The following is a 72,089-nucleotide window of genomic DNA, read 5'->3' on the forward strand; positions in this document are numbered from 1 at the left end:
CTTTTTCAAAACATGCTATTCGTGTTCCTTCAATTTTGATATTACAAATTGGACGGCCCTGATTGATATTCGTAATCATACCACTTGCAAAGAACATATTTCTGGTTGGGAGTTACAGGGCAAGGGAAAGTTAAAGCATTTAATTTTCCATGTCCATTCCCTTCAACTTTTCAGTGATTGTACCTACGCTGGTTTCTCCACCACACTGTCATCCTCTGGACTTTGTAGAAATTGGACCATTGGGAGGCCTGCCGAGGTACTAAGGTCTAACAACTCAAACTAGTGGGCTAGTGGCTAGTACTTTTCAGTTCATTCCCTACATTCTGTTACTGCAACTGTCTGTATGAACGAATTTTCAAGTTTATAAATAAAAAGGAAAAAAGACCATATATAATTTTTTAACAATTTTCTCCTTTCACATAATAAAAATTGCGTGAAAGGGCAAAATTTGAATATTTTGACATAATTAAATTACTGCGTACCTGATTGCATAGATTACAAAAGATAAAAAAAAAAGTAAAAATAACAATAGATAATTAGATATGCTTGCTATATCTAGTCTAGTGTACAATTTCCCTTTTGGGATCCCCTCAAGGTTCTTGGCTGTTCACACGGCTGTGGAGCTCCAGCATCTCTTGATGGTTGGGGTCCACAGAGAGAGCAGCTCGGCAGTCACGCAGGGCACCAGATATATCTCCAATGTGCTCATGGAACGCTGCTCGCAGGTGTAGAAGGTGGAGGTCAGCTTTGAAAGCTATTGCTCTTGATAGTTCTGTAATCGCTTCCTTTTCTTTGTGGTTGTCCATCAGCACTGTTCCAACAAAAATACAAAATCATCTTCAGTGTGGGCTAAACGCAGAAAAACCCTGCTGCCTGATAATTACAAGTGGTCCTTTTGAAGCGTTATAAAGCTCAAGTTTGTTATCTTATCTTGACTTCTTGACTTTTTCATTGAGGGAGTCTGAATAAAGTCGGAAAATAGTTCATCTTTTGCCTTTAGAATCGTAAGACAACATCTCTACTGTCACACTACCCTTGTAATAAATCCGTTTTAACACCTTCGAATGTTTAAAAAAGTCAGAATGATTTCATTTCCTTATTGCTATGATTATGAGTAAATGATGGAAAAATATTCAAAGTGCATGATCTCAAATTGACCAACAGTGGGGTGGGGTGTGCAGCAGCAGCAACCATGGCTCTGCAAAGCTAACAATAAGACTTTGCCACCATCTATTAATCTCCTGTTCATTTGTCTCTCGTGTTTAGGAGAGGTTTTTCTCCTTGTTTGGGTGCATGTGGAATGAGCCAAACAAGTATGGAGAGTGTATTTTATCTGGAAACTTTCAAATGGCCAAAGAAAAGAGGTAAGATGCTGTGGATGGTGATAGTAGCAGCAGTAATTTGGAGAATTTCTGAGGAAAGGTATGTTAGAATTTTCAATCAGATGGAAAGACATTTGGAGGATGTCATAGAGTGTGTTACTATTAGAGGAATGTTAGAATTTTCATGAGATGGAAAGACATTTGGAGGCTGTCATAGAGAGTTTTACTATTAGAGTGGTACATTGGGTAAATCACGTGAGCTTTTTTCCCTTTACTCTTTCAATGATATTTGTTAAGAGGTGGAGGGAAGTGGTCAGCACAAATTACAAAAAAAAAAGAAAATTTCTCTGTTATGAGCTTTGCTGGCCGGAAAAGGAATATATCAAATTAACTTTGATGGAAGTAGTATGTGGAACCCAGGTCCTTCAGGAATAGGGGGATCTTTAGAGGCGAAAGGGGCATTGCATTATTAAGGCTCAGGGCTAGCAGGGAGACTCCATATAAACAAAATTATGGCTTTGATTCAAGGGATTCAAAAGGCAAGAGAAATGAAGATTGAAAAGTTGGTGATTGAAGGAGACTCAAGGTGGTTGTGGGCTGGTTAAAGAAAAAGAAGCTTTATGGGCTTTCAGGAATGAAATGGGTTTATAGGTCAGCCAACACTATGGCTGATAACCTGGCTAACCAAGGGGTAAACACTGAACAGGAATGATCTGTTTTGGGCAGAGTTGTAATGAACTTTAAAGGGCAGAGTAAAAGCCTGTTTTCTCTCTTTTGTATTATCCTGTACTTTAAATGTTTTATATTGCTTAATGAAATAAGCTTAAGTTATTTATCCAAAAAAATAGTTAGATTGTAATAAAGTAGGTTGACAAATGCTACCAAATTACATTCTTTTTGATCATTAGCTAATAAGGCAAACAGACCCAAGAAAAAATAAATCCAAAGATCATATTATTTAAAAGACCAACAGTACAAATAAACCAGCCTTTATGGCAAAGCAAAGAACTCACAAAGGATTAGCTTACACTTTGCATATAGTTATTTTATTGATCCTCTTTCAAGGCTCGTGTCAGTAGCCACAAGGCAAGACTCTATGTAAACAACTTGGAACATGGATTCGAGTCACCATCTTGGCATGTCAAGCTGCAAGGAGAATGTGAGTGTGCAACCCTACAATTTTTCAAAAGAATTATTTTTTCTGCTTCTTTCATTTTCCCTAACCTATTTTACTGTGAAATCGGTTAATATTCCTGATGTTTTTGTTGTACTTAAGACCTTTTCAAGAGTATCTAATATCAAGAGTTTTCTGTAATTGATATTTGGAAGTTGTGAAATATAATTTTGGTCTGCAATCCACATTTCAACCAATTATTGTCATTAATAAATAACTGAAAATAGTTTTCCCCAATAAGCAAATGAAATAAAATAGATACCTTAATAGAGACATTTTCTTGCGTTTTCCCTACACATAGCATGTACCTTAATTTATGTATTTGTCCCTACATATAGCGTGTACATGTGATCATGCATATTGCACACACAATGATGTGCACACAAACAACTTATACACATTTAAGATTGAGTTTTAAGCTTCATTCCTTGCCTCATGCTTTGACTGTCAAATAATCAATTTTATAATCTATGAATTTTTCAAATTAAAGGTGACTCGGGCTCCCCCTTTTAGACACATTTAAGACATTATACAAAATTAAATAAATAAAGAAATGGATAAGGAAATCTGACCTGCAGCTCGGTATCTGTAAGGATAGACACGGAGTGGATCTAATCGAGTTACCATCTCCAGATCTGCCTTTGTGAGTTCACGCTCACAGTATTCAGACCTCTTTTCATATGCTGATGCATTATTCTGAGCTTTCTCAATTAGTTTTGTCATTTCCTCGTATGCAGCATTACGGTCATTCCTAAGGTAATGGACCCTAGCAAGACCCTGGTGGGCTCGGGTGTGCCGGATCTTGAGGGCATTAATGTAGCAATCAGCTGCCAATTCCAGTTTTCCACAATCAACATACACGCTACCAAGATTGTTCAGGGCCTGTCAAGTGGAAATTCGAAAGTTAAATACTGTGAGACAGCCGGACTAGAATATCATTTTATATTACATCATACCATAAACACAAAGGAAATGTATAGAAATCTAAACCCTCACATTTGGTCCATAAATAAATTCATCAATCTAGACTTTTCTTCGATGACCCATTGAAGCGGCAAAATCTAATGAGACAGTTTAATAAGTTGTTGTTCTTGGCCTTTCTCAACTATCATTTCTCCAGCTATGATGGTAAAGAATCTTTTTTTATCAATTACAGTAAGATTCATCAACAATAGTAAAGATTATTCTTCCCATTCATAAAAAAAAAAATAGTAAAGATTCTTCCCAGTTTAATATCAGACTGGATATCCATAAGAAGTGATTTACAATGAATGGCCAAGACTAATAAGATAGTGAGCCACTTGATTGACTAGGTTTTTGTGGAAACTGAGATGCCTTAAGCCAGGTATCATAAAAGCAGACATTCAGAGAAAAATTGAAGACCAGAAAATAGAAGTTTTCAGAGATAGGCTCAAAACAAGTTCAAGTTACAATACCCACAGGATGATGAAAGTTCAAGTACAATCTCATCTGTGGCTGCATCAAATAGCTACATATGCACTTCAAAAGCTGCTAACCCATGATAAATTGAACTTAGGAAGGGAAAACCCCCCAAAACTTTACAATTATTACATGTATTCCTCTTTTTTCTACTACATATTGATATTAGAATCAGAAAGAATAAATTTCATCATCCTGTGGGTTCACACTATCAAAAACTCCTTCTGTACTCACTGTTGTCTACTATTTAAAATACCATCAGGGGAGCAGATATTTCAAGATGCAAATTGAAAACAATGAAGAGAACCATTTTTTCCTCTCTAAATTTTCTATTTATGATTATGTGCGCAAAAGCATATTCCCATAGTTTTTTTTCTTTTGATAAGAGCATATTCCTCTAGTGCTGCATATTAGAGAATTGGTTACTTACAATTATTAAATATTGATATCACCTTTTCTTGTCAAAGGGAACTTATCTATATGTTATTAAATCTAACTATTGTATTTATCACATGTTTTTCATAAAAGAGTTGTTCTTTTTATTATCCTAATATTATATAAAGTGGTAATTATTTACTGCACTGCAGTCCAAGTTAGTATAGCACCACATTTTTACAGCAAGTGTACGGGAATAACTCTTTGTGGCTACAAACATTAAAACTTTCAACTATGAGTTATTATTTTTTTCACAGGATGGAAGTTTCAAAGCCCCATACTGCCGTCTGTAAACATCTTTGTGGAGGTTTCTTCTAGGGAATGTATTATTAATACCCAATCATGAAATAGACCATAAAATAGCCAAAACAAAAAAGAAATTCAGTTGAACTTGAAAGAATGGCTAAGAACATTACTAAAGTCAACTGTTGTGCAAGAGCACTTCTTGAATTTCTTTAATTTCTGAAATTTTCTGGGATGAGTGTCCACAGTTATTCATAAATAGAAGCATCCTTTTATATTGTTTTACACTTTGAATAGGATTGGTCCTAAGATGCCACAATGTTCTTGAGAATGACTGATTGAGTGATGACAGGATTTTAAAGGAGTATGATGGGGCTCCATTTTGTGAGATTGGGGTTCGGTTGCAAGTTTCACATTCAGAACATTGCAGTCATCCCAGAACAGACAGCACCGGAACGGGGTAAGTTAAAGATATACTTGGATGGCTGTTTTCTTTTCTTTTCTTTTCCTGCTTTTATTTTGGTGGGTGAGCTTGGATGGTTGTGACATGAGGCGTTCCACTACTTGGAGGTGTAAGGTGTAGTTCAGAACGTAAGAGGTGCCTCTCAAATACAAGGAGGGGGATGAAGAGGAAGGAGGATCTCATTTTTCTTTATTTTTAATAAAACACATTTATATTAAGAAGAATGAAGATGCATAATACTAGCTGAAAGGGGGGGGGGGTCTTTCCCCTTATCTTTCCTTCCCTTCCCTTTTCTTTCTTTTCTCTTTTATTTTTCTTCTCTTTCTTTCTTTCTTTTTCTTTCCCTTCCCTTTCTTTTTCTTTTTTGATAAATTTCCCTTTCCTTTCCTTTCTTTTCTTTTTTTCTTTCTTTTCTCTGTATTTTTGTATGAGGTGTGTGAGGTGTATTTGGCATATGCCTAACTGTTAAGCCTTGCACTGCTTCTTATATGGTCCCCTCCTTTGTTTCAAACATTTGAGATGGTTGAGGTTTCTCTCACTTATATCAATAAAATTATGATTTCATGTTGCTGATCAGGAATAAGAAAGATACACGGTTCTAAAATTGGGGGCATTGGATAAAGAAGAAAAATACTTCAGGGTCAAGAGAAATGGAATGAATAAGAATTGGGTGGATAGTGCCATTATTAGCTTCCAATAGCTAAGAGTGTAAAGTAAAAAAGAACATTATAGCTATAAGGACACATAGGGGTCATTACAGGCTGGCAAACATGAGAATAAGAGTTTGAGTCTAAGTTCAGCTAGATAATCATGAATAGGTTTGCAGTTAATGTTATAACCTTTCAGGCATTTATGATAGAGCAGAATAAGTGGGATGGGTTGGGTAACCTGCATCAACTATATTCATATTAGAGATACATTGTAGTTTCTGGTTAAACAGGGTAGTTTGAAACATTTGTAATGCCATAGAAATTCTAAATATTTGAAAGGATTAATGAGGACTCTTTTATAACAACGAAAAACTTCATAGGAGACATTTATCCTCTCTCTGACAGTTCCCATTAAAAGTATGGCCTGTCCTATACTAAAGATAGATGTGCTTTGTTAAACATAAAAACTAAAATGTATCGGTAGAAAGAACTAGGATGAAAGAAAACCATACTTGTCCTTTGCGAAGCCTGTCCGAAGGACACTTAAGTGCATCCTCTAGAAGTGAAACAACAGTTGAAGAACAAGAAGGGTCTTGGCTAGAGTCTGCCAAAGCATAGGCTTTTAGAAAATAGGCCTCGAAAGATCTCTTAAGGTTTATTGACTTTTCAGCCTTGCGAAGCCCTTCTTCATAATGACCTGTATCGTATAAGATCCACCCCTCGTAAACCAGGCGCTCATGTTCACTTGATGCATGCTGGCGTGCCAGTTGTAGACTTCGCATGGCTGCATCAGGACAGTTTAACCTGATCAAGCAAAACCATGAGTTTTTATCTGCTTTGACAGAAGCATAACCCTATCAAACAACAATAGCAAGTAAAAAGAAAAAAAAAAAAAAAACGAAGGCCACAAGTTACTTGAGCATACCTAAGGAGAAGCAAAGACTGTCTGAAGTATAGCACACCTTTTGCTGCATCAGATTCAAGCATCTGATAGATAACTGAGAGGGACCCAATATCATCAACTGAAGACCATCGGTCATATAATTGTAGCCAACAATCTGCGGTTGTCCAATTATCAACATGCTCACGTACAAGAGTACGGAGTTGAGAAGCTGCCACCCGCCCTTCAAACATCCTATATTCTGGAGAAAGTGTAAGAATGGCCTGAACATCACACAAGGCAGCTTGGTAATCCTCAAGCGCCAGATAGAAACAGAACCGAAGTTCCAAGCATTCTAATGCCAACTTGAATCCAAGAATCCGATTGATTTCCCCCAAAGCAGATTGAACATTTTGCTTCCTCATCAATGATGCAGCCCGATACATGTATGGATAGTTCAGTGTTGGGTCCAACTCTGTTGCCTTTTCAAGGTCTTCCAACTTTTTGTCACCTTCACAGTATAGTGACCTCTCCTGGTACATCCACCCAAGAGGGGTATAGGAAGAAATAGTAGAGGTTAACTTCTCATATGACCAAAGTTTATGGCCTCTGATAAAACCCAGCCTAGCCAAACCTGCAACAGAATAAACATGGCCCTCATTGAAAGCTGCCTCAAAGAGTTGCTCAGCTTCATCATATTCTTTCCTCAGAAGCCTCACACATCCCAACTGATGAAAGGCCAACTGTCTCTGCCTACTAGTTGTTGCTGACTCTACCAACCGTTCCAAGAAACAGGCTGTTACATCTGACTGGGGATCGCCGTTCATGGCTACCTCACTCAATAGACAATAGAGTGAGAATGAGGCAGACCCCACCATGATTGATCTCTGCTGCTTATTAGTAATGCTGAATATCTTAACCACCCGATCATCATTCAAACAATCAGGAAGTTCATGTAAAAACACTTGTAAACATGAAGCAGCAAGGACTGGGGCATTCTCTTCAAGTGCATATTCCATGAGGTCAATTGCATCTTGTCTTGAGGAGATCAAAGATGCAAGTTTCCGATCACAAGCATCTTTAAGCCTTTCACAACAGAATTTGTTGGCAAATATTAATATTTCCAACAAGGTACCAGGAGAAACCCCTTCCAAACTGCCTGTCCCGCTAAATTCACTAACCACCCTCATGCTCGAAGGGGAGATACCATTTTCAGACAAATCTATGTCTTCTTGATGTGATTCCATGAAACATCCGTTAAGCATAGCATGGAATGGAGCAGACAGAGATGCAATCTTCTGCCTATCACAGGCTATCTTCTCTTCTCCAATTTGGAAGAAGACCGTGCTGGAAATATGACTCCCCACAATCTCAACTGTTTCAAGGGAATTCAAGTTTAAATCAGTGGGAAGCTGAGAGGCAATGTCTAACGGTCCAAATTCCTGTGTGCATTTCCCGCATGAGGCAAGCAAGTCGGCAATGAGATCTTCTCCTTGCTTCTCATACTTAAGCCAAGCTCTAAATACGAGTTTCTCATGAACGGCGGTGGCATTTAGCCATGCTGATCGGAGGCTCCGGCGCAGCAATTTGACTTCTCCAAGGCCCCTAAAGACCTGAAACTGTAGCAAGTAAAGGTTCGGTCTCTCACAGAGCGGACAAGACTCAAGTTCTTCATGAATTTGAGCTAGAACATCAACATAATCAAGGGGCTTAAAGAATGGAAGGATGGGTGGCTCGGGCACCTTGATAAGAGATTCTCTACAGAAAAATGACCTAATCTTAGTTTCAGGAAAAGAAAAACAAAACCCAGTTCAGTAAATGAACATAGAAGCGGTACTTACATAGAAGACGAGGAGTGCGTGGAAAATTTGGAGATCTTCCCTCTTTCAACCTGAAGCCATGATTGTGGATTCAGAGCATGCACTTGTGTTTCTTTGCAGGATTCGGAAAGAAAAAGATTTTTCATGGGGCATAAGAGATGAAACAAGTTCCAGATCTCCACAATCTTGAAATGATTTCTCTCCAACACTCAAATACAAAAAGAAAAAAAAAAAAAGAAAAAAAAAAAATGGAAGAGAGGAAAATAACTAACAAGATGAAAAACAACTGAAAGAAAAGGAGCTCCTTTCACACTAAAATCACAAATTGAACCCGAAAGTGTTGCAAACCCACCAAGCAACAGAATATGAAAAGAAAAAAACAATAAATACAAAACGGAAACAACGCCCTTCCAGATTGACCAAAAAAAAAGAGAATAAAAAAAAAACACCCTTTCAGATAATCTCTCTATACGGGTTCCTCTCTCTCCTTCAAACGTATTACTACAAGGAACTACAGGTTGCTCTTCACGCAAGAAAATGAAGCTTTCTGTGATCAGTCTCTGCTTTTTTGGTGTATAATCAGTCTCTAAATCTATTGTCTTCTCTATCCTACAGGCTAGAGATATTAACAGCCACAAAACTCTACAATTTATTTCCTCAAAGATCTCTAAGTTTCTTCAGCAGTAGGAGCTCAAAAGGATTAAGCAAGATCTCTGATACTGCGAAATCCACCTTAAAATCAACCAAATTCACAGCAATAGAGACAGAAATGGAAACATCAAGAGAGACCACCTACCTTGCTGAAATAATTTCGGGAAAAGAATCCAAAAGAAACCCAATAGAAGAGAGAAGGAGAGAAAAATTCAAAACAGGCTCACTTATTTTCTTGCTTGAATTTTCAGACCCAAGTCCCAAAAATCATCAATACAACTGCATTCCATTCCATGAGATCAAAGAGAAGGAATCCAAAGGAATACTTTCTTTTTCTTTTGTTTGGTAAAAGGACCGGTTTTTCCTCTTTTTCTCCAGTCTTTCTGTTAAAACGAGAAAAAGCAAAGGATTGAAGCCACTGTTGTTTGCTAGTAAAAAAATAGAATAGAATAAAATTGAAAAAAAAAAAAAAAAAGGTTGAGTTCATTGAGAAATGTAGGAGAGAGAGAGAGAGAGAGAGAGAGAGCGAACGCAGAGTAGGATACACTACCAACAGCACATGCTTCCGGTTTGGCTCCTGCAATCGCCGATACTTTTTCAGTCAATTTCTCGGAAGAATATCGTGATGAAAAGACCATATTACCCTTTCATTGCCTGTTATGTGTTATCCACTCACATGTTGTATTATTAAAATCACAATTTCTTTACATTAATTCCATCCTTATTATTTAGTTATTGTCTTAAATATCCTTGAGTTTTTTAATAATTGTCTACATTACACTTTATCCACATGTGATATTACATGAATGGTAATTATTTTAAAATTTCTAAATACCCTTCATTATTCAATAACCTTCCAAAAAGCTAGAAAACCAACATGAAGGAATAGAACGAAATGGGTCATTGTGGAGTGATTAGGAAGAATCAGAAAACAGGTATATTTGAACAAAAATGACGACAATTTCTTCTTATTTATCTATTTTCCATGCCTATCATGTCACTGTAACTCAGATCCCCATCACCTGTTGATGATCATCAAGTCTGTTAAAGCAACAAGCTGAAGTATTTGGAATCCCTGAAGTTGTGCCCGTTAAAAGATGAAAAAAGAGATCATGCAACTTCAGGCGATTTGGTGCTTCTCTTCGTTGAAAGCCAGGGAAAATGCCTAAGCAGATCCACGAGATAAAGGATTTAGTTTTGACAGCAAGAAGGAAAAATGCACATTCTGTCAAAATCAAAAGAAGCGAAGATGTGGTTAAGTTCAAGGTCCACTGCTCCAACTAGCAAAGATGTGTTTGACTCGGAGAAAGCAAATAAGTTAAAGCAGTCTCTTCCTCCTGAATGAATAAGAGGATCTGAGCATGAGCAACCATCAAATAATAAAAGCTCATAGTTGATCTGATCAGAAAGTTTATATTCAAATCATCAATTTGGTTGCTGTGAGAGGGGATCCACTTGTCAAATGTGGGTCTGGTTCAAGGTTTTCACCGATTGGAAGATCATTTTAGTGGATTCCGTTATCGTTGCCACTGGTAATGTGTGCATTCTGGAATTGTTTTATATCGGCCTGCGTTGCGCCCATTTTCGTTGCAGCAGCAGCAGATAGGAGGTGACGAGAGAGAGAGAGAAAGGAAGAACCAGAGAAGAGAGATGCAAAGGAGCCGCTGTTGCTTAGTGGTAGTCATTTTTGGGTCTGCTACAGAGAAAACGATTAAAAAAATAACGGACATAGAGAGAGAGATCATCGTTGGAACTGCTCCGAAACATCATCATCTGAACAGTTCATCAGTTGGGTTTTATTTTGAAATTTAAAGAATAGTAGAGGATAAATTTGATATTTCATTTCTTTTTGTTAACACTTGAATATCAATTTTTATAAACAGTAAATCTATGTAAACAGTAAGGATATAATTAAATAGGAATAATTTAAAGAATTTGTCCTTATTAATTATAATAACAAGTTAAATACCAAGCCCGTACTCAGTATGGGCCATGGCCATGGGGAAACTATTACCCACATTCTCTTGGGACCCATTATCCACGTGGTAAATTAATTATAGGTTGTTTAATTTTAATTAGGAGATTGAAATCAGATTTTATTTATAAAAAAAAAATCAACTTTAACTAAGAATAGGGCCCACATCCTCTTTTATTTGAGTTTGAAGACTATTATTAACTTAAACCAGCATTAAGGCCCACTGATGAGCTGCCATGTGGCTGAGTTGGGAAGATCAGAGCCCATTATCAGATGGGTCCCACTCTAGATGATAGTTGGACAAAAATAAGTGACAATCCAATAAACCCAATTAGACATGCTTGCTTTATAAAATGGATACTTATTTTAGATGAAACTTTATTCAAAGGGTAGATCCAGATCTTCCCTACATGGGACTGTGGCCATTGATGGAAGGGTACTTCAGTGGAGTTATGATATGGGCACCCTCATTGTAGCCCGGTTCTTTTGATTTTAAATGCTTGAAATCTTTAGTATGAAGCCCATTTATGGGTGGGGTCGGGTGGTGCTAGTTGGGTATCCAATTTAATGAATTTACACTGTGGCACTTGGGCTGGACCCCTTCAAATGTAAAGTTGAACAAATATTGATGAGGGCTTAAGAAATGTGATTGGAAGGGGTTGGACAAGGGTAAAATGGGTATATAAAGAGTTGGGATGTGGAAGGACGGGCATGGATGGATAGAGACGATTATCACGTGATATATCGAAACAAAAGATAAAAAGAAAGGAGACAAGAAATAAGCATGGAGAGAAAAAGAGAGAGAGTGGGGAGAGGAGAGAGATTTGGTGGGTTTGGAGATAGACATCATTTGAAAATAATTCGGATTTGCCAAACGAGTTAAAAACTGGACAGAGGGGGGGAGAGAGAGAGAGAGGGAGAGCGTGGCAATTGAGTGGGGTTGAGTTGGATTGGGTTGGATTGTTTCTCTTAGTTTCTTACCCTTACACCACCAAATACAATCCAATAGGACCTCTCCCCCTCCCCCTCCTCCAAATAATTCAATGCACAATGACCATACTACCCACTCAAAAATTCTCTTATTACTTCTCTATAATTGGTCCCATTCACAATATTCCAGATTTGTGGTGTATGGTGCCTTGCTATGGCATCATTGGGACGGTTGCATCTTTTCGATGCTGATCCAATTTGATTATGTACGTCTGACGAGTCTATCCAAATGGGTGTTTCGCTGGCAATGGAAATCAAATCACTCACTGATGGAACCCAAGTTCATCAATCAGAGCACAGGGACTTTACAGACCAAGTGGTGTGTTTCTTGCTCCCATAGGATTCTGGGACCAAAGCTATTCTCACGGGCTTTTGACATATAGGCTCAGTTTGGAAAGAATATAAATACAAATATGTAAAATATAAATATATAAATATATATAAAATATATACATAATAAAAAAGGTTTCATTTTATTTGCAGTGAAAATGAGATGCAAATATTTTGGAAGGAAATTTTTTATTTATTTCTGTTTTTAAGTTCTTCTTTGAGAGGAATAAAGTTGGAAGTGGAATGATGTGGCTGCCATTTTTAATGAAAAAAAAAATCAAAGTAGAAGGAAGTTTGTTTGTTTGAGAGGAGTAGAATGGAAAGTAAAATAATGTGGTCCCACTTTGCATAAGAGAAAATGAAAGGTAGGACACAAGAGGAAAGATAATGCAAATTTTTTGTGAAAATGAAACAAGAAAGTGCAAATTTTTCATTAGTTGGTTATAATTAAATACATGTAAATATGCACCGAGTACAAATTTTGCACTAGAATCTTGCAAGATGCCTCAAAACTGCTGCGTGTCTCCCCATCATCATCTCCCAACTTGGTAAAATTCCATCCTTTTTTTAATTCATTTTCCTTGGCTAAGGAAATTAGGGCATGAAATGCAGCTGGTCATGTGGACATTCCACACTATTCAATACCTATATATATGGAGCGGGTTTAGTTTATCACAAGGTTTCAAATTGTAAAATAAATCCAATAATAAGATCCGAACCCAAACCCATTTTCCTCTTGGGTTTGGGTGATGAGAATCTCATCTGAGCAACAACTCCACAGCATAATTGTTGGATGGTTTTATCTTTATTTCCTTATATTAAATAACAATAAATAATCACTGTGGAACAAAAATAAATGTTCACACAAAGGTTTTTATGGGGGGAAGTGATTTCGCCACCCAAAGAGATGAAATATTCAAGCTTGTATTGGTCCACGCGCTTTGACCAAGGGAATGTGAATGTGAACTTCTGGACCATACAAATCAAATGCCAGCTCCCCTCTTTTTTTTTATTTAATTTCTTTTGTCTTTTTTACTGTCTCTTAATTTTAGTCTTAAGAACTAATAAGTTAATTTAATCAGCTTTTAATAGCTTATCTCTTTTAATCATGAAAAAGACAGAAGAAAATGGCTTTAAAATCACTATTATTATGTTTTTTTTTTGGTATTTTTGCCTTTTGGTAGCAATATTGTATTATATTAGCCCTATCCTAGGCTTGCTGATGAATACTTGGGCTCCATGTAAGCAGTATATTCATCATTTGGGTCCATTTGATTTGGCTTGTGGGAATAGGGGTTTAGGATTGAAATTGGAATGATCTTTTCTGATTCCAATCGTTTGGTTGGATGGAATTGGAATTTCATTTTCATTCTTAGCAAAATGGTATTCCCCATTTAAGGAAATAGCCACTCTCTCTCCCTATCTTGGAAATGATATCTCATTATGGATGATTCTAATTTCAAATTTGATTCTTATTTGAACCAAACAGATTATGGGAATAGACCATTTCATTTTCAATTCTAAAGGATTTTAATTTCGATTTCAGAAATAAACCAAACGGACCCTTGATGTATGTTATGTCATTTGAAGATCAATTGGATCAAGGAAATAAAAAATCTAATTAGATAATGACAGCCCACTGGATCTTTATCTTCCTTGTCTTTTGTGTTTTTTTAATAGTTAAACGCACACCCAAACCACTCCCAACCATGTAAGTGATGATGATGATGATAGGGATTATTGTGTTAGTTAATTTATTAGTGAAAAAATCTCTTGGGTGGATTGGGAACTGAAGTAAGTAGTAAGAGTTGATAACAGAAAAAGGAAATAGCAAGATAAGATTAAGAAATGACCTGCACAATTATCCCGTTATCTCCCTAATGCATGTGAATTAGGATGTTAATTATAATTTATTGTCTCCCTTATTTGTTTAGGTGTATGATGACAGTGTCATCTAGGAAGGGGACATGAGTGGCCTACAATTCTTACTTGTGGCAGCTTTCGAGGGCATACGTGGAACTTTCGTCACTGATCACCCTTCATGGTTCAAAAAGTATGGATATGTTTCATTGTATCATACGATATGTATCAGTTTTGAAGTTGTTAATACACTGAATACAAGGAATTAGAGACATTTATCAAGCTTAAATAAAGGAAGTAAGTGTGAAGTGATTGTGGTGGAAAGATGGGTGTTTAGTGAAAGTTTATAAAAAGAGATTTTGATATTTCAGCTGGGTTAAAAGAAAGTATTGATACTCTGAACCATGTCACCCTCTCTATTCATGTAGCAAGTTTAAGCAAAGTCCAACAGATGGGAAGGTAAAGTGGGTATAAATGAAAATGATGGGGCCCCGTGAAGGATGTCAATCTAGGAAATCCTTTGACCCTTTCTCTTTACTGTTTACCAAATTAGGACAATTCATTTGGTGGATGACAAATGGTAGGAGTGTGAGTCAATATGTACAATACCCATTTTCCTCTATTACTAAAAACACTCTTACCGTGCCTCTTCCATTACAAAAATTGCTCTGCCTCATCTATTTGTGAAACACAAGCATTTGCAATTCCTACGTACAGTCTTCATTTGCACAGACAGAGTCATTCCTTTTAAGGAGCATTTTGACTCTTAATCTGTGAATGGTGAGAGTACGGTTGATATTAGGGTTGGAAGTATCTGATAAGGACAATTGATCTAAGCTTTTCCTTGTTATTTTGTCTTACTTAAAAGATTAAAGCTGCAACTGCAGCAGCAAGTGAATTCAAATCTCCTGTAAATTAAACATGGTTGCAGCCTGCAGGTATCTCCCTATACTCATACTCGTCACAGCATAAGATTTTGATTTTAGGTGGGTCCAATTGACAGTACACAAACTCGGTGGGGTATGGGTGATATTAGGGTTGAGAACAAGAAATTAATAATTCATAATTCCAATCCCACGGGCCACGAGTAGGGTCATCAATGGATTGTATCAAGATCCGGAACGATTAGCTGGATGTGGATTTGGGTGGGGGAATCCGGTCCTTGGACCGCTGTGTCCTAAGTCCTAACCCCATAGTCCACTACTACAGTACTAGGTTAACTTAAGTGGTAAATGTAATGCCTCCGGTTGGCACAGTAGAGTCTTACCCTAAAACCCAATTGGACATGACAGTGCTATTGCTATTGGCTTGGTTTACTCGTCACCGGAAGTAGAAGGAAATGACGAGCACAATTGCAGAATCATTCATTTGGAGGAAAGTAAGGGAAGGTACAAAAGTGCCTTGTTTCTTTCTTCCAAGTAAAGCCTTATTGCCTTAAGGAAAAAATTAATGGACGCAAGAAAGATCACTAGAAAAGGGTGGTGCCCACAAGCCCTAATCTTGATATTGACAAATTTGGCCCTTTCCATTGGCACTGATAAGTGATAGCTAATTTGTATAGGCAAGAAATTAGATATCGTGTCCACCCAAAATCCCAAATCAAATAAGATTTTAATTCAAAGGTTCTTTCTTTATTCTTCTTCTTCTTCTCTCTTTGTTTTGGGCTTATGGCTACAATTTCAAACATGGGGACAATGTGCCTTATCAACCCCACTAGTCCATTACAAGGGTATTAGCCTCCTTGAAAAGGAAAGGCAACTTGGTCACTCTGCTTTATGTTTCAGAGTAGAGAATTATTTAAACCATGGACATGGAATTCACAGTGGAGCAGAGTCATGCCTATCAATATGCTCCATTAGATGTTCAAATCAAAGGACTTGATACTAAAGTAAAGCTGAGCACAAGACAAGTGAGGAATAAACTCTTCATCAATAGTGAAGATTGTATCGGATTTTGGTTGTAGCAAATAAATACGAGAAGGTGGGTCACCCCTCACCCACTCAGCAGATTGGATCTCATCAATAATTTCTCATGACGACATCATAACTACTATAAATTTTCAATATCAAAGGTTATGTGTCCGCTTGTGGTGCGTGCATGTGTGTTGTCTCTGTCCCTTCAATTGCATTCAGCTGTGTTGTTATCAATGTCAACTTCTCGACTCCCAACACACGCCCTAACATACGACGGCAAGTACAGAGGATGAGAGGCAAAGATGACAGTGGTATTGCAGTCTCAAGTCAGATAAATGAGAGAGGATGGAAGGGCAGTGTCTGTGTTTGTGTGTGTCGCTAGAAGAAAGCATTTGGTTAGGACATAAGTTAATAGATGCTGTAAGGGAGAGAGCCCAGAACAGGAAGAGAAGAGCAGCTTATTAATGAAAAAACAAGCATTCATCTCTGTAACTTTGAAAACAAGTGTATTCTATTTCTCGGCCAGCTGTGGTTGACACATTGTAGGGTTTCGAAACTTGTTAGAAAGATTTCATCGTTTCGCTGGCCAACAGGTTCTGTTGTAAGTTACAACAACTTAACTCCCACAACCTCTAATTTGTTTGTTGTAGATTCTAATGGACCATTGGACTGATTAATCAATAATCACTATTCACTGATGCACTTCAAAGCAAAGCTAATCGAGATTTGTCTGTTTATTAATTACTTTCTCAAACAACTTTGCAGCAACCAGTAACTTCGATTTAATTAGGCAAGGACGATAATATTGAAGCAGGAGTGTCAATGGATCCGTTTTTGGGCTGCACCCATCTAAATCAAAAATCAATTTTAAACGGATTGGACGGATCAATAAGATATATTGAATCCAGTACAGTCTCAAGTAGTTATTAGATTGGATTTGATCTGGTCCATCGGTAATGAATTTATATTGTATTTAGTTGGATTGAACCTATATCCAATCCATTAATAGAAGATAAGAATACATGTATCAATATGTATCAATGGACCAAGTTTGGATTGGAATCAATCTAAATTAAAACCAATTTGAACAGATTGAACCGTCTAGACATTGAATTGGACTGGCGCCCAGAGTATTCATGGATTGGATTGGACTTGGTCTATTTGTAATGGATTCATATCAGACCAGACCGGATTGGACCAAATTTGGTCCAATTGACACTCCTTGAAGTAAGGTTTTTCGAACCGTAGTTGATCTGGACAGTCAGACCGTTCAGCCTGAGAGTTGTCTAGGCAACTAGTTCCGTTTTACCCAAAACCCAGTTTTTGGTAAAAAACTATTGAAAAAGTCAACAATCCGTTGACTCGGGTGGTCGACCTGTTCAACAGTTTTGACCATTTTTTTATTTTTAATTATTTTTTATTTTTTAATTTATTTATCAAAACAGGCCATCCGTTCAAACCGGATGGTCAAACCGTCGACTCAAAAACCAGAGGCGAGAACGATTCCGTTTTCGAGTCATTTTTTAAAACGTTGCCTTAAGCATTGATATATGGGTTCAATTCCAGAAAGCAGGTGAATTTGGTATCAGAATGGCAATGCATTTGCTTATTTTGACAACCCAATGAATTAAGGTTGCAAATGGTATTCATTTATTCAGCTGTGATCCCGGATCTTCTGCAAGTAAAAACTCTGCACACATAGCATTCAGTTACACATTGGGTAAATCTTCCATACATGTATGTTAAATTCTTGGGGAGATGCTATCAGTGTGGGCAGAGTTTTACTTCCAGGGAATTCCGTTGCCACCTAGAGGGTGGTTTAAGCGGGCAGGGTCACTTCCAAAGGTTGTGTTGGTAGAGGTGCTGTTATCAGAGATGAGTGGGGTCATTTTGTGGCCAGAAGGTTTAAGTAGGTGTTTGGCATCGGTGCTAGGAACATCGCACCGTTTTCTCATAAAAATGGTGCTAGACATATGAAGTTGTAAGCATGTTTGTTTTTTTTGGAACCGGTGCGGCCATATAAGCGTTTTCTAAGAAAACAACACTAGTTCAACATTGATCTATATTATCTAATTTCTAAGATGATGCCACATTATTGCACCACTGACAGTAATGCGCCATTTTCTCAAAAAACATTGAATTTGGCATTGCTTCAGACCACATTTTGCCAATTTCTAAGGTATGGTTTGTAGCAACATTTTTTCTGAAAAAGAATGTACCAAACAAGAAGGCATTGTTTGAAGCACTGTTTTCTCTAATGTGGTGCCTATATGATTCTGTTTTCTCAGAAAACGACATCAATGCCAAACATCACCGGAGCCTATTGCTAATTGTTTGGTGGAAGAGGCAGAAGCTGACTGGGTTTTGAGTTGGCTCAAAGTTTCGAGATTCACAAGGTTTTGAAGGAAGGATGCACAAGAGTCACTACTCAAGTTCTGTTAGATATAGCACTTCCTCTGTCCTGTGGCCAGTCCAATCTCTCCTTTGGATTTGCGAAACCCTCCTTCCACTGTTTACCAACCATGTAGCACGCTCACGTTGCCTTCTTCTGGTAGAAAGAAATTATGATATCTGCCTCTCCTGATTTCATCTCTTATGTTCTGAATTACATGATTTTGTGCCCCTATAAATCTATTAATCGGATGGAAATGACAGAGGAAGCCGTGGTACACTATAAAATTAAGTCCTTTAAACTGTGTTTTGGTTGCATGGGAAACTAAGAAAAATGAATGATTTCCTTTAAAAATGATATTCAATAGGAAATCAAATCAAACCATACTCTCGATTTCCTAGTGTTTTGCTTAATTTGGAAAATATACAGTCGCAAATAGATCAGATTTAATTTGATCTGAATTCTCGTCCAATTTGTTTACCTCAGATTTGGGTGCCTATTCAGCCATTAATGGAATTAAACCGGATTTAAAAATATGATACATAGATTTTTTTTGTATTAAAATTAAGTGGGACTTTGGATTTTAGATAAATCAATTTTTTTATTGATATTATATTTATTTTTGATATATATACTAATTTTGAACAAATTTAGAATTGAATATTTGGATATGCAAATGAATCAAATTTATTGGATTCTTATCAGATCTATACCCTTATGATATGATTCATTTGCCCCACCAAAAATAGAATGAATGCCATTTTCCTACCAGTACAACTCACTTCCTAGAAAACGTTCCTTTATCTTTTGGCTAAGATTTGATCCCAGGTCTCTGTTAACCGAACCACAGACATTACCAGCAAGCTAGTTAATGCCTTTGGAAAATGTTCACTTTTCAGAGGCATTTTAAATCCAAACACAGTAAAATATTTCCAAGAAATCATTTGATTTCCTTCGTTTTGTGTGCAATCAAACATGATCCTCATTTCTATCAGAAAAAAAAAAAAAAACCAGAAGGCCAGAAAAGAGAATGAGAGAGAGAGAGAGAGAGAGAAATCACCATCCGTCCGACTTCTGAAAATAAAAAAGTAGATTGATGATACATGCACATTGCAAATGACAGAGGAAACCGTGGTACACTATAACTTAATATTTTCATACAAAATTCATGTTCAAAACGAAATACCCATGATGGGAAAATAAGCTTCCTCCACGACAACGTCAAGCAATGCACGCAACTCTAAAAAGTCTAAACTCATTTCTCTACAAAGATGTCAGCAATCTCGTCTGGTCAGCGGAAAACCCACTCCCCGCGGCAAAGATTGTGGTGGATGGCGAGTCTGGTGCCTGCAGAGTTAGTGGTGAATATTACAAAATGCATCATTTTCCCCTTTGTTCTTTCCCTCTTTTTCCCTCACCAAAAGTTGTTTTCAATGGCGACGTCTCCGATCGAAGAGCCTCCATTTGGTGCCACCACACTCAAGCAGCAGCTCCTTCGACATCTGATAGCAACAAGAAATCATCAACCAAATTCTAGAATTTGGTTCCTTGTTCATTAATTCTTGGGAGAAACATTCTCATAAAACTATTGCAAACGACCACTTTCGCATGTAGAGATAAGAACATTTCATCATAGCATTCAGTGGACCTAATTCCCACATTCAAGAAAATCCTAGAACATAGAAATCAAAACATTTACATATTTCATAACCAATCACAAGGTAGGAGACGGATTACCCGGTAAGCCAGATACCCCTGATTGCAGCCAAAGAACACAAAAGGGTGGAAACATTTTGAACCTCTTCCATGTTTGAAGTGACCTAACAATCAAAATACTAAGTGCCTGTTTGGGAGGGCTTCTCTGCCTTTCCCATAGTGACTTGCCAGGAGCGGAACCCAGGGGAGCCATGCCCCCCCCCCCCCCCTATGGTTCAGAAAATCTTCATAGCAATACAGTTTTTTATCTAAAATTTCACCTCCCCCCACTGTCCACCTCAATGGTTGGCCCCCCTTATGGGTCCATCTATATTTCATTTAGGTTTTGGCCCCTCTTACAAAAATTTCCTGACTCCGCCCTGTGACTTGCAATATTGCAAGGCAGGCCCCACACAGAATAGTCTTGTTCAGCTGCAACCTTGACTTCCAGTGAAGCTAGTTTTGGTAGTTTCTTTGAAGCTGCGCAGTCAACGCAGCTCAATCAATGCAGAAAGCCAGAAACCCTCCCAAGTGGGCTCTAAATGCATCTTAACGAAGTACTTTTTGAGCAATTTAATATGATGTACTAGTTGCAAGGTGCCAACTGGCTAGTTGGTAACTTGGGATCAAATCCCACCTGCACCAGGGTAGGGAGTTTGGGGGATGTACTAACCCTATTGTGTAGCCCCCATGGAGAACAAAAAAGATCTACTAGTTCAAAGGTTTAATTCATTAATCTGATACACTATTTCAATAGTATTTCATTCAATTTCAATAAGCTTAGTTGACACAATTTATGCATAATTGTGTACAGATTCAATAAAATAAATAAAGTTGTGGATATGGACTGATATATGGTCATCTATACAGGAAAACCATTTCTCGGACGGTTCTCGGGGATTGCACATTGCATGCCAATAGAAAAGATGAGAAGTTTGACGTCGACACGATCTGTTGAAAGCACGCAACCATCCTACTGTAATAACCCAAAATCTATACAACTAGGCACAAGGCCAAGGCTACCGACTACGACCTCTACCTCTAGGAATGGGCCGCAACCGCAATAATTCGTTAACAGAGGCCTCTGAAACTGAGACTTCTAGGAGAATACCAAGATTTATAATAGGCTACCCAGAGAGCAGAGCAGAGAGCCACTAAAATATCCACTACCACCAGAGATGGATTCAGCCTTACACCCTAAAATGAGGTTAACCATCCATCTCCACTCCACTCCACTCCACTCCACTCCACTCCACTGTCTCGATTGGATTGGAGTTCCCGTCTTTTGTTTTGATTTTCAAGGGGGCATACGGCAGCAATTCCCCACTTTGGCCTACAAAGGGGGACTGGAAAGTGCAACGTGAAATGATTATGGGGGAGAGGGGGGGGTCCTCCCTTTGATGCACTTGAGTAAAGTCTTTTTCTGTTCATACAAATTGAAACAAACACATCGTAGCCTAGCTCGATATAAACAGAGTTTTTCTGTTTAAATGTCAAAAGCTCTTCCCTAATTGGCATTGTTTCTTCAAAATCTTTTACTTATTTACATCAAAAGTACGTAACTGAAATTCTCTCGTTCCACTTTTCTTTCAATTGAAAAATCACTTCGTCAAGCCATGAACTACTTTCGGAGTCATGTCTTAATTTGTTTGCGTACCAGAGACCTGGGGTTTATGTATTTATCAAAATTGGGTCAGATTGACCTGAACGAGGGCAAAGATGAAGTGGGTGGGCCATAGAACAGTGACTAGTTGACTACTATCAGAGTTTCAATTCATCCAATCATACCAAGATTTTAAAAACCAACCAGTTCAATCCGTTCCGGTTGGAGAGTAATAATAATATAGAAGCAAAAAAGTAAATAAACAAGATGTGGCAACTGGCACTCATATGTTAAGACATCAAAGTATTTTCCAAACGGCCAATTTACACTTTCCGAGTGGAAGTACTATTCTGGAAGATCTAAGAAGTTCCAATAGAAAACCAAACAGGTGAAATGCCAACCCCAGTTCACTTCATTCCTATCCATTCCCTGAAGCACCAATTCACACGCCATCTCCGAGGGCTCGAGTGCCCCATACTGTAATCTACCTAAGCTTTAACTAACTCCAAGCCTACCTTATCGGACAGGAGGAAGGACCTGAGATTTTAGGCCGGGTAGCTTGTATTTTCTTGTACCTCGGTGCTCATGGATATGGCCTCCGTAGGCATATAGTAATTTATATATACGGACAGGCATGCTAGTCACGTTGTATAGGCAAGTCTAAACTAAACGACCAAAGTGTGCACACAGCTCATCCAGAGGCACCAGCCACTATGAATGTTACATTTCATGTTTGACTTGGATACCGGTTAGTTTTGAGTATTAGGCACAGTTTGGAAAGAGTACAAATGCATACGAGGCTCAGTTTTGGAAGGAGTACAAATACAAATCTGTAAGTACAAAACCTATTTTGTATGTCTTTGCACTGTAAATATTTGTATTTGTACTCCTTCCAAACTGAGCCTTAGGCTCCATTTTGGAAGAGTGCAAAAACCGGACCAATACAAAACAAAATTGTGTTTGTACCCATCACAACCAAAACTGTTTTATAAGAATACAAACTTATATAAATGCAAACAAAACTTTGTATTTTCATGAACCACACATTTGTATTGCACTTAAAATATGTGTTTGCACTCTTCCCAAGTGGAACATGTTGCACCTCCAGACTGCTAGTGTGTGTGTCTGTTAAGATGGTTGAGATCAGCTTATGGTTGACTTTGTGGGATTGGCCTTCAACTGGCCTCTACTGGCTAAAGTTGCACCCTGGAAATCAAGTGGTCAGAACTATGATGCATCTTAACTAACTCATGCAACATAAAGAGAGAATTGCTGTCTTCATTTCCAAGAAAAGATGTGACAAGAAGACTTCATAGCTTACCACTGCCATTGAGATCAACGGAGAGACCAACATTCTGGGCCTGGTTCTCAACCGGACTACATTGGGTGGGAGTTTGAGGCAGTCTGGGTTGGGGTGGTGAGCTTGTGTCGCTTCGGCTTGATTGCCCATTTGGGGTCTGAGACCTCACTTGATGGTTCAAGTACATCTCCAAGCTAGAAGATGATCCCCCTATCTTTCTCTGGCCCTTAAATCTTCCTCTAACAGGGAGGCGAGAGAAAAAGAAAATGATTGAAATTGCCGGGTTGAAGGGCATGTTGGGGAAAACATAGCGTTATTTTGTCTTCCGATGAAGAGCATTTTAGCCCTTTGAACCATACCTGTCTTTGCGCTTCTCAAGGTATCTTTGCAGTGACGCTTTTCTACTCGTTGGAACCTCTGCACCAGAAAAGAAAACCATCAGCCTCAGCCTCATAAAGCAGAAGACAATTTAAGTAAAAGAATGAATCATAGGAAACTAAAACAGCTTAGGAAAGACAAGTATGAATCACATTCCATCAGCAGCAAATTAGCAACTCCGTCTAAACCCAGCTGGTTCTTGAACATTAAGAAGCCTCATTATTTTGACCATCACATATTAGTTTCTTCAGGAACTATGAAAGCATCCTGATCCTATAAACAAAATATATGGTATACGGTGTCTTATGTCTCACCGTTTGTACCCAAACTAAAGCAATGGAAATTGGGAAAAGTGTTTTGGCACATAATACAATGCAGAATTGTTTATTGTAGTTCGAAAAACATGAACGTCACTAGGCACCACTAGATGTCACATAAGACAACTTAAGTAAAAATTTTCCCCGTTGGCAGAAATGACAGAGATGTTCCCCCAACACCAAGCACATAACCCAATGTAGGTGGTACAAACATTTGAAGTTAGATCTTCCCAACCAAACATGATTTTGGTACTATGAAGTCAAAATGCCTAATTGGCACATACATGAACTCTAAATGGGAATGCAACACCATGGTCCATAACATCCCCTTAATACTACAAAGTTTTGTAAATTTCAAAATCTGTGGATCATGTCAAATTAGCTGATGATCCGAATTGGGCTTTGGGCAAGACAGTGCATCTTTGAGAGGAGAGATCAAGAACCGGAGCTGGTCGAATATTGTATAGAGAAGAGTTTCCCTAATTGTTTTGTTATGGAGGAGAAATTAAAAATCCAGAATCGAGGGATAGAGGACAGAAAAACTAAAAATGTTGAAATTAAAGCATCAAGTCTAGGAGTCCCACCTCTTTTCTAGAGTAAAAGATACTGTTTCACCAATCCTTCTGCTAGCTCATTCTCACCGTCAAGATGGAGCACAAACCCACGGAAATAAGTAAGCATAAGTTTTCAGGGAGTCATTTCTTCAATTCAGAAACGTATGTTACATGCCTTTAATCCATGTTCATAAAGGAATAGGGCTGATTAATATTCTCATCAGCCAGACCTACAAGTGTCCTATTTTGCTACATTTAATGTGCCTTGAGAATGGAAGGTACCAAGACTCTTAACTATAACATAATATAAACGCAAAACATTTCAACTTATATATTCCTACATAAAAGATTAATAAACAGTTGCGACTGTAAAATGGAAAAAAAAAAACCTGCATTCAAAACTAGAAAAAGAATAGTGGAACCAAAGGGTTAAGCACTACTATATAGGTTTTGAAAAGGAGTTTTATGCCAACAGTATTCACTAGAACCACACTTTCTTGTTTCCCTTTTGTGTGGGGGATGAGTGGTTGGGGACCTAGGACTGCTGCCACTTGTTGGACCCCAAGCCAGATTTTAGTCTGGTGTTTTGATCTGCCAAAAAATAGTACATATTCAAATAAAAGGGGCCTGCATTGGTTCAAAGGTGCTGACCTTGTGCCCTTGCAAATTTGATCCAACTTTGTGAAACATGCAAAGACACAAGAAAAGTCCAAACTATCTTACTTGCCCCCTATCCTGATAATGTCTGCTGATGGTTAAGGTCCTCTTGCAGTTGTAAACAGATTGCAATATCAAAAGCGGTTTGCACTGGAGAGCTGACCTTGTGCCCTTGTGGATTTGATCCAACATTGTGAAACATGCAAAGACACAAGAAAAGTCCAAACTATCTTACTTGCCCCCTATCCTGATAATGTCTGCTGATGGTTAAGGTCCTCTTGCAGTTGTAAACAGATTGCAATATCAAAGGCGGTTTGCACTGGAGAGCTGACCTTGTGCCCTTGTGGATTTGATCCAACTTTGTGAAACATGCAAAGACACAAGAAAAGTCCAAACTATCTTACTTGCCCCCTATCCTGATAATGTCTGCTGATGGTTAAGGTCCTCTTGCAGTTGTAAACAGATTGCAATATCAAAGGTGCCTGCATGGGCTCAAAGGTTGGTTTGCACCAGAGAACTAAGCTAGTGCCTTTGCGGCTTTGACCCAACTTCGTGAAACATGCAACACAAGAAAAGTCCAAATTTACATCTGTTGATGGTAAAGGTCCTCTTGGAAAACAGATTACAATATCAAATGGTGGAACCTTGGTTTAACTTACTCATGTTTAAGTGACATCTTACAATGTGAATGTGCTGGTTCAATTTCCCTATGATTGAAGGCATCCTAGATGCCTAATGAAGACAAAATGACTCATTTATGTCCCTGGTTCAAAAAAAAAAAAAAAACTCCAGGAATCCAGTGCTAGAAGTTTTATCCATAAGCTATTTACAAAAGTGGGTCATCAACAAGGTAATATGACTGCATGTGTGTCATCAGCAAGTGTTTTAGATAAATAACTCTGTCCAATGCAGCACTATCATTGAGAAATTCTAAGAGAGTTAATGGATAAAGAGTAGAAGCACTTACCAGGTTCAGCCTCACGAGACATGTCCCCTTCTTCCCGGTGCTGTCCAGAATGTTCAACTATTTTTGCTATTCAAGAAAAGAACATAAAAAGAGAAGGATCAATGAGTGACATTCAAATATTGAGACTTAACAAAAGAGTTATGTAGTTTTAAGTATAGCATCATGTCCCCTATAGTTACACTATTAAACCATACTGGCACTAGACTAAAAAGTGGATTCTTTATTTCCCTACTTTGGAACCCAAAACCACATTGTACTAGTTCATAATCAACTTTAGTACTCAGATAAATAGGGTCAAAGCTGATGAAAAGATAGGAAACGATAATAAAGAATGAACATGGGTTGAGTTCCTGCACAAGCCTTACCACTTTGCAATGATGGAGAGATTGCTGCAGAAGAAGTGGTTTCTGGTCCGACACATGTCACATGGAAACGGAAAGGAAATTGTTGAGTTGCTGCAGTTCCACCAGGTGCAGAATCCTGAGGCAGACAAATGGGACTTGCTGCAAGTTGCATAATTGCTTGTGCCTGCAAATCGATCATTTGGACCAATTGGAAGGCCAACATGCTATGGGATTTATCTCCAGGTATCCACACAAAAAATCAAGCCGCATTACCTTATTAGCAGGCACTCCATCATAGACATTCACCTTGCCACAATAGAAAATAGTCATCTGATCGGATGGCTCATTTGCCACACCTGTGATCCTGCCAAAATTTTAGAGGAATGCTTTCTTTGAGAAACCAATTATCAAAATAATAAGAAAAAACAAATGGCACATGGGCCTGTAAATCAAGACCAGTGCACTTGGGGAAACTTTTTCTAGGGACAGAAATATCTGAGCTTAAATATACAACCCCACAGTTCATTTGTGGTTTGTCTACTACTTCAGCAACTGAATTGAGTGAGTCCAATGGAAATACATATTGCAGCTATCAAATAAACTAAACCATCTGGTCATGCACAAAAACATAACTTAAAAAGGAACAATAAAATTTAGGCTTGTCTCATGGATGTCAATGTGAGGTCATTGACCATCTAATGAACGATGAAGCTGTGAAGCAAAGATACAGAAATGGATGACCACACATATGTGAATATCCTTCAGAAAGAATCCAAGTTCCTTTCGACTATAAGTAACTCAGTAATGAATGACCACACATGCTGAGAAGAAATGAATGCAAACATTTCTTGGTATTGCATCCATATATCAGATGGGCTTCAACAGCCCTAACCTCCCCAAACAGTCATCCATACCCAAAAAAAAAAAACGTACCACAAACTTTAGATTACCATTTACAAGATGGGGAAGACGTTCAAACATGTTTATTTAGGATGACCATTCACCACAATCTGTGTACTCTACCTTAGAATGACAATTTACCAGACTGACAAGATCAAGTTTTGTCTACTTACACAAAGAGCCTGATGAACTGAGGAGATTACAAGTCCATAATATAAAGATGAATATCCAACCTACCTCACAAAACTATCTATAACATAATACTGGTTTTGTTTGTCATAACGTAGTTAAGAAAAGGAGGCAAGGAAATGGAATATATTATCAACACTGGTCCAAACTTCAAGAACAAGCACACATATTTAGTGGCATTTCTTTTATAAGTTTTTTTTATGTGTAACATTAAAGTCCAACCCACTTTTGCCTGTTTCTAATCCAATTTATTGGAAACAAGAAAAAAAAGTAAAAAGGAACCATTATTTTTTTTATCAATAAAAGGAATCCATTATTAACAACACATAAACAGCCTAGCTTTAAAGAATAAATGCGTTTCATTGACGGTTGACGTCATTTCTTCAATAAGTTTATCTAATGCCAATTTTGCACTTCAAATATGACAATTATTTCCTCTGTATTTCAATCTTCTGCAGGTCCAGTCTGTGGTACAGACATACAAGAAGTATGTGCAAATTTCAGATTTACTGACTTCACTAAGAATAGCATTTTACAAGAATATAATTGCAATTTATTTTTCTCAATTCACAATACATTGCATCAACCAAGGGACAATTTCAAATCTAAGGGACAAGTCAATTATTTGACTCCCTGGTTGGTAGTTCACAAGTTAATTACATAATGCCCTTTTTTGAGAAAGGGTAATGATTTCATTTGGCAAAAAGTGTGATTGTGTGTACACAATACACTGTTATTGCTTCTTTGATTTTTGTTGTATATATTACAAAAAATATACTGCATACTCCAAGCCACACTTTTAGTTTACTTTGACTGCTAAATTCTAGACAACATTCTTCTGAATTTGTGTTACAATGTTCTCAGTTGGACTTGAACCTGAAATTGTTTGGCCAACAAGTACTCTGCCCGGCTAACTAAATCATGGGATCAATTGGTACCAATATTTTGTCTTTTTACTGTCTCTTGAGACTAATACCTCAAGGCACCAGCCAACCACCTTGAATATGAAACCTTTTAATTATCATTTCACTAGTAACCAATTTGTGTAAAAGAATGCCACACATTAGATCTGTACCCAATCCAATCCTCCTAAGACCCAAGACAGCTTGGACGAACATTGGGTAATGGCCTTGTAGAGTCAATAGAGTTGATTTTTTAGTTGTCAAAATCTTATGATTTACAAAAAAGGATTAAAATTTTGAACACAAGTGTTTTGGTTCAAATCCTATATCTGACTCCCTTTGTGAAAAAAAAATTCTTATAATAATCATTTGAATCTTAAGATCACATTCATGAATTTTATGATTTATCTCATTCTTGTTTTTCAAATCAATTAAACCCTTATGGGTATGAAGATCTATTTAGGTTATTTAAGATTAATTCAGAAACCTTACTGAGTTTAATTCCATCATATGTAGGTTAAGGAGCATTTATATATGGAGCAATTAATTTTCAAGTCAAACTTGATTAAATCATCTTAAGATTCTAATCTGCAAGTGATAAATTTTGTTGTATTAAGTAGGTAACTACAAAAGCGGGGTCACACACACACACACACACACACATATATATATATATATATAAACAGAAATAAGCTTATGATTTTCAGAACACTAGTCAATTTTAAGGTTTTAGAATTCTAGTTGTCCAGCCAGCTTCAACTACAGAAACAGGCAAATAAATGATATGCACCAAAGGAGAAGAAAACTAATACAAAGATGTAAATGTTGTTGAACAGAGGAAGAGGGTAGGTGCTATAAAGGCTAAACAAAGGATGAATACATCAAGAAGCCCAATATAACTCAAACATTAAGCTGAGATGGCCATACGGCCCATACTCCAACAAAGTTTACTCTCAACTCCTGCTCTATGCTATCCATCAAAGAATAGGACAATCTTTGGATCCATCTAAAAGAAATGTTCATGATAGAAGCCAAAGATCTAGTTTAACAATTCTGCAGAAGCCATGAGCATTCCCCAACCCTCAATCAGATGATAACCACAAAATCTCCCTCTACCTCAACATGAGATAAGTCAGAGAAAACATCAACCTCAAACCCTAAATCAATTCCAAGATCTTTGCTCTAATGGAAACATTTATTCCAATTAGGGCTGCGACTTGGATCAGGTTGGGTTAAGCATTTATTTAATTTTGACTGGGTCCAAATCCAAAATAACTTGGATCAGGTTTAGTTTTGATGTTCAACTCAGGCAACCCAACATGCAACCCTAATTCCAATAGGCCTAGAATTAGTTTGATAGTTTCCTCCTCTAGGTACCTAGAAGCCCCCCAACTCCAGAGTTAAACTTAACTTCAACTTGGGCTGACGAAACGAACTCTGAGCAATGATATTACCACCATTTAAGAACATAAGCAATGGATAAATCCACAAACTCCGTTTTGATGTGGATTCATGAGTGAATCTAATAGTGATGATATCAATTATTCTCTATGATTTCAATATCTTTTTAGAGAGACTCTAGTGTTTCTTTTTTTCTCCAAAAAAGGGCCAATACTGTAATAAAACAAATACATTTCATATAAAAAATGTTTTTTTTTGTTTTATTATGGATTTTTTAGAAATTTCAAAAGGCTCTTAAGATTTCAAATATGGGCCTAAATATTGGTTTACTTATGAGCCAATTTTCCATCACCCAATGCTGATCCTAGCTACCCTGGATCTTGGGAGTGATGAACTGGATATGAACCTAATCTCCAGCATCTTTTGGCATGAATTGGCTGCTCTTGGACTCAAACTCATACTCTCATGCTTGTCTGCACGAGATTTTACCATCCACACAAAACAATTATCCCTATATGTAGACCAAGTCTAACTTCAGTTTAAATCCTTTCCCTTGTAGAGTGGAGTGGCTTAGTTAAATCGGTCTCTTTTTCTTTATGCAGTTAAGCCCTTTATTTTTTTTGATAAATGAGCTAAGCCCTTGCTTTTGATGCACTAATCCAGAACCTTATGCTAGTTGATAGTCCTGTTCCCCTTTAAGAAGGAAAGCTAGATACCCATTAACTCTGCCCCAATCTACCCATAGTCTTAGTCCTCATAATAATCTTACTCCTAGACTACTACCATCCTAGAATTTTGGCTACTAAAGTCTCATCCTATATCTAGCCATACTCGAAAACAACTGCCCCTAGGTTTAGACCTTGTTTAACACTTTAACTTAAGTTGAAATCATTCCCTCCCAGACTGGAATTGCTTAGCTGAATTGATATCTCTTTTTCTTTATGCAGTTAAAGCACCTGTTTTTTGATGCACTAATTCAAAACCTTATGCTAGTGAAATAGCTCTATTCCCCCTTAAGACCGCAACCTAGATACCCAAACTCTACCCTAATCTAGTCATAGCCTTAGTCCTCATTATAATCTTACACATAGTCTAACCCAGATAAACCCCCTTTCTTGTCAGCAGATTCACAATGTAAAGCCAATATTTTAGATGCGAAGCAATCCAAGTAGAAGAAAATGGCATTAAATTTCTTCAAATTCAAGTTCTTGTTCAGGGCAAGTATAATATCACTAATTTCAATTAACTCCCAGGTCTGCATATGTGAATAGCAAAACCTTAATCTTTTTGCTCTCTGAGCAGACCAGAGAGCAGCAATTGACACATCCAAATTTCAAGGGGGCCAAATGTAACAGCAGTAGATTGATTATTTCCTGCACATATTAGCGGAGCCCAGCATATCTATCTATCTATCTACCAGTCTGATTGAAATTCAAAAAAATTATAAGGAAAACACACACACACACACACACACACACACACACACATATATATATATCCAGAATTCAGGAGGACGTAAATGCATTGGCGGGAAGTTTGGGATGAGCTTCCAAATAGGATTGATTTACTGATTTTGAAGGCTTGGCTCCGGATTAAATGGATGCACATCGCGGCGCATATTAGCAAAATTACGAAAAGGTCAAAAATAAAGAGAAGAATAATTTAAAAATGACGGTAGGAAGAAAACCTGGGAGAAATGGTGTCATTATCGGCGACCGGGAGACGGCACGACACATCACCGGGAACCGCGGGTTTCGGGGGGTCTTTTCGCCGATATGAAACCGATTCATCTGCCGAAACAGAAACCTGGAAATCGGCACTCGTTTCCTTGGTCGATGCTGTGGGAGTTACAGGGACCTACAATATTATTTATTTATTCTTATTTTATTCTATTCAATATGCTGACAGCACTCCATCTCCATGAGAGAGAGAGAGAGAGAGAGCGCTTCGTAATACTCACGTGTGGTGGATCCTCTGCTGCCGCCTTGGAGGCCACCCTCTGCCGGATTACGGCACCGGAATCCGTCCTCGCCTCAAGCAGCGATTTGAGTGACAGTACCTGCTGGATTGCCTGAGATTTGTTCCATGAAGGACGACGCATGCCTGTACGGACAAGAGAAGAAACGGGTACGTGGAGGTAATTACGTTTGTTTTTTCTCAATTTCAGTACCTTCTTTTTCCGTCACAAGAAAATATGAAGAAAAAAGAAAACCAAATAGAGTAAGCTGTAGAAGGAAAAAAGAAAGGAAAGAAAATGGAACCTTTTTCTTTGAGGTAGCGCCGGCAATCTTCCCGGGTGAGCTGAGAGATGTCTTCTTCTGTGAGCTGGTCGAGGGGTTTATCGAGTGGCGACCGGAATATAGTTTCGCCGGATCCCATGGCGGCAGATTCCGGACAGAGCTCTGTTTTGTAGGATTGGGAGGGATTGCAGAGAGCCGAGGAAGCGCAGTGAGAGTGAGATCCACTGCTTCTCTCTCTTTCCTTGATATAAATAAAAATCCTACTTTGGTGTGGGGTGGGGGAGGGTCTTCAGGTATTGACTCTTCAGCGCGAGAGAGAGAGAGATAGAGAGAGGTTGCGGGGGCGTGTGTGTCCAAGTTAAAGGGTTTGGCCGCGGCGTCTCCGCTTCGACGGGGCTTTTTATCTAACCTCGCTGCACCCCAGAATGCCACGTAATTGCTTCTTCCATTTTAATATTGTAAATTCCCAATTACAGTATCATCCCTCAGACTTTAGCTAAATTACCATGATGCCCCTCCATTGCACTACTCATTCACATAGTCCTGACTCCTGTCCCGTCCTGAATCATCTCCAGTCTGACCATTAATGCCCAGAAGAAAAGAACCGGGCCCCCTCTCCCCTGCTCCCCCAATTAGATTCGAATCTTTCTCCTCCTCGGAAGCTGTGTATTTGTAACCGTTAGCCCCCTGCCAAATGGCAAGCTGTCTTCACAAGCTCTTTACACGTGGACAGCGTAGAGAGGCCTTAAATTAGCCACGCCAGCATCTCTTATCCACGTTAGTCCACTGTCATGTCAGTGAAAAACACAGGACCAACTTGACTATCTTTTTTTCGCAAGGGAAGAACACTTGAAAGGACCTGAAAGAGACACGTGGACCCATGATGAAACCCCAAAAGTATATTTCTTCCACTGTTGGTTAGGTACGATTTATTTTACTTTAGTGAAAAGCTAAGCAATAAATTATACGTATATATTACAAATTTCAAGAGAAAAGGCTGTACTGTCCCATGTGGAGAGTGGAAATTAAAAGGGCGACTATCATGGCAAGGGGAGCAAAATGAGAGGCCAATTTGGATTGGCCACGTGGCAAGTTTATCTTAAACCTACATGATCTCTCCTCTACATACATATACAAGCTTGGATGTGAAGGAACAAGTGGAGTGGATGACAAGTACTTATTAAGCTTCTCAGCTACTGCTCCTTGAACTTGAACAGCTTTTGATTTAATCCAACAAAAACCCAACCAAATTCAGGTTTGACTTGGACCAACTTTCCAGTCACTTCAAAAATTCAAAGGAAAGGAAAGCAGCCTTTCTTATCTTTCCTTACATTCTGTCTTCCCACGGCAAGCCGTTCAATGATGACTTGACTTCCTTCAATTGCTCTCCGGCTCTCCCTTAAAGGTTAAAGCCTCTTTTTGTCTTCCCATTCATCGTCCCCATTGTTCCTCTCTTCTCCCCCTCACCAGTCAGGCAGTCACCGGCAAATTAAGACCTGTCCGATCTTTTAATTAGACAAACTCAGGAGATGAGGTTGTGCTGAACTCTTTTAACATCCAGCCAAGAGGCTCACATTCTCACAGTGGTTCTCCTGTAAAGGATACATATTGGTCTTATTGAGCACATGTAGCTTGACAATGAATTGAATCCCACCTAAAAAGATGAAGCTAATTTTGGTGGTTCACAATTTTTTTTTAACATGACATGTATTGAGAAGTTGCGACCATCTAATGGATCCCTTGGTCTAGAACCCTAAAATATTTAATTTCTTATGAAACAAATGAGCAGAGCAAAAAAAGAAAAAAGGTTTCACATGGATTTCTTTCTAGACAAGATGTACTGTTAATGCCATATAAAGAGATGTTATGACAGAGTCAGCCCCCCTTGTGTAAGATAATGGACCACATTTTAAAGCGTTCAACTCACCCCAATACAGCACTGTCACTCAGCTTGATTGTTGATCTAAAACTCCAACAAGAAAATGTCAAAAATTTAATTATATTGATATTTAAAGAATAAAAGCTTGGGTTGGTCCATAAAGTGTAAGCGGAAAGTATGCACTCTGAAAATTAAAATTATTACTATCCAACCCTAAAGGAACCCTTCAGCTTAAAAGTTTAAGCAGTTAGGTGAGATTCATATATAGAGATGACAAATTGGAAAGGGTTCCAACCTGTTCTTCCCCAGTTGGGGCAGGTTTTAGGGAAACCTGAAACTTTGATGTTCAGGAACGGGGTGGGGATGGTATTTGTCCATCTAGCTCTAATTAAATGTGTATGTGTGTGTCTATATATGCATTATATGGTAGAATATAATTGTAGTAGGTTTAAAAAATAAAAAACAGAATTGCTAGTAGGGATGATTAGGGTGGGGCATGAAGATGGGGTTGGGATTTATAGCCTTGTTGGAGTATGGGATGAGGTAGTTAAGTTTAGGGTTGGGGACAGGACATGCAAAACCCGGCTCCGCACATGAAAGTAAATTGAGTTTTGAAGTAAAAACAAACATAAGCCCAACCATACCTCATTATCTTGTCCTGAATTTTAATTAATTATAATGGAAGCACCAAGGACCAAATACCAGATCACTTAGTCAAATAGGCTTCAATACCAGCTCAAGGAAGAGTGTTCAACTGTTAGTTAAATTCTCTGAATAGGTTTTTATTCTCTACCAATCAACCTTTGTTGATTTTCCTGAAAACCTCTTCAAAACTTAAGCTTTCTTCCTTAGAAAAGAAATTCAGAAATTCTTATGTGAATCACATTACTAGATTGAACTAGCATAAAAAGAAGGAAAATATGGCACATTAAAACTGGCAGAAACCTTTAACCCATTCTGTGGTTTCATGGGTTGGGTTTGTCTCTACTTTATCCTATATTGTTTTATGAAAAAAAAAGATTATTAAGGGGTTTTTTTAAGCAATTCCATGTTAAGAATTTCCCTCAACTTTCTGTTTCTCTCTTCTTTTCGAATAAAACATGCATTGTTTAATGGTGTGCAATCCGCCCGGTCCTAGCTGTCAACGACCTTGCCTTTGACTGGAGCAACGGGGAGCCTGAAACAGAGAAGATGAGGGAACTCCAGAGGGAACCCAGTGAGATATCTCCGAAGCTCAAGTTAGTATTCTCTCAAAGGCAAGATAAAGACCAGATGGCGCAAAGTTCACATAACTTGTTGTTGGGGGTAGGGGCCTTTTATAACCACTTTGCGCACTCACCCGAGGCCTCTGTCAAGTCGGGTATGATTACTTATGTGTTTCTGCCAGTTCGGGTGTCATCCTTTATGCTGGGACAGAACCGCCACTGCTCCTTGTAGGAGTCGTCTCCGAAACTGGAGATGGCGGTGTCAGGTGGCGGTGGCAGGTGGCCGTTTGAAGTGTGGCCATCAAGCGTCAGATCCCAAGTCAGTCAGGTGCGTCGTCCCTGGATACGAACTTCCTCGGTGTCAGGCATGGAACGGTTTGTTCAATTTGGCGTCTTGGAGGCGAAGTGCTGGAGTGGTGAGCGAGGTGGTCTTGAGTTCGGAGGTATGTCCTGTACTGCCATAGGGCAGGCCAGTTCGGAGAGGCATGTCCCGAACTACCATAGGGCAGGCCAGTTCTGTGAGGTGTGTCCCGAACTGCTACAAGGCAAGCCAGTTCAGAGGTGTGTTCCGAACTGCCATAGGGCAGGCCAATTCGGGTTTGGCTCGGGGCCTAAGGGAGAGTTCAGGTTCCTAGTAGTGAGTTCGGACTGTTGGTAGGTAGTTCGGACCGCTGGTTCCTTCGCGCCTTAGGCGCGCTGTTGTGCCGAGTCGTTGCCTTTGCCACATGTTGCGTAATTACGAGGTCGGGCCAAATATTGCTTCATCAATTGCCCCCCACTCCTCGTGCTAAGGGTCTTGCCCTGGTGCGGGGAGTTCGCGAGGTGGCAGGTGGATTTGTCCCGTACTTCGAATCTTGATAGTGCGAGGTGTGTTGTCAGGGTCCTTCGGGTTTCTCAAGCACCAAAAAGGCGAGAGACGCACCTACCTGCTTACGAATGATGACATACGTGGTGGTGCGCTTATTTCGAATTTCAAAAAAGCGCACTGCTAGGAGATGTGACAGTGGGTCTTTTCGATTTTGAAAATACGCGCCGCTGCCGTTTCAAAAGAAGGGGAGACGTGCACTGGTCGTTCTGTCAGTTGTGCACAGCATTTTGTTAGTTTCAGAAAGACGTGCGCCGGTGTTTCGTAAGTTCCAGAAAGATGTGCGCCGGTGTTTCATCAGTTTCAGAAAGACGTGTGCCAATCACATCTTGGTCTCAGGGGACATGTGGTCAACGCGAATGCGGGCCGTTGGATTTGGCCCTGATCTTCATTGTTGGTTCTCGGTTACTGTGGGTATAAATAGTAGGGGAACCCCAGTCACTTTGTCACTTCTGCGTTTTGCTTCTTGAGCTCGCATCCAAGTTTCAGCTTGCGTCCAGGCCTTTCAGCTCGCGTCTAGGCTTTTTAGTTCGCCTTCAAGGTTTTTTGCTTGTTCCAGTTTTCGGAGTCTTCAAACCTTTTTCCGGGTGAGTACTTTCCTGGAATCCACCTTTTCTCCTTGATGTCTAGCTTGGATAGCTCAAACAGTTCTTCAAGTGGGTCTGGTGTGGGTTCTACGAACCGAGTCGCATCCCCCGGTGGCCTTAGTGAACCTAAGGTGGAACTTGAGGACGATTTTGAACCGATGCAATTTGGCGTCTACCTCTCATCGAGGTCAGATGCTAGATAGGTTTGGTCCTTTGACCATGACGCCCGAGGGGATCCAATCTCTTATTATCTCTTACAATTTTCCTGGGGGGTATGCCTATTTCATTCCTTCGGGTAGCTTTCCTTGGGAACACGGTCCTGATGAGATCGTGATATTTCGGGAGCAGCTCGATGCGGGGCTGCGATTGCCTTTCCACCCCCTTCTTGTCAAGGTCATAAACCACTTCAGCATTACCGTTGGCCAGCTTCATCCGAACTCTATTCATAACTTGGTGAGGACAATCTCCATTTTTTGCGAACAGGGCTTCCCTTTAGACTTGGAGATATTCTCCTCCATTTTAATGCTCAGGAAACAAGCGGGTCCTCTTCCCAGGAGTAGGCGGGCGTATTACCTGTCTCCTCGCTCGGGTTTTAAGCTTTTGCACAAACTTCCCAACAAGGACCCAGCATAGAAGCGGGACTACTTCGGGGTGCGAAGTGCACAATGGTGGCCTTTTTAGACTGGGTGGGGGGCGGCCGCCCCTGACTCTGGTGTCACTCTCGATAAAGAGACGGTGAAGGGCCTCCGGTAATGGGCACGGCTAGGGATAAAATGTCATCAATACCTAACAGAGGCCAAGCTCATTGCGGCCGGCCTGAGTTTGGGTAGGTTCCTTGCTCAGAGGTTTCTTGTTTCATTTTGTTCTTTCATTTTTTTTCTTATGACAAACTCTTTTTTGCAGGTGTGATGGACTCAGAGAGGACTCGCGGTGGGCACCTGTTCCAATGCATGAAGAGGAGGAAGTGGGTCGTCAAGCGAACTCATACCGAGCTGCCCTAGGATGCGGAGCCTCAAGTTCTAGACTACACGTCAGAGGATCCGCCCAGGGAGCCTGAGGTGGCTCCTTCAATGCAGGAAGCGGCAGGGGCCCCTTATGCCAAGACAACTCACACGAGTGCTCCCGCTTACTCTGGGTCCGCTCATACGCGAGCTAGGCCCTCGGGCTCAGGAGCTCAAGGGGAGTTTAGGAGCGTGCTGTCGCTGAACTACACTCTTCAGAAGAGTAGGGAGGCCACTTTCCCCGAGGAGATCGCGGCGTGGACCGATCTTCCCTTGAACCATATCGCTTGTCGTGTCGCAACTCATGCTATGGAGGTGAGTCAAATTTCTTTGTCGGTCCTCTTTGTTTTTATCCTTCTTGCTATCGTTCTCTTAATCACTTGTTCCTTTTGTTAGGTGAACTCTTCTATTCATGCCTTAGCGGCCCAGGTGGAGAGGAGCTCAAGGCAGGCGCGAGCTACCGAAGAGGCCCTTCATGCTGCCGAGGCGACTACCCAAGTTGCTGAGGCGGCTACTCATGCTGCTATGGCTAGGCAGGCGAGGTCTCAGAGGGATGCCGAGGCCATGGGGGTGGTTGTGAAGCATATGGCGGACCTGAGGCTAGATTTGCAGCATCAGGTTGAATACCTTCAGGAGGACGTAAGGGAGAAAACACAGATCTTTTCCCAAGGCATTAGAGATGCCAAGAAGAAGGCCGTTGATGACTACATCGTCTCGCCGCGTTTTGATGACCTGATGGTGGATTCTTATAGAAGGGGATTCAAACTGAGCCGGTGGATGGTCCGTAACACATACCCCAAGCTCGATATTAGTGTCATATCCACTTCGCGTATAACTCAGGAGAGGCCAACACTGCTGATGGTGAGCCAGATTCTAAGGGTGAGGCAGGACCTTTGGGTGTCGTTGAAGTGCCTTCTGATGAGGAAGAAGTAGCTTCGGGCTTGTGAGTTTTTTTTTTCAAATGTACTCTTCCTTATCTTGCAATGGATTGGACTTTTCTTTTGATTAAGTGTTGGTTGTTCTTTCTCTCGAACTGACATTTTTGCCAAACTGATAATATGCCTGATCTGTTTCTTGCTCGGGTTATTGCACTCGCGCGACCTGTTTCGGTGTTTAATACTTAAACTCTGATTCGCCTTAGTCTTTTGGTTGACTTTTCTTTTCTTGCCTATGCCGAGGTTCCTCCGTTAGCTCGGCATCCTGGCCCTTAGGCTCTTGTAGCGATTTCGTCCACTTCGCTTGGCGGTCTATAGGTAGTATCGCCTTAAGTTAACGATGTTCCACGCTCGGGGTACTTGTATACCCCTTCGAGCGCTCTATTTACTATGTAGGGCCCTTCCCAATTTGGTCCAAGTTTGCCTATGCCGGGTTCGGGCACCATAATCATACCGAGAACTACGTCGTCGACTCAGAAGCTTCGCTCCTTTACTCTGGCATTGTAGTACCGAGCTACTTACTGCTGGTAGGCCGCTGTCCGAATGTGCGCGAGGTCTCTTACCTCGTCTAGTAGGTCGATGTTGGTACGTAACTCATCTCTGTTTGGCTGATCGTTATATGCTTCTAGTCGTAGTGTAGGTATTTCGATTTCCACTGGGATTACTACTTCAGTGCCATATGTGAGGTTAAAGGGGGTCTCTCCCATGGCAGTTTTTTCTGTAGTTCGGTGAGCCCATAGAACACTTGGTAGCTCGTCCGCCCACAAACCTTTAGCTCGGTGTAGTCGTGCTTTCAGTCCGCGAAGGATGGCCCTGTTCATTACTTCTGTCTGGCCGTTTGCCTGCGTATGTGCGACCGATGTGAAGTTCTGACGAATTTCCATATTTTGGCACCATTCTTGGAACTTGATATCCTCGAACTGTTTGTCGTTGTTGGAGATCAGTACCCGAGGTAGCCCGAAGCGACATACTATGTTCTTCCAAAAGAAGTTCTATATGTTTCGGGCTGTAACTGTTGCCAGAGGTTCAACTTCTATCCATTTTGTGAAGTAATCTACTGCCACCACTAGGAACTTTCTCCCACCTATTGCTGGCGGGAATGACCCCAGGAGGTCGATGCCCCATTGCGCAAAGGGCCATGGGCTGGTGAGGTATTTGAGGTCGGAAGCAGGCTGATGGTTGATATTGGCGTGCTTCTGACACTTGTCGCATTTTCTGACGAGCTCGACGGCTTCTGCCTTCATCGTTGGCTAGTAGTATCCTTGTCGAAATGCCTTTTGGATGAGGTCTCTACCCCTCATGTGTCCGCCGCACAGACCTTCATGAGTGTCGTAGAGTACTAGCTCAACTTCAGCAGGTCGCAAGCAACGCAAGTAGGGGAGCGTGTAGGACCGTCGGTACAACCGTTCGTCTATCATGACATATTTGGTTACTTGGTGCTGCACCCTCTTGGCTGCATTGCAGTCTGCAGGGATGGTTCCATCTAGCAAGAAGCTCACGAGTGGGTTGATCTAGCTCGACTTTGCTTCAAGGACGGGAACGACCTCCTCTGCCCCACCGAGAATGCTAGGCTGAGGTAAGTCCTCTATGTACACAGTTCTCATGTTGTGACTCATGCTGGCTAATCGGGACAGGGCATCGGCCTTAGTGTTCTCTGACCTCGAGATTTGCCTGATGAAGTGTGACTGGAAGTTGAGCGGAGCCTCTTTTACTTTCGCCAAGTATGCGATCATGGAGAGCTCGCGTGCTTTGTACTTGCCCGTAACCTGGTTGACCACGAGCTGGGAATCACTGCAGATGACTATGTGCTTTGCTCTTACCTTTTGCGCTAGGTTCAGCCCGGCTATCAGTGCCTTGTACTCTGCCTCGTTGTTGGATGCCGCAAACTCAAAGCGTAGTGCATATTCCAATTTTGTGCCACCCAGGCCGCATAAGACTATTCTAGCCCCGCTGCCCTGCTGGTTTGAGGAGCCATCTACGTGAAGGATCCAGGGCTCCTCATCCCAGTTCGCGCTTGGCCTAACCAGGAGAGATGCCACACTGGCTGCTACTTCACGGGGTTTAGACTCTATTGGCTTGGGAGCTCTGGGTTCACCCAAACTGGGGATCTCGGGCTCAACCGACCCAGGGGCTTCGAGGCTGAATGTGCACTTGGCGATAAAATCTGCTAAGGCTTGAGCCTTAATGGTAGTCCGTGGCTTGTACTGGAGGTCGTACTCACTGAGCTCGATAGCCCACTTCGTCAGCCAACCGGAAACCTCGGGCTTGAGTAAGACTTGTCTCAAAGGTTTGTCAGTTAAGACGACGATGGTGTGAGCCTGAAAATATGGGTGGAGTTTCCGAGCTGCAATCACCAGTGTGTACGCTAGCTTTTCTATCTACGAGTATCTCGTCTCTACTCCCTGCAGAATTTTACTAATATAATAGATGAGCTGCTGGACCCGATCTACTTCTTTTATTAGTACCGAACTGACCACCTCGTCGCTCGCCGAGAGGTACAATTCTAAGACCTTGCCCTCCTCAGGCCTTGCTAAGGTTAGCACAATGGCGAGGTAGCTCTTTAGCTTGTCGAACGTGAGCTGGCAGTCTCGGGTCCATTCGAACCCTTTGCCTTTGCTTTAAAGAAAGGCAGACATCGATTTGCCGATTTGGACATGAAGCGGCTCAGAGCGGCTATGCGGTCATTTAGCCTTTAAACCTCTTTTACTTTTCGGGGTGGTCTCATATCTAAGATCACCTTTATCTTGTCTGGGTTGGCCTCAATACCGCGTTGATTGACAATGTACCCTAGGAACTTACTCGAGGTTACACCGAAGACACACTTGTTTGGGTTCAGTCTCATGCTATATTGACGCAAAATTTGGAAGACAGAATCTAAGTCTTTCATTAATTCCTGCGAGAACTGCGTTTTGACAACCATGTCATCTACATAACATTCTATTTTCGTGCCAATTAAGGGCCAAAAAAACTTATTTACAAGTCTTTGGAAGGTTGCCCCAGCATTCTTTAGTCCGAAGGGCATGACCTTGTAACAGTACAGGCCGAACTCGGTTATGAAGCTCATTTTTTCCTCATCGGACTGGTCCATCTTGATTTGGTTGTAGCCTGAGTAGACGTCCAAGAAGCTTAGTAGCTCATGTCCCGAGGTCACGTCCACTAGGTGGTTAATTCGGGGTAGGGGGAACCGGTCTTTTGGGCAATCTCGGTTCAGGTCGATGTAGTCGACGCACATGCGCCACTTGCCGTTTGCTTTTTTCACCAGCACTAGGTTGGCTACCCAGCTCGGGTGATGAACTTCCCTTATGAAGTCCGCTGCGAGGAGCTTTTCGACCTCTTCGTCGACCGCCCTCTAGCGCTCTGGGGCTAAGTTGCGTTTCTTCTGTCTAATGGGTCTGACTACAGGGTCAGTGTTAAGTTTGTGAGTTATAGGGTCAGGGTCAATAACGGGCATATCCGCCGCGGACCATGCAAAAATATCTAAATTTTGAAGTAAGAAACTCACCAGTTCAGTTCGTAGAGGCTCTTTGACAAATCTATAGTCGAGGTCGGGATCGGGACCGTTTCCTCTGTGGGCGAAGCTCGTTCCTCGCCCTGCTCCGTAGGTTGCTCCAGTTCGAGATCGTCGGCTGCCTTGGTTTTTCCCTTCAGGGCGGCAACATAACTTGCGGGACTCAAGCTGGTCGCCCTGCGCCACCCCCACACCGAAGTCTGTGGGGAAATTCATTGCCAGATAGTAGGTGGAGACCACTGCCCACAGAATATGCGTAATTGGTCGCCCTATTATGGCATTGTATGGGGAGGCGGTCGCGACCACCAGGAAATCGTGGTTGAGTCTGACCGCGTAAGGCCATGTGCCGACTTCCACAGGTACTGTTATCTTCCCGAGGGGCCTGACTTCCTCTCCACTAAAGCCCACCAGAGGAGTGTTTGCAGGCTTCAACTCACTTCTCTGCAACTATAGTTGGTCAAACGCCGATTTGAAGAGGATGTCCGCCGAACTACTTGAGTCCACAAGTACGCGTCGGACTTCGAAGTCGCTGATCCTTAGTTTTATGATGAGCGTGTCATCGTAGGGATAGTGGACACCTCGTGCGTCGTCTTCCGTGAAAAAGATCGGTTCTTCCGTCTTCGACCTCTTTAGAGGGTTCTGCTCTTCTCGGGCTGCCTCGCGAACTGACGTCCGTGCTACTGCCGAAGTGCAACCTGCTACCACCGAACCACCCACTATCACATGGATGGTTCCCCGAACTGGCCTCTCTTCTGGAGGAGGTCGCTGCAAGGCTTTGGCCGGTCTGTTGCTGGTCTCGGGGGTGTCCTTCCCGTGCTCCCCTTGCCGACTTGCCTTATTATTATTATCAGTATGTTGTACAAAATTTCTCAACTATCCGCGACGGATGAGTCCCTCTATCTCGTCCTAGAGATTATTACACTGTTCGGTATTGTGACTGTGATCTCTATGAAAACTACAATATAAATTTTTATTTCTCTCGTTTGGATTACTCTTTAGGCAAGGTGGCCACTTCACGTAGGGGGCGTCCTTGATCGTCATCAAGATCTCAGTCCGCTTTGTGTTTAACGGCGTGTAATCCGTCCAAACTGCTAAGGGAGCTCGGGACGGCTGGCTCGGCTTCGCCTCTTGGGCCTGGTTTCTTCTGTTGCCTGGATTGGAGGGCTCACCTTCTCTTTTTCTTTTCTCGACCCCGCCTTCGATTCTTTGGTTGATTTCTTCATCTGTTCTCATGAACTTGTCCGCGAGCTTGAGGAAATCGGCCACGGTTGCGGGCTGGCTGGCTCGACTTCGCCTCTTGGTCGCCACGAGCTGTACCGCGAGGTCTAAATGCGGTATCTGCAAGCATGCTTCATTGAACCGCTTGATGTAGCCCCGATGGATTCTCCTTCCCTCTGGACTACTCCAAAGATGCTTTCCTCGATCATGGGGCACCGCTTGCTGGTAACGAAGTGTGCGGTGAAGACCTGCACGAACTGGGTCCAGTTTCTTATCAACCCAGGGGCTAGGTTCCGGTACCAGGTGCGGGCCACCCCCTGAAGGTGGTGGTGAAGGCCATGCACATGCATAACTCACTGGCCCTAGCGAGGTGCATTTGTGACTAGAAAGCGTCGACGTGGTCATTGGGGTCAAAGGACCCATCATACTCGTCTAAGCTCGTCTCTTCCTTGCCTCTGAGCTCGGGTAGGACACGGGTAGCAGTTCGGCGATTTCGTCGGCGCCTTCATTGAGCGGGCCTAGTGCTGGCGCTGCTAGCCTCCGTGTTGCCGAGCTCGATGGGCCAGGAATGTTGGTTTGCTGCTAGGGCGCTGAACCAGTTCTCCGTGAGTGGGAACTCAGGCTTGGAGCGCCGAGGTGCTGACTTTGTGGGCGAGGTTCCCGACACACCTACGAGCTGCGAGGCGGGGGTAATTTTTCTTTGCTTTTGGCTTGGGGATGAGGCGTGGCTATTAGGGGGGTTCTGGAGTTGGGAAGCTTCTCCTCGGTGAGGGTGTCCACCTTGAGGGGAGGCCTTAACCGGCTTCGGAACAGGGTGCCGGGGGGGAAGCAGTGACTGGTTTAGGGGTAGCTGAGGGAACTGCTGCTGATAATGGTGTTGGGAGAGGTGGTGTAGTACCTGGTGCTACTGGAGTTGATGCTGCTGGAATTGTTGCATTTGTGCTTGCATTGCCCGCATGCATTGCATTAGGTCGACTAGCTGGTTTTGGCGGGTCGCCAGTGGGACAGCAGTTGGTTCAGCGAAGGTTGCTTCGATAGGGAGTGGAAGAGGGACGTTCAAGGCAGGAAGGTTTAGGGGCACCACTGCTTGTGGCGCACTTAGGATGGGGATCCCATCCACTGAAAGAGAGATGGTGAACTGCCCGATGCACACCATGGGAACTTGGAGTTGTTCCCCGGTGGTGTTCATTTCTGTGCCACGTCCAGCATTGTTGGAGGAAGCCATGGGTGTTGGGGGTTTTTTGGAAGAAGAGGAGGTTACGATAGTTTTAGAGGGAGGCTTTTAGAAGTGTTCCCACAGACGGCGCCAATTGATGGTGCACAATCCAGCCGGTCCTAGCTATCAACAACCTTGCCTCTGACTGGAGCAACGGGGAGCCTGAAACAGAGAAGATGAGGGAACTTCAGGGGGAACCCGGTGAGATATCTTCGAAGCTCAAGTTAGTATTCTCTCAAAAGCAAGATAAAGACCAGATGGCGCAAAGTTCACATACCTTGTTGTTGGGGGTAGGGGGCCTTTTATAACCACTTCGCGCACTCACCCCGAGGCTTCTGTCAGGTCGGGTATGGTTACTTCTGTGTTTTTGCCAGTTCGGGTGTCATCCTTTCTGTTGGGATAGAACCGCCACTGCTTCTTGTTGGAGTCATCTCCGTAACTGGAGATGGCGGTGTTAGGTGGCGGTGGCAGGTGGTCGTTTGAAGTGCGGCCGTCAAGCGTCATATCCCAAGTCAGTCAGGTGCGCCGTCCCTGGATACGAACTTCCTTGGTGTCAGGCATGGTACGGTTTGTTTAGTTTGGCGTCTTGGAGGCGAAGTGCTAGAGTGGTGAGCGAGGTGGTCTTGAGTTTGGAAGTATGTCCTAAACTGCCATAGGACAGGCCAGTTCGGAGAGGCGTGTCCCGAACTGCCATAGGGCAGGCCAGTTCGGTGAGGTGTGTCCTGAGCTGCTGCAAGGCAGGCCAGTTTGGAGGTGTGTTCTGAACTGCCATAGGGCAGGCCAGTTCAGGTTTGACTCGGGGCCTAAGGGAGAGTTCGGGTTCCCAGTAGTGAGTTCGGACTGCTGGTAGGTAGTTCGAACCGTTGGTTCCTTCGCGCCTTAAGCACGCTGTTGTGCCGAGCTGTTGCCTTTGCCACGTATTGCATAATTACGAAGTCGGGCCAAATCTTCCTTTATCAGTACCCAATGCCCTATTTAAAACAAATTTACGACCGCCTACTATTCCCAGAACAAGTAAATCTTACTAACCAGTAACTCCACTAGATGACACGTCGGGGCTTTTCTCGGGTTCTTGTTATTAAAATCTTAGCAAAGTTCTGCTAAAATTTTGTTAGTCTTCAGTCAAATCCAATATTGTCAAACTTGGACCGGATAAAAAACCTGAAAGTTGAGAGTTGACTGAGTCATGGTTTTTCGGTTAACCGTAGTGGTGGACATGGCGGGGCTGGGTCCAAGCTGAGCACCTATGACAACAGCCTGGGTTTGGTTTGATATCATCAGCACTGGCTCGGACTCCAGGCCAGACATTGGGCTATACACATGCAAATATTAACCATATAAACCCATTAAGTAACCAGGGCATAAAACGCTCGATAAGGTCACCGAATCACCGGTTCAACCATCCAGTCTATTCTGCGACCCATAAATCAATCCATGGTCTGCATTTAACATATCAAAATGAGAAGGAAGGATCTGTTTGAGGGCATTAGGGTTTGGATCATGGAGGAAGAAAGGCAGAAATACATATGATGGATATTGTTGCTGGACCCTTGCACCATGTGAAATGTCGACCCATACGTGGGTATACAATGAAGTTTAAAGGACCAAGTTGCACCACCCACTTGCTTACTTTGATCTCCAAAGCTTTTAAACTATATAGAGCCCACTGTCCGTCCACGTCACAATTCCATTATATAAATCCTATATAGCTTCTTTTCCTTTCCTGGTATTACTAGTTGCCAATTTATTTATTTATTCTTTCTTCACGTACTCCTCAAATCTGTAAAATCATGTGCATATTTTGTTGGAATGAAACAGCGATTTCAATATAATGATGATTAATATGATAGTTTAATGCATTAGAGCCCTTAGCTAATTAACAAGCTTCTTTGGGCACGAACTTTGTATCCTTGACCACAAAAGTAATGGTTATATATATATATTGAAAAATTGATCATATTATAAGTGACTGTTTATGAGGGAGGGCTTTTCCATGCAGCGGCTTCTGGCTTTCCGGTGAAGCTTCTTTGAGATGAGATGGCTCAGTTAAAGCAGCTCGATCAAAACTTCAACAGTACTCTCTAAAAAGGGCCTTAATCTTAGTTATGGTTCCGTGGGCATAAAGCTACTCATCAGTCATCCTAGCTACCTATCTTCTAATATAGTTTTTGGGCATAAAGTTGACTTGTCTTGTTTTATATATTAAGGAGCTGAGGAGTGAGGACTAGTGCTGGCCAGTGGAAGAAACGGCCACAAAACCCATCTTTTATCATAATTAAGTCTATAGAGGATTCTCACATGTACACATGGGAAATGTTGCATTTGAAGGATCCCAAGTTTTCATCTCTATAGGAGATTTTTTGTTTGAGGGACTATGTAGACGATGGGGATAGCCCATCCCCATCTCCTAAAGGGCCTAAACCTCCGTAACCCTGGCCACTGCTACGAAGCCGAAATCCTACCAATTGGGGCCACCAACCAGTTGAGATGCTCTGTTGGAGATGGGAAATTAGTGAGTACGTGGAAGAGGGAGAATTGTACTAGACTAGATCCATGTCTGAGTTCATTCTATATATGTACTTATGTTTAAGGTGACAATAAGGGTTTCACATGGAAGAAAATCTTATAACATACTCCAATTGTGTTCCGACGTGCCTACCTTATTAAAGTTACCTCTCTCTCTCTCTCTCTCTCACAGAGTCAGGAGATGGCCGGTGGCCGGTGGAGGGGAGTGGGCACTGTATGAAGAAGGGGGCCACCTCCTAGGCTCCTAATCTCCTATCACCTTTATTATAAATTTGTATAATTAAGAGTGTTCTCAATTCTGCTCTAAACCTCCAACCCTAGCTATTTCCTAATTATGCAATTTCATATATTCCCTAAAAAATATAAAATAAGGTACGTACACAGAGGGCCTCTCTATGAAGTAGGACTTAAGTCATTTAGTTAAATGAATCAAAAAAGTCATTTAATTTTTCCACCATATGCTTATATATTATAATATTAAAACGAAAATAGGTAATGTTTTTCAATTTTTTATAATATCTTATGATTTTGTTTTCTTGGATGTATAAAATTTGTGTTAATCTACATTTCTTACATCCAAAATCACATTTTTTTTTGTGTTACCTGTAGATTTATGGAAATTTCATGAGATATTTGGGGAAAATATAGATTAACAAAAAATTTGAAAATATAATTTTTTCTCTGCGTATAAAGACTAAATATGCTTTAGATCTATAGATTTATCTATCATATCCATAGAGCAATTGAAATTTCTTCTTTAATATATAAATATTTTTTATTTTTTACATTTTTAGAATAAAAATAAATATTAATTAATTATATTTTATCGTTTTATCACACCAATTGAAATTTCTTCTTTAATAATTTTTTATTTTTATATTTATAGAATTAAAAAATAAATAATTAACTACCTATATTTTATCATTTGATCACAATGATTGAATATATTATGATTCTATGGATCATCTATTATATATTCCACAAGGCAATTGAAATTTCTTCTTTAATAAATATTTTTTGAATGTATTATGTAATGTTTATTTATTTTTTTATATTTTTTGAAAATAAATATTTAAATAATAAATAATTATTAAGTATATTTTCACTTAGAAGTTGTGTTAATGCATATTTTATGGTTGGATAAGCGAGTTGGTTTTTTCCCATCCCATTAAACATTAAAACTTAAGAATTATAATTTATAAGTTATAGTTAAGTATAAGATTTTTAATGAAATCATAATTAACTATAATATATTTCTTCATAAAACCATTAAAATATATTAATTTAATGTATATACACCTCATTTAGGTCTTATAGTTAGTGTTGTTATGTATTTTTATGATTTATTAAAGTATTTATAGTGTTTCAAAGCATATCTATGCATATCTTAGTTTTTCTTTGATACGCATGCGTATCCAAGGCGTATATTGATACGTCTCTTAAAATTGCCTTTCCGATACACTTGGCGTTTCCGATACTTTAAATCTTGAGTGTATCCAAACGTTGTTTTTATTTCTATAGAATAGAAATTTGCTCATGAGGAACAAATTGCCAAACACTATTATTATTCCCCAACAATCAGAAATGGAATTCCTCTTCTAGAATATATAGGAATTTCTTCAAGAATAGGAACAGGCAGGACCAATGCCAAACGAGACCTAAGATAATTTGATTTTTTTTTTCATTTTAGCAAATTCTCTATTTTTAATTCTTCACCTATCTTACATTCCTCTAATTTCTTATACTAATAAGTGTACATATACTTTGCACATGACAATCTTTTATGATGATGGTGATAGTAATAATATGTTTATAAAATTATATATATAATTTTATATTTTTATGTCTATAAAAATTATTCTTATTTCTCACACTTATTTTTGCTTAACATGGCAAATATACGATACTAGAGATGTGCCCAAATGTCTTTTGCAATTTTTTTTTTGTATTTTCATACTTTCATGTGTTTTCATCTTTTTCAATTTTTATTATTATTTAATTATAACATCTAGGATTGACACATTTGACAAAAAAAGTTGAATTGTTGATTCACCACAAAATAGGAAAACAACATCATTTTTGGGTTGGTTTTAAAGTTGAATTAAATTTGTATTTAATTATTCTTTATCACACTTTTTTTTTTTAATATGGTAAATGAATATAGGATTCAATGAAAGAATGTAAATTAACACCATAAATATAAGACTTAATGAGGGGGGTTAAATGAGGAGAAATATAGTAGTCCACATTACGCTTTTGTGCCACTATTAGTGAGGGACCAAATTCAACAATAAGGATATTCTAGTAAAGAATAGGATTCAATGAATGTCAATGGGCATTATATTAAACTTGCAACTTAATGAGAATGATTTGAATGAGGAGAATGTTATTTTAATTATATTTCTATCCTTACAATTAGAGTAGGATCTAATTCAAAAATTAGAATATTTTAATTAAACAAATGTTCCTCACTACCATTCACCCTTTTAATAGTAGTATAGAGATAAACTATTAGGCTGCGTTTCGAGTTGATGTAAATCAAGAATGGTGTAAAAGTTTACACCGGTTTGACAATGTCTGCATTTGGAAGGAGAGTGTAATCATGATCGACGTAAAACTTTACTCTGGTTCAGTTTTGCATACGTTTGGATGGAGTGTAGTTTTACGTTGATAATCAATGTAAAACCTAACAAACGTAAAGTTTTACAATGATTATTGATGTAAATACTACATCGATTTTATCGATGTAAAACTTTACACTCTTCACCCATTGCGTTTTTCAAAAAGCAACAGTCACTTTCACAGTTCAGTGCAAAACGTCATTGGTACATTGATTCCAAACGCAGCCTTAAGTATGCACATGCTTTATACGTGACAAATTTTGATGATGATGATGATAGTAAATAATATTTTTCCAAAATTTTCTACCACTTTTTAATATTTCTATCTCTAAAATTATTCTTATTAGTTGCGCTTATTATGGTTCAATAATATAAAATATTAGAGATATTCTCAAATATTTTTTACATAATTTATATATATTTTTATATTTTTATGTTCTTATCTTTTCAAATTTTTATCATTTAATTATAACTTCATAGGTTGACACATTTGACCTAAAATGTTGAATTGATCCACCACCAAATAGGAAAACAATTTCACTTTTGAGTTGGTTTTAAAATTTGCATATTATTTTCATCATCAATAAAAAGTTAAGAACAATTTTTGTTTACCATGTCTACCTTTTAGTATGATTAATATAAAATATTATATATGTGTCCAAATGTTTTCTGTAGAGTTTCTATTTTTTTTATGTTTTTTTTTTGTATTTTTATATATATTTTTTAATTTTTATTATTTAATTATGAGATCAAGTGTTGACACATATGACCTAAAAGGTAAATTGTTGACCCACCACGAGGAAAACAATTTCATTTTTGGGTTGGATTAAATTTTATATTTTATTTCCAACATCAACAAAACAACTATTATTTATCACACTTATTTTTTAATATGATTAATATAAAATATTAGATAGGTGCCTAAATGTTATTTACAATTTTTTTGTACTATTAGATAATGTTTTTTGTGTTTTATATTTTTACTTAATTATTATATAAAGGGTTGACACATTTGACACAAAAGGTTGAATTGTTGATCCACCACCACAAAGATAATTTTTATTTTGGGTTGATTTTAAATTTATATCTCATTCCAAAATCTATATATATATATATATATATATAAAGTTGTTTATTTATATTTTAAAAGTTTTTAAAATAGAGGTGTGCTCAATTTTTTATATTTATTATTTATTTTTATTTTAAAATTTTTTATTTAATTATGATATCATGGACTAACCCATTTGACCTTGATGGTTGAATTACTTACTCGCTACTATAATGGAAAAAGTTGTTTCATTTTTGGGTAAATTTTAAAAAGCATGTATTTTATATCATTAAAAGTATTGGATGTAGATATAATTGATAGAATTTGTTTATTTTTTATTTTGTGTAAAGAATAAATTAAATATATGATTCAATAAAAGAATGGGAGTTAATAACTAAGTATAAGACTTAATAAGAAGGAATTGAATGAGGAAAAATATAGTAGCTTAAATTACATTTATACCTTCACAATTAGAGGGGGACCAAATTCATAAATAAGAATATTATAGTCAAGAATAAGATTCAATGAATATCAATGGGAGTTAACAATTTAAATATAAGACTTAATAAGAGTACAAAATATAAACAAGAATTTGCACTCTCATATTTTTTACGCCAATGCAAATAAATTTGCACGGCAAACAAACCAGGCCTTATAATCCTTTGTTTCGTTTTACATGAGTAAGTTTCTAAGAAAGAGCATTTGTATACAAAATAATGACATGCATGTACCACTTATACGGGTCAAGAGACTCAGACCCATCACTGACCGTGGACCCTGCCTAACGGATCTTGATTCTTGAAGACAAAAAATCTACACGATTAAATGTTTGTGGACAAGTTTCAGCCCAAAAGTGCGAATTATGGGACCCACCATGCAGATTCCACCTGTAAGGTTGGATGTGTGTATGATGTGGTAACATCACCCAAGTACCCAAAAAGTAGAGTAAAGGGCTGACATGGACTGAAGGGAGTCATCAGCACATGGACAATCTGGAGGGTTCTCTATCTATCTGATGGATGGTTTGGATTCATTAGCCACAGTCTCTCACATGGCAGGAATAGGCGGAGTCCTGTACAAAAGCAGAGTGATTGGATCAGTCAGGCCTCCTATTTCTCTCCTTTCACTTTTATATATAGCTATAAGCTATCCAAAGAATACACATTTCCAATGGTTCAAATCATCCAACTAATATAACCCAAATTAACCATTAAGTTATGTTGGGTATGAAGGAAAAAGTAGGGAAAGGAAAAAAAACCTTTACAAAACCTGTATAGATTTTTATTTTTATTTTTCTTTATTTTTCCTATCTTTTTCATCAAACCAAACATAGCCTTACTTCTTATATTAATTTATCCATATTTATGGACATGCCTGAGATTATATATATATATGGCCTCGTCTGTTATTCCCAAACTCTCTTTCTCTCTCTCTCTTCAAATCCAAAAGCTCTTTTCCATAGAAAATAAAAAGACTCATATTTGAGTACATTGATTTCTCAGTAATCAATAATTAATCGTTCCTTTGATTGGTTGTGAGGCATATGCACTTTATGTCTAGCGTGGGGTATTATTGATTACACAAGCATTGCATTCAGCTAATTCGGACTCATCTGACTAGTGGTTTAGAATTTAGATTGGTCTTAAATATTTTTCAAAGCAAGGTTTTAAAAACTGGCCTGCTTTAGCCACCAGTTTCAGGTCAGAGGTTTAATTGTCTAGTCCTAACGAATCAATTCGTTATAATATTAAATATTAAAAATAACAAAAAATGATATTTAAAATATAAAATTGACTTGGGCGGTGGCTTAACCAGCTGAATCAGTGGTTTGCTGATTGAATCAACAGTTTTTTTTTTCCGAAAATTCCGGGCTAAATAGAAAGATGGGTCCTCGCAAATGTTGTTGATATATTTGGTAAAGAATATATATATATATATATATATATATATATATATATATATATATATATATATATATATATATATATATATATATATAAGGGTCCACTTTTTCCTTCAATTACAAAATATTGGTGGTGGGCTATCAGAGTCTAAATTCCAGAAAGATATACTAAAAAAAAGAGAAAAAAAAATGGAGACGTGGAGTGTTGTCTTCCCTGTCTTTTCTCATATAATTTCTCTCCTCCCCTTTGATGCCTTTGAAAGAATTCTGCCACTTGCATTAAAGCCTTTATTAGAGATCCCAAAGGATACAAGTAGAATATATGTATATAAAGATAAGATTGGGAGTTGGCAATTTTTAATTGACGTTTCCTGATCCAACCCATCAACCTGCTGCTTCTATGCTTGGGCTTTTCCAGAGTGTGAAGTGTGTCATTAGCCAGCCATTAATTAATTAAACCCACCCAGTTTAATTAATTCTCTTCAAGCTTGGCTCACTTATGAAATGAACCAACCCATTTCATACGGTACGGATACTGAGGATTTCATTTCATTAGACATCTGTGTCTAGTTGTAGCAGTGATCCAAGGGTAAGAGCTGGTGAAGAAGAACATAAAATTAGTCAGAAGTATGGTGGACCATGAGCAAGATAAGGCGACACCAGTGGAGGTAACTGTTCATGGTGTTATTAGCATCTATGAATAAATGATAAAAGCTTTGAACTTGGGAGTGGATGATCCCTAAAACTATGCATTATCGCCTTTTTAAGAGGAACTGACGTATTCCTTTCACAAGTTGTTGATATAAATTAAATGTCACAACATATATAGACATCAATTGGGCAATGGCCTACTTTTGCCATGAAACATTTAATGGAGATATAATCTCGAGAACATTGTTATGGCTCCCCTTTAAAAGGATAAAAAGTTTGATTGATTATACCCAATGTTTTGTCTCAGTAATCTATCGTCTTGGGAGGGGTGAATTAGATACAGACCTGGCTTTTTATGCTTTTTGAGCAAAGTGGTCATCCTGATCAGATTCAAATATCCACTTAAGCTTATCAACTTGAGCTTGCGATTTTACCATTAGATGCAGAAGATATATTTCATTATTATTCTATCACTTCACATTTGATAGTTCATTATATTGTTTTTCTCAGCAAGCAATGAACCAAATCAGCTTGGATATTCATTTGTTTCCTCGAGAAGTAGTCATTCCATGTGATTTTGTATAGCTGCAATCCGATTTTGTCTATAATCAGAGGTAGAAGATTCTGAAAGATGTCTAATCTTTTTAAGACATATATCTCCAACACAAGCTTGTATAGTTGAGTTTGTAATAAGAATCAAGCTTATTTATACTTAACATATAATAAGTTTTTTGGAACAAATATTAAATCTGAGAGAATTGAAGATTAATAAAGGCTCAGTTTGGAAGGAGTACAAAGATAAATACGTACTATGCAAATGCATACAAAATAATACAAAATATAAGGTTTTGCCCTCTATAAATTTGTATTTGTACTTTTTCCAAACTGAAGAGTACAAATGCAAATATGTACATCATAAATACACACAAAATAATATAAAATATAAGATTTTGCATTCTATATATTTGCATTTATACTCCTCCCAAACCAATCCTTAAGCTCGATTTGAAAAGAATACAAATACAGATATATGATTATATAGAATATAACTATATATATATATATAAATTACAAGGTTTTGCACTCTATATATTTGTATTTATACTCCTTTCAAGTGGAACCAAAAACAATTTCTTTTTTCTTCATGCATAAGGGTAATTATAGGAGCTGCTACAGTAAATGTATCTCTAATGCTTCAACTTGAGCATGGACTAGTAATAATCTAATAATCTAATATTCCATAAATAACGTAAAACTGGAATTCCAAGATTATTATTATCTTTATTGATCTACTCCAATAAACCTATTTCTGGTTTTCTTTAGGCGGCTATGGTTTTTTTTTGGAGGCTATTACATATTACACATTAAAGGGGGATATTAAATTAAGGATGGGGACAGGGTACATAATTTGTATGTGAGGTCCACTGCGAAGAACGTGCAGTTATGTTGGTTTGAATACCTTTGGAGTTTGGAGGGATGGTAAATGGACTCCTGATCTCCTGCCCAGCAGAACTCTATCCACGCCTACTCACAATACACTGCCCCCCGTGAATTGGGAACATCTCCCCCCTGTATAATATTATACAGAGGATGAGATATTCTCCATGTATGACCGTAATAAATGTAGACAAAAGATCCAGACCGGGCATGAATTCCCTCGTTCATTGTCACAAGTAGTGTAATAGTCCAAATGTTGAGATTGATTATATGACTCCTTAGCTAGGCAGGCCCAAGTTATATATGCCAATAAAACCAAGCCCAACATAGCAAATAGCTTTTTCAGATTAACTAAATACTGAATTTAATTACTACTGCCCTCCGGCTTATACAAGACAATGCATTAACTTTGGCTGTTGGGGGCTAATAGGGCCAAAGTTTTTCCCAAGACAATGATAAAACCAGAGGTTGTGATGCAAGATATTTCTTCCAAGTTAGCCTTCACACTCCAATAAGTTGGCACTTTTTACTGTTATTTTTTCTTGACCTCTGCTACAACCTACAACATATATAGTCGTGGTATATGGAACACCGGCTAAAGTACCCCAAGTTGCTCAGTTTCAGGATGAATGGCTGATGGCTGAATGCTGTAGTTGACGTGCGTGTATGCCAGCATAAATACATTTGTTGGTATATGTAAAATAAATGACCCCGATGGATCATGGATGCAACTGCAATAAACTGTCAACAGGCTCACGGTTCAGTTAGGCTATGTTTTGAAACCAAACCTGTATTACCGGTTTTTGCAATTCTCTGGATTGAAACTGAATTGATACCATCGATTAATTGCGTGATTGGTTTTGGTTTTTAATCGATTCACTTTTGTGATTTCTTGGTTGTTTATATTTATAATATATAAGAGCATTTGCAGAATTTGATATGCATAGTTTAATAGCATATTTGAGCTAAAAAGGTGCCCATGATTTACCATAGAACAGTACTCCAGACATTACTATTGCTGCACATTGAGAACATCTCCCGTATTTATATTTTACCGTTTATGGGATATGTTCTCAATGTTTCATTTGGAAACAATGCAAATATGTAGAGTGTAAAATGATTTACATAAATTGTAAAATTGGATTAGTTTTGTACTGACAAATTTACCTTCTTACCAAACAGACTTTTAGTTGTAATGGATGCAAACATGAATTTCAATAAAGCATATGCATTTTCTTTTTATCAAAAGCCTACTTGAATGCAAATTTATTTCTTTTTTATTGATATACTTTTACATCTTATTATCAATATAAATATGCATTGGTCTGTCATTTGTCAACGTACAAATGTAATACTGTCAAACACAGACAAAAGTGAACCAGAGTGCAAATTTACCCTGAACTGAGATTTACACTCCATTTGCATCATTTCCAAACGCTGCCCAATGTACAACTGTACTGTCTTGTGAATAGGATGGATTCTTTGTAGATAGGAGATGTGGATCTGATTTGGTCTTCTAAAACAAGGTCTTAGGTCTTGTATATTCATTCATTCACAGAAATTTCCCTTCTTTTTTCTATTCTGTCATTTTGTGTTTGCATTTTCCTTTAGGTGATGGGAGAAGAAATATATGATCTTCTCAAATTTCAAGTTAATAAACTCAAAGAAAGTACAAACATAAAATAACAAGAGGGGAGTTGGTGTTGTTGAGAATATGTCCATGCATAGATTTCTTGATGTAGCTTTTGGAGACCGAATGTAAATTTTGTATCCCTGTGTGGGGCTGATTGAAATCATGTGTAGGTTCCGTTCCGTTCCGTTCCGTTCTACATTGTTTCATTGTTTGAGTTAGGTTGAGCTTATGTGGGTGGTGGGCGGGTGGGGGCTGATTGTTCATTGTTTTGATGGGCTGGATTCGTGGGCCTTTTTTGATGTCTGGGCCCATTTGTAGACTAGAGGTGTGAGGAGATTAGTGTTCATAACAATCCAATGGGGAATTGTAGCGGGCATTGAAAGTTGAAACCAAACCACTTCAAGTTCCAAGCCTCAAATCTTCTCGTACTCTCAATTTCTCAAAAGTTCCTTGTTTTCTTATCCCCACTGCCAATCTCACTTTATATGCTCTCTTATGTCACTATCCCGTTTAATGACAACCCATTTGTCTTTTCTCCTGATATAAAACTCGTAAAAGAATTACAGAGAACATTAATTTAAAAAAGAAAAATTACAATAAATAAAATAATCAGAAATATTTTAATATATTATGCTCCTGATTCTGATTCCAAACCAATTCCTGCTTTTGGACGCTAGATGATGAAACCCTACCATACCAATTCTCATGGGAAATTGGGAAACCATGACGAAATGAATAATATATGTTTCATAACCCAAAGACTACACCAATTCCAATTCATGCATAGTAATTATATGAACCAAGTTTTATCCCTACTGCTATCCCAAGTCTATAATTCCCTAACTCAGCTGTAGTTACAGCCAATTTGGTGTAACGCAAATTATCATAAAATGCCTTTTCAATTATCTCATTTCTGTAATCATTTGAACGTGATTGATGTTCAGCTTTTTTGGCTGCAGAATCAATGATAATGTTCTAGCCAGTAATAAATTTATGGACTCTATTAAGAATCATGGTAGCTAGGCTCTAGAGACAACATGTCTGAATCCTAACAAAGCTTATTAGCTATCTGATCCTCCGGTAACTGTCCATCCAAGCTCATCTTCCGAGTTCCGGTGATGATAAGATCACCAAAATCAGCCTTTCACCCTCTACATTCCCCACACGATACGATATATACATGTACAGGCTTCAAATCCTCTAGTCTAATGTTGCAGATCTGGACCATACATCCTAAAAGGTGTGGTGCAAACTTCTTTCACTCCTTTTATGATTCAAGGATTGTAAAAGTATCCCTACTTTTCCCTTCCTTTTCCTACATTTTTCTTCAAACCAAACATAGCCTAAGGGTCGAGGTGACGGTAGACATTTTAACAGAGGAAGAAGGTTCAACCTTGGATTTGGCTGTATAGAACATTGCAGAATCAATGTTGGTGTTAGGAATTAGGACTGGCTGGGCCAAGGAGCCCAAAAGGGTAGAAGACTAGTGAGGTGAACGTGTAATTAATGGAATAAGGTTCAGTCCATTACACAGGGAGAGTCTGCATGCATGTCTTTACAGCTTATAGCCTGATAGCTATTCCTTCCCCTTCGAAGTCATTCAGCTATAAAATCGAGACATAGACGAGTTAAGTGAAATTTGAAAAAGGATTAGCTGAATTTGATGAGCTGGCTCTTTAATTCTTTATGGCTTCGTTTGTAGTGTTCGAAGTCATTGAGCTACAAAATCGAGATATAGACGAGTTAAGTGAAATTTGAGAAAGGATTAGCTGAATTCGATGAGCTGGCTCTTTAATTCTTTATGTCTTCATTTGTAGTTGCAGTTTGTTGGTTATTTATAAGTTTGGCAGACTGCAATTTGATCTTTTCTTGTTTGACATGCAGTAGATTTAGCTGCCAAAAGCTGATATACCGAAAAGATGCGAGAAACACAATCTTCAAATGAATCTTTTGCATTTTTTTTATTTGTCTTCGTACAAAAAGATACGCCTTAACCAAAGGGCTTTGGACCACTCAGATCTTAATACAAAAGCTCAATGCATCTTTTTACTGTTATAACTACTAAAAAATCTTTCCAAAAAGACTTGTCAAACGGCTCCTATATCTTTTTTTCTCCTTTTTCTAACAGCCACTTTTGCAATGCCAAAACCCAAAAGCCAGAAGCCAGATTAATTGGTTCAGGTTCTAGGAGAGAAATTCCCTGGATTAATAGGGTGGAAATGGACTGTAGTGTTTTTTTAACTAAGTCTCAATTTAAAAGGAGTACAAATACAATTATGTACAGTATAAATATATACAAAATACAGGTTTTTGCACTCTACATATTTGGCTCAGTTTGGAAATTTGTATTTGTTCTCCTTCCAAACTGAGCCTAAGGACTAAAAGAATCAATAAAAATTGAAACTCGAGATTTACAAAGATTTTGGATTTTTCTTTATTTATTCAATTTCCCAAAGGCTGCAAATTTGAGAATAATAGGCTTTCATTTATGTGTTTAAGAAGATTTCTGAAATTTCTAAAGTTGGTCTAGTGAACTGAATTTCACACCATGGAAGCTGAAGTGGAATTTAATTTTTATCCACAGGATCCAAACCACTCAGCCGCTCTTTGGTTGCAATGCAAATAAATTTGCGTTGGTGCAAAACCATAACAGTGTAAATGATTTGAGAATAATTCTGACTTATTTTTTATTAAATTTTAACTTATTTTGTTTAATTGCAGTACAAATGAAGTAAATTAAGACATGAATCAGAATAAAGTAAAATCTAAAATAAAATTAAATGAGAATTTATATTTTCTATATTTGCACTCCCATACATTTATACTAGTGCAAATAAAATTATACTTCAACAAAACACAACCTAAGCTGATAAAGAGAGGTTTACCAAACTATGGAGCTGGTTTGATTTATAACCAATGAATTACTTATTGCTTTAGCTTTCAGTGAATAAAGTAATTCAGTTGGAGGGCAGGCTGGGAGCTCTCTACTTACTGAAGGGCAAGGTGGGATGATTACACCCTGAATATTTCATCCATTAAAGACACAGCGAAAAGTAATTTCCTTAGTTGAGCCAATTGAACTGTTATCAATCAGCTCACAGAAGTGCAACGAATAGATCCACATGAACCTACAATTTTGATAACTGTGTTGGGGTAGCTTTATTTGTTACGTAATCTCTTCTCTGAAGTCCCAGATCAAGATTCTCTGCATCTGTAAAAATCTGATACAAGCGGCAGAGATTGGGTCAAAGGTGCAAGAAATCTTCCTTACTGTATTTGGGGCCCAAAGGGCGTAATATATAATCTGTTGCTGATTCTCTATTAATAGGTAGGGCTGTCAACAGGTAGGGTCTGGGTCCGAACAGGCGAACAGGGTAAAACCAGTTCAGAACCGACGGAAAGTTATACTGTTTTAATAATCAGAATCAAATAAAACCCTATAGGGTCTGTAATTTTAAACCTAAAACCGAATCAATCACTTTTCAAGACATTCGGGTCTAATGGACAGAATTGTAAGAAACATGCTGAAAAGGACAACATATTACAAAAGGAATATCTTTGAAATTCATACCAATGAAATAAATGGTACGCTGATTGCTGATTGAAAATGAGCTCAGTCACTGCTCACAAGACCTTTAGCATCCTCACTCCAATCAAAGTCACTAATAGCTTTTTCACAAGGCCTTGAGTTCACAACTCCTTTTTTGGTTATAGGACACATTTTATCCTTAACGGGAATCGGAGACGGAGATAAGGTTAATTTCAAAATCAGGGGGATGGAAAATATATGATCCCAACTTATTGCCATTCCTAAAACAAGACAAGAATATCAACCGCACATCGGTTACCTGCGGATTGCTGGCTTGCCGTGCTTCCACAATGCTTATAGTGGTTGTTGCTACCGGTGACTATGCTGCCTCCGACTGTGGTCCTAGCCGACGATACCATTGTTTGCGACCTTGTGGTCTTAGGTACAGGGATGGTTCGGTTGGAGGCTTGGAGCTTGGAGATGGAGAATTGGAGTTCGATACTTCGAGGGGGGGGGGGGGGGGGGGATGAGAGGGAGAGATTGAGTGAAAGGAAGAAGAGATTGGAGGAAGAATGGGTGGATTTGATCGATTAGAGAAAAAAGGGGAAATGCCGAAATGGGAAGATGAAATGGTATACATTCTAGTCATCAATTGGGGTTTGAGTCGATTCGGGACAGAGCGAACCTGTTCCCAACCCGATAGGAATCGGGACAAAAAATGAAGAACCGGAACAGACCCATCAGTATAGATCCTCGAACCAAAACTTTGTATTCGGGCCCATCGGGGGTCAGGTTAGACAGCCCATTGTTAGCCCCATTAATGGGTCAAATTTGAATTTAATTATCAAAAAGCCCGCATAAGGTAATTAAGCCTCATTTGCGAGTGCTTATTTTTAAGCACTTATTTTAGGCTGGGATCACATTAATAAGCATTTTTTAAGGAAAATCGCCCATTTTGGATAAATTCAATCTTTTCTAAAGCATTTTTTAAAAAGTACTTATTGAATTTCTAGCCCTTCTTGGCCGGCCATGTAATGTTTAAAATATCTATACTCCCCCTATTTAAAAGATACACTATCTCACCAACCACTTGCATTAATAAGAACTTTATCCAATAAGCCCTCCCAAACGGCTAAAACTACAGCCTGGGGTCCACGTCAGTCACTTACAACGTGGACAATTTAAAGAGCTGCCAGCCGTCAGATTCACTGGTTGGTCTAAGAGTATCTAACAATTGCCCAGACTTCATTGTGTAGAACGTTATTTGAGTAGTTATTAGTGTTTGGGAGGGAGGTTTTTTTCCAAACCAGTATTTCTTTGTATTGCAATGCTTGGTGAGTTATTTATTCCACAAATACTTATATTTTCCGAAATGATTTTCACAAAAGCATATATTTGACATTTTTGAATATTATATCAACATATTTCGATGAAAAATAGTAAAAAAAGCAGGAGGTTACAGAGGATGCCGCCAACTACAATGGATTAGGTGCTAGATCTGAAAATCCATTGCAAATTAGTTCAATATGAATCAGAACGATATGGAAGAAGGAAAGGGTCTGGAGAAATGAAGAAAGCAAAGCAAATAACATGAGGAAAATGGGGCTAAACAATAGGATTTCACACACATGAAGCCAACTAGCACTAGGAAAGTCACCACCACTACTCTTTAGAACGCTGAAATTGAGAAGACAATAGGATTCTATCGCCCTTTGAAAAATAGGGGCAGCCCTTGAAAATGATAGATATATTTAGGGATAGTTTTGTTAATAAAAAGATATACAAGTGTTTATTCGGGACCACAAAGAAATAAGCACTTATTATCGGTACTTATTTTAAATATTTCCAAACAGGGTCTTGAATGCAAGAAGAAAGAGGAGGGAGAAACGGAAAAAGCACCTAAATATGGATGCACTTTCCGGCATATCCTCCCACACAATCAGATCTCTCTCATCGAGGGTGGTGTGGCATTCACTTTCACTTACCATCCTCTCCTTTCCTTAACCTTCTAGTGATGGGCGGATGGTGATTGAGGACATGCACGGATGACACCCTCAGCTGGCCGCGAGGTCATCGGAGTTGGGCCATCTATACCGATGGTAGAAGACGATGGGGAGGGTGTCAAGGCCTATTAGGCATATTCGTAGATAGAGTTCTACACACATCTGCATCTCACTCTCTCTTATCCCCACTATAACTTATCTCCTAACTTAAGTATTATAACCCAACTCTAACACCTAGTGTTTCTTTCGTGTAACACAACTCTATCAAACCTCTTCGTGCTACTTTTCTACCTTGGTATCAGAGACTAATACCATGGCCTCCAACGGTACGGTCTATGCTTCAGTCCACAACTCTTAGAGTTCTTAGTCCAATATGTCCTCAATACGCAGCATGATCTCTTCTTCAGTCTCTACCTTCTCTCACTATCTCCCTATCAAATTGGGTGGAGATAATTACCTACTCTAAAAGGTGCAACTACTCCCATTTTTTACACTAATAACGTCTTGGGCATCGTCGATGGTACCACCAAAGCTCCTCCCAAGGAAGTCGATGATCCTAGGGACCCTAACGTCAAGATGCTGAACCCTGTGTATGCCAAATGGTTTCAACAGGACCAGCTGGTCCTCAGATAGATTATTTATAACCTCACTGAAGGGATCTTCTCTCATGTGGTAGGCCTTTGGTCATCTCATAAGGTATAGACTGCTCTTGTGAAATCGTCTTCTGTTCATTCTCAGTCTCGGATCCATCAGTTGCGTCGATAGTTACAAAGTTGAAAGAAAGGCAATCTCTCTATCACTGAATATATTATGGGGAGACAAATTCTACAAGGACCTAGTAGATACGGGCTTTATTGTTTCCCAAGTAGTCTTAGCATCAAGAATAACTCTCCAATTGCTTTCGTAGGTGAACATACTTCTATTCAAGTTTGGCATCAACTACTAGGACATCCGGCTCTTCGCGTGGTATGACAAGTGGTCTTCAAATTTGGACTCCAGTCTTATGCTAATGGTGTTTCGTCTGTGTGTGTGAGTCTTGTCACTTAGAGAAGAGTCATAGGTTGCATTTATCTTCTTCTATTAGTCAGTCTAGTGCTCCTCTATATTTAATTTTTTAATTTTTTCAGATGTTTGGATCCTACCACTGTTGCATCCAATGATGGTTACAAATATTATGTAATTTTTATTAATGATGGTTACAACAAATTTACTTGGTTATTCTTGATGCAAAATGAATAAGATATATTTGATATTTTTCTTAAATTTAAGAAGCATGTCTGTCAGCACCCAATTTTTGCTCGGTCCATTGCCTGGACCTTCAATTTACCCTAAACAACCAATCAAGCCCTTTTGATCCCCCAGAAACACCAAAAACCCTAAAGAACCCAAATTTTGCTCGTGAGAGCCCTCAAATCTATTGTTAAATTTACTTGATACCAATCCGATAGCCTTGATCAATCCCCACCAACACATCAACCACTAGATCAGACAATACCATTAGACTCAAGACCTCCCAGAATTTCTATCTAGCAAATCTCAACTCAAAATTCCTTCGTTTACCACCCATCAGACCAAGATTCCATTTCAATCCCTGTTATTAGCCTAAACCCTCATAACCCATATTCCCTCAATCTTAACACATTCAAACCGATCAGACCACACCATTAAACTCTAGAGACACCAAAACACCTATGCGTAAATTTTTTAACCTAAGATTCTCCCGTTTATCCTTTTATTAAACCAAGATTTTATTCCTGATCTTATTATTGACCCATATTCAACTTGATACAAACACATCTAAACAAATAAAACCTTTCCATTCACCCTAAAATGTCAAAAAACCTTTACATATAAAATTTCAGCCCAAAATACCTCCTTTTACCCCTTAATTGTGCTAAGATACCATTTCGTGGCTTCAAATTGATTGGATTCTAAATTCGCCTGATCTAGGCTAGTTGGTCCAATCTAACCTTACTAATCACCTTAGATTTCCCAAAAACACTACCCTGTGAAATTTCAACCAAAAATACCTTTATTTGCCCCTTCATCGCACTAAGATTCCATTTCAAAACCCTAAATTAAACAAAATAGTGCTTTTCTGCATCTGCCTGATCCAGGCTTAGTTGGCTCAATCCAACCCCACCAATCAACCCAGAACGTCCAAAAACCCATCCTTCCAAGTTTCAGCCAAAAATATCCTAATTTACCCCTTCATCTGAAAACATTCTATTTCGGCTAATCTTATAGGTTTACACACTCAAGATACTCGGTGCGATCAAAGCCACCTCAACCCTCTGATCTTTGATCCAAAGCCACCCACCATTGGATTATAAACCTGGTTTGACCCCCTTAGTCCCGATTAGACTAGATTGTCCTCGATTTTTCATAATTATGAAAATACCCATAGATTTCTTAAAAATCATCAAAATGCCACTTCCTCCCCTTATAAGTAAACCCAAATTAAGCGGTCACCCTAATCCCAAGAGATCACTATTGAGAGCAATATTCACCTTCTTCTCCATTAGACTTGATATAGTAGTGATGGTAAGAGAGCATCAGATATCTTCTCCCTTCTCTCTTTCTTTTCCCCTTTCTCTCTCTTTCATTCCCCCTCCCCTCTTCGTACCTTCGGTTGTGTATGTTGTCCTCTACTTCAGTCGTACAATCACCATAAGTTCTCCTTCCCATCACTTTGATGCATCTTCATTCACTATAGCAGTTCTCACAAGGGCTACACATGTTATCACCCTTCATTTCGATGACTTTACATTGCCCGACATGTCATTTTTTATGAGAGTAGTTTTTTGGGTATTCCTTCCTCTCCGTCTCCCACTTCATATACTCCGACTGGAGTGACTATTTCTGTACCTCCAGGTTTCTCTTCTTCTACTACTTGTTCGCTGCTGACCATGCCTTCTCCACCAAATGCTGACCCAACCCTCTCATCTTGCTCCACTTCATCTCCGATCGCTCCATCTCTACCTACAAACAACGTTATTCCAAGTGAAGTTCTCCTCCTCCGCGTGGCACTCGACTTGTAAGAGAGTTGTTTGACACCACTCGCCTAGTCCCTCCACCCTCCACCCGCACTCATCATACCATGCTTGCTTATTCTTTTATGTGTTCTCTACCAGCTCAATTGCATACTGTAGTCTGCTATCCTATTCTAAAGTCTCTACTTCCTACTCTTCATGATAACCATCACGGGCCTAGTTATTTTTCTAAAGCCATTAAAGAACCCTATTGGCGTGATGCAATGTCTTGAGAGTTCAATGCTCTTATCGCTAACGACACATGGACCATGGTGCCCCATCAACCTCATATGCATGTCATTATTACAAAGTGGGTGTACAAACTCAAACAATGGGCTGGTGGATTTGTCGAATGGTATAAAGCACGACTGGTTGCTCAGGGTTTCAATAAGGTTTCGAGGATTGATTTCACAGGTACTTTCAGTCCGGTTGTCAAACCAATCTATATTCGTATTGTTATTGCTCTTTCCAGTGCTCTTCGTTGGCCTCTTCAGCAATTGGATTTTGACAATATGCCTTTCTTAATAGCTATGTCTCAGAGGACATTTACGTCCATCAACCTAAAGGTTTTGAGGACCCCAATGTTCCTCACCATGTCTCCTTGAAAGATCTTGGATCAACACACTATTTTCTTGGCTTAGAGATCTCGGCCCAACCTCATGGCATTGTTCTCACCCAACGACAATACATCTTGGATCTCTTGAGGCATGGAAACATGGCTGAGGCCAAACCCCTCACTTCCCCTATGGTAGTAAACTCTAAATTGTCTAAGTTTAGTGGGGACTCTCCCTCAGATCCCCTGGAGTAATGGAGTATTGTAGGTGCACTCCAGTATCTTACTATTACACGGTCGAACATCTCATTCTTCGTCAACAAAGTTTGCTAGTTTCTTCACTCTCCAATGACAGAACACTAGGTTGTTGTTAAACAAATCTTACGGTACCTCAAGCACATGATAGATCATGGACTTCATTCTACTCCACCTTAGCTCTGCTCACTCTTCAAGCATTCTCTGATGCCGATTGGGTCGGGTGCCCCAACGATCATCGTTCTACTTAAGATTACCTCATTTACTCTGGGCGGAACTTGGTTTCCTAGAACTCTAAGAAACAACCCACCATTTCTCGTCCGAGTACGGAGTCTGAATTCCAAGCTTGTTCCAACGCTTGTCATGGAATTGCTTTGGGTTCGTTCGTTGCTACTAGATTTAGGCCTCTCACTGACAATGGTACCGATTATTTGGTGTGACAATATTGGCGCCACATATCTTGCTGCCAATCCTTCTTTTCGTGCTCGTACAAGACACATTGAGGTTCATTTCCATTTTTTGAGGAACCTTGTGCTCAAACACACATTCTCTTTATTCAGTTTATATCATCTAGTAATCAAGTCATGGATCTGCTCACCAAACCGATCAGCGGCACTCGTTTCACCTTTCTATGGTCTAAGCTTCATGTCTTACCTGGATATTTCACTTGAGGGGGCGTATTAGAGCATGCTTGTAGATAGAGTTCTATACAGATCTACATCTCACTCTCTCTTATCCCCACTTTGACTTATCTCCTAACTTAAGTATTGTAATTCAACTCTAACACCTAGTGTTTGTGCCAATGTCTTTGAACCGTTGTTGACTCGGATGGTCAGACCGTTCTAACCGTTGAACCGTTCGACTTGGAGAACGGTTTGTGGTTTATTACTTCTGACAAGTTTTGTTAGAACCATAATTAAAAGAGAAGAAGAACTCTCAGATTTGAGATCTACTGGAGATAGATGTGAGAGACAATGAGAGAGATCTAAGAGATCTCACATTTAGAGATCTAGGAGAGCAGTCTAGATTCTAGATGACAGGTCTGAGAGAGAGAGAGAGAGAGAGAGAGAGAGAGAGAGAGAGAGAGAGTGAGAGTGAGTGAGTGAGTGAGTGAGATATGAGATTGAGAAATCTCAAATCTACTTTTATTACCAGTTTTTCACTATCGCCGCCACTATTGCTGCTATAGTTCGCCATCTCAAATCTCTTTCATTCAAACCTTATTTTCTCTTGTATTTATATGCATCTTATCCTAATATTCCAATCTAATGGATAATATGACATATCGCTTGTTAAAATATTCAAACCATCCAAACCGTTTAACCCGAATGGTTGAACCGCTGATCAAGAAATCAATGGCTAGAATGGTTCCGTTTCCTAATTGATTTTTAAAACCTTGGTTTGTGTTGTAATCAAACTGTGATTGATCACTACAAATATACAAAGGGTTTGATCAACTCATCATCGAACCATTCTACCAAACCTCTTCGTGCTAGTTTTCTGACTAGGCCCATTGCGTGGTCGGGTAAAGACATTGGATATGTCTTCCCCGGACGAGTAGAAGTGTCATAGACGACCATCTTGAATGTAGGTACACGCTGAGTCTTTTTACGTTGTTTTCGGACAATAAAAGAGAGAGAGAGAGGGAGGGAGAGGGATTGGGAGCTCGGTTTTGGAAGCTGGTAGTAGTTGCCTACATTTAGATCTGATGTGATGGACGATTGGGTTTGAATGTTGAATGTTTATTTTTTTGAAGTTCTGGTTCCATAGAAGTTATATTAATTATTATCATTTTTAGTTCAATTTATTGATGATTTTCAATCCAATCCAATCCAACGTATGAAGTTCTGTTTATATCCTAATATTAACGAATCAATTTTGAATCTGAGTCAATCAGATCTGTGTACAGGTCTACCTGTGCAAATTAGTAAGTTAGTTGTGCTGCTGTACGTAGATTTTTGTTTCTCACGAAGATTAATTTATCCAGTTATTCATTAGGTACGTACACAATTAATTCAGGAACCAAGAGGTTGGTTTTTGACATTAAATCTTCAACCAATATCCACAGATTTGTTAGTCGGTTGAAACACATAGAAGGGGCGGTGGCCAATATGTTTAGTTTCAAACTTTAGAATCTCTGATAAATGACAAAATTGCTTTTTCCATTTAGGCTCCGTTTGGGAAGAGTGTAAATATCGATTAAGTGTGTATTTTCACTCTCGTTCAGTTTTGTTACCAAATGACATCGAACACAGATTTGATGATATAATTGTATTCTAAATAAGAACAAAATTTGCATCAAGAAAAAGGATGTAAACTTAATTTACACTCAAAATTGATCAATGTAAGTTATTTTCAATCTTGGGATTCAAGGAGACTTACCTCTCACATTCTGAAGTTATGGCGGGGTAATTAATGGAACACCTTTGTGTCGTACCTGGGCGTTTAAAACATTGGTTGAAATTTTAACCATAAAAACTATTGTTTTAAAACATTGGTTGAAATTTTAACCATAAAACCTATTGTTGCATTTGAAAATAACGCAAATGGAGTGTAAATCCTGGTTCAGAGTAAATTTACACTCTGGTTCACCTGTGTCTACTTCCTACTTTTTTTTTATTTTGTTCGTGTCGGAGAGGCGATCAAGTCTTAAGCAGTAATGTGGCCCGTAGGCTTTTGGGAGTGATTCGTAGTCAATTCTTTTTTGACTTTGCCCATGCCGGAGAGGCGATCGGGTTTTAAGCAGTAATGTGGACCGTAGGCTTTTGGGAGTGACTCGTAGTCTACTCTTTTTTTACTTTGCCCGTGTCGGTGAGGCGACCGGGTCTTAAGCAGTAATGTGGCCCGTAAGTCGATGAGCTAGTAAGTGTTGATCCAATTACTAGTGTGGCCCGTAGGCTTTGGGAGCGACTCGTAGTCTACTCTTTTTTGACTTTGCCCGTGTCGGAGAGGCGACCGGGTCTTAAGCAGTAATGTGGCCCGTAGGCTTTTGGGAGCGACTCGTACCAATGTTTTGTGATGTAACCATTTTTGACCACGTACCAATGTTTTGTGATGTAAAATTTTTTGGCTAAGTACCTCGTTATTTGACCTGGTGGTGGCGTGCCTTAGTGACGAGCTACTTGGTGGCGAACTCCCTGGGGGAGAACTGCTTGGTGACGAACTGCTTGGTGGCGAACTGCTCGGTGGCGAGCCCCCTGGTGGAGAGCTACTTGGTGACAAACTGCCGGGTGGCGAATTGCCTGGTGGTGCTCCCTGGTGGCGAACTGCCTGGTGGCGAACTGCCTGGGAGCGAACTGCCTGATGGCGAACTGCCTGGTGGCGAGCTGCCTACTAGGCGGTCGATGCCTTAGAGAATGCTGGAGCTCTCTGGTGCGGTGCAATCCGACTGCCCTCGGCATGAGGTGGTATTCTTTCCTTTGCAGGCTACGGGAGATGAGGGACCTGTGAGAACTTCATCTTTTCCTCCTCTTTGTGGGTGGCGGGAGCTGAGAACCTGCGAGAACTCCATCTTTTCCTCCTCTTTGTAGGCGGCGGGAGCTGAAGGACCTACGAGAACTTCATCTTTTCCTCCTCTTTGTAGGTGGCAGGAGCTGAGAGACTTGTGAGAACTCCATCTTTTCCTCCTCTTTGTAGGTAGCGGGAGCTGAAGGACCTGCGAGAACTGAATCAGAGGTCCCGGGGGTATTTTCCCGGTGGGGGCTCTCCGACGCTTAAGTTAGCACTCTTATTGTAGAGAGCTTTGAAGATAATATGAGAGAGCTAGAGAGCAGGGGTTACTTCCCTTTTTTCCTCCTCTTTCCCTTTGGGGGGTGAGGTCTTTATATATTGGAGTCCTCGTGGATTAGGTGGGTGAAAAGCCTCCAAACGGTAAGACTCGTCGCATCCCATCAGAACCGGGGTACGGTGGTGAACTCCTCGAGGTCGTCAGGCTGGTGCTTGTGTCAGGCAGCCAAGTCGGCGCCTGGGCCGGGATGTCAGAGGGGTGCCTGCGTCAGTCGGCGGGTTAGTGTCTAGGCCAGGTCGTCAGGTCGGCGCCTGTGTCAGTCGGCGGGTCAGTGTCTAGGCCAGGTTGTTAGGTCGGCACCTGTGTTAGTCGGCGGGTCAGTGTCTAGGCCAGGTCGACGCCTATGTCAGTCGGCGGGTCAGTGTCTAGACCAGGTCGTCAAGCTGGCGCTTGTGTCAATCGGCGGGTCAGTGTCTAGGCCAGGTCATCAGGTCGGCGTCTGTGTCAGTCGGCGGGTCAGTGTCTAGACCAGGTCGTCAAGCTGGCGCCTGTGTCAGTCGGTGGGTCAGTGTCTAGGCCAGGTTCGTCGGTGGGCGCCTTGGCCAGATCATGCGCTAGGCTGGTCCAGGTCGTCCAGGTCGCACAGGCCGCACGCCGCACGCAGCTCGCGCAGGCTGCGTGTGCGCCACGCAGTTCGCACGTGCCGTGCGTAGTTCGCGCTGCGCGCGCGCGCCGCGTAGGTCGCGTGTGCCGCGCGCAGGTCACGCAAGCGCGCGTCATGCCGCGCGCAGGTCGCGCCAAGCTGGCCAGACTGGTGCCCGAGTGGGTCACCAACTTCGTAAATTTATTGGCTGGGTGCTTTCCTAGTTGTCACGAGGTGCCACATGTCACAATTTCACTAGAGGGCCAAATCTGCACTCATCACCTGTGTTTGACAACACTACATTAATGCATTGATAAATAACAGATAAAAAAGAAGTAAATTTGTATTCAAGTGAGTTTTTGAACCGATTTTACAATTTATATGAACTGATTTACACTATATATTTATATTCACACTCATTTACATTAATTATCATCATCATCATCATCTAAACCTTTAACCAATTAATGTCATGTTCTTTGTTACATAATGAGTGGGCGGGAGGAGATCGATCATATGGATATCAATCCTAATTAGCATGATTTTGTTTCTCTAAAACAAAACACAACGACCTGATGGAAGTTTTTCTTTTCACTTTGAAATTTGAATAAAAAATCATACTTATGGATTTATGGATTCTAAATAGTTTGAATGTTGATGGAATATTAGATCCACTTTAACTATTTCAACTTTGAAAGAGTGACAATGGCATACATATCCTAATTACCTATGTTTTCAATCTAAATTCTCTCTCTCTCGCTCAGTATTTAGGTGTAAAACCTCAAAATTTTACATCGATTGTCCTTGGATTTTTAATCCTTCTGCTGGACCCTAGGTTCAAAATCTTTTTTTTTTTTTTTTATTTCTCAGATTGGGCTTAGACCCAACCCTTAGGTAACCCGAGCCCAAACCATTCCTAGCCCAGTTTGAACCCAGCTGACGATATACATTCATATCTACAAAAGTGTATGCAAAAATACATACATAAAATATTCCTATCTAAAGGTATAGGACCAATTTTAACACATTGGCTTAATAGGCCAATAAACTTGAATGATCAACTTGAAACTGAGCCCAACTTTAATGTGTCAAGTGTTAGTTCAGGTTGGGTAGTTGGGCTTGACCTCAGACTCAATTAAAGCTCAAGCCTTAAGCGAGCGTGTTAGGGTTGGATCTCCTCCTCTTTTTCTTTTTCTTCTTCTTCCAAATGCATGTAAGCTAATCCAAAGAATTTCGCTCTAAGTTGAGGTAAAGTTTTTAAGGAATTTTATGTTTAGGTGTGCAACTTGGGTGGACCCAATCCAAATCTAAATCAATTCATCCCACAATTTTACACAAGTTGGACATAGATTTTTTTGTCCTTGGGCTGAACCTGAGCCGAAAAATTTGGGCTTTTATTATTTTTTTGAACTGAACCTAACCCATGCCTTAGTTAGCCTGACTCTGACATAAGACTAGTCCAACAATATACATATGTATGCATACATACATACATACATATAAATACATACACACATATAGATACGCATCAGACATACATGTATACATTTATGTCAAATTTTAGTGGACCCAAGACCAACATGAGTGCATCAAATTCCAGTATGGGATGAACTCCGATTGGATAGATTGGGCTCAAACTCGGGCTTAAACCTTAGGCCCATTTTTATTGTTCGGCCCGAGTTAAGCTTAAACCCAGCTCAGCCCACCCAACATGCATCCCCTATTTATGTCAATAAACCAAACACATCATAGGGCACATCTCATACATAGTCTGCATGAACAAGGATGGAATTTTCTTCTCAAGGATATATATACGTATGTATGTCATAAAGTAATGAACCAGTTTTGAAAAAAATAAAAAAAAAAGCAGAAAAACACTATCGATATCACCCGATATGCCCCTACCGATGTATCAGGCTTATCGATATTTTGAACCTTGATTCCATGTTTACTAAGATATATTTACCATCACATTAAACCAATCATATCTTTAGTTGCATTGTACAACAGATGTATTATAAATTTTACTATTAAAAATATATTGTTGTAACCAAATTTAATGCTTATACATATGTAGCATTACAATAATTAAATGATGTATGGTGACAAAAAGACTATATTTATTATTT

General features: G+C 39.5%; 2 protein-coding genes across 7 annotated transcripts; both read right to left on the reverse strand.

Moving 5' to 3' along the window:
• Positions 1–391: 391 nt before the first annotated feature.
• Positions 392–8,780, reverse strand: LOC148848046 (ETO1-like protein 1). The gene is made up of 5 exons (XM_088950420.1): positions 8,449–8,780; positions 6,653–8,365; positions 6,240–6,531; positions 3,069–3,378; positions 392–811 (listed from the first exon to the last, which is right to left on the reverse strand). The coding sequence occupies exons 1-5, from the start codon at positions 8,571–8,573 to the stop codon at positions 591–593; spliced, it is 2,661 nt and encodes an 886-aa protein (XP_088806546.1). The 5' UTR covers positions 8,574–8,780; the 3' UTR covers positions 392–590.
• Positions 8,781–19,586: 10,806 nt separating this feature from the next.
• LOC148848047 (protein TIFY 4B-like) lies at positions 19,587–32,409 on the reverse strand. 6 transcript variants are annotated; one of them, XM_088950912.1, is made up of 9 exons: positions 32,007–32,409; positions 31,706–31,848; positions 31,433–31,602; positions 26,627–26,717; positions 26,375–26,537; positions 26,010–26,075; positions 23,496–23,553; positions 23,158–23,369; positions 19,587–20,040 (listed from the first exon to the last, which is right to left on the reverse strand). In XM_088950912.1, exons 1-9 carry the CDS (start codon positions 32,122–32,124, stop codon positions 20,018–20,020), a joined length of 1,044 nt encoding a protein of 347 aa, XP_088807038.1. In that variant the 5' UTR covers positions 32,125–32,409; the 3' UTR covers positions 19,587–20,017. The 6 variants fall into 6 exon arrangements, with proteins under 6 accessions (XP_088807038.1, XP_088807036.1, XP_088807040.1 ...); XM_088950910.1 differs by having other exon boundaries at positions 23,158–23,375; XM_088950915.1 differs by having other exon boundaries at positions 19,685–19,885; positions 23,158–23,375.
• Positions 32,410–72,089: the final 39,680 nt, after the last annotated feature.

This window comes from Nelumbo lutea, chromosome 6 (genome assembly GCF_056320005.1).
Source record: "Nelumbo lutea isolate HS-2025 chromosome 6, American lotus-T2T, whole genome shotgun sequence".
NCBI lineage: Eukaryota > Viridiplantae > Streptophyta > Magnoliopsida > Proteales > Nelumbonaceae > Nelumbo > Nelumbo lutea.

Excerpts from the sequence above, each read along its gene's own strand:
- LOC148848046 (XM_088950420.1), bottom strand. The coding sequence starts at position 8,573 with ATGAAAAATCTTTTTCTTTCCGAATCCTGCAAAGAAACACAAGTGCAT. Across the intron at positions 8,366-8,448 it reads ACGCACTCCTCGTCTTCTAT|AGAATCTCTTATCAAGGTGC; the intron begins GTAAGTACCGCT and ends ATTTTTCTGTAG. Across the intron at positions 3,379-6,239 it reads ACAGGCTTCGCAAAGGACAA|GCCCTGAACAATCTTGGTAG; the intron begins GTATGGTTTTCT and ends TCCACTTGACAG.
- LOC148848047 (XM_088950915.1), bottom strand. The coding sequence starts at position 32,124 with ATGGGATCCGGCGAAACTATATTCCGGTCGCCACTCGATAAACCCCTC. Across the intron at positions 31,849-32,006 it reads GCGCTACCTCAAAGAAAAAG|GCATGCGTCGTCCTTCATGG; the intron begins GTTCCATTTTCT and ends TTGTCCGTACAG. Across the intron at positions 23,376-23,495 it reads CTTGAGAAGCGCAAAGACAG|AGGAAGATTTAAGGGCCAGA; the intron begins GTATGGTTCAAA and ends CCTCCCTGTTAG.